The sequence below is a fragment of the Corylus avellana genome, chromosome 7 (assembly GCF_965113065.1).
Source record: "Corylus avellana chromosome 7, dhCorAvel1.hap1.2, whole genome shotgun sequence".
NCBI lineage: Eukaryota > Viridiplantae > Streptophyta > Magnoliopsida > Fagales > Betulaceae > Corylus > Corylus avellana.
In genome coordinates, this window is record NC_142496.1 from 9,825,637 (window position 1) to 9,897,725 (window position 72,089).

General features: G+C 35.5%; 2 protein-coding genes and 1 pseudogene across 2 annotated transcripts; 2 read left to right on the top strand and 1 right to left on the bottom strand.

Annotated features, from left to right (window-relative positions):
- Positions 1-5,534: 5,534 nt before the first annotated feature.
- LOC148584454 (uncharacterized) lies at positions 5,535-7,138 on the bottom strand. The gene is made up of 3 exons (XM_088518458.1): positions 5,956-7,138; positions 5,748-5,804; positions 5,535-5,612 (listed from the first exon to the last, which is right to left on the bottom strand). The coding sequence occupies exons 1-3, from the start codon at positions 7,051-7,053 to the stop codon at positions 5,535-5,537; spliced, it is 1,233 nt and encodes a 410-aa protein (XP_088374584.1). The 5' UTR covers positions 7,054-7,138.
- A 23,987-nt stretch (positions 7,139-31,125) lies between these two features.
- Positions 31,126-32,991, top strand: LOC132185278 (cell number regulator 10-like; annotated as a pseudogene).
- Positions 32,992-42,958: 9,967 nt separating this feature from the next.
- LOC148584455 (uncharacterized) lies at positions 42,959-44,349 on the top strand. The gene is made up of 2 exons (XM_088517981.1): positions 42,959-43,403; positions 44,188-44,349. The coding sequence occupies exons 1-2, from the start codon at positions 42,983-42,985 to the stop codon at positions 44,232-44,234; spliced, it is 468 nt and encodes a 155-aa protein (XP_088374107.1). The 5' UTR covers positions 42,959-42,982; the 3' UTR covers positions 44,235-44,349.
- The last annotated feature ends 27,740 nt before the right edge of the window (positions 44,350-72,089 follow it).

Sequence of the window (72,089 nt, forward strand, 5' to 3'; positions counted from 1 at the left end):
GTTTTTAATTTTTTAAGCAAAGTGAATATGCCACGTCCCATTGTACAAATCTTGTACCCATGGCATTGCTTTTAATTTTGCCTTTAGTATTTTACTGAATTATTAACTTAATAAACTTTATTTCAAATATTGCTATGTTTTCTATTATTTTTTTGGTTGAAAAATTAATTTTATAAATCAATTCCATATATATATATATATATATATATATATATAAAAGTGAGAATGGCTTCCAAACAGTAAATTTTCTTTTGCACTTGAAATTTACTATTTTATCCTTATTCTTTGTTCTTCATGATTTAGTTAGATAAGGTTATTTTTGTCTTTTGACATTTCTTTAGATTGCAAAACTACTAATTTACCCTTCTTGAATCTAATGAATTTAAAAAGTTGTCTGGATATTTTTGTCTTTTACATTTAAATTATTATTTTGTCCTCTGAGTAGGTAAAAAGCCAAACTTTGAGAGATAGATTTTTTGGTCTTTTATGAAGGAAGCTTCAGGAATGGGTTCTGGGCAAGATTCAGATTTAGAAGGATTAATGGCGATTTAGAAGGAATGGGCAAGAAAGAAGAGCGATTTTTTTTTTTTTTTTTTTTCAGTTGCAGAAGTGTGCAAAAGTCAAAAAACAAAATCTACTTAAACCGATTTTGTAGTCATAGAAGGAATGGAGGAGAAAGGAGTAAAAAAAGTAAAAATAAAAATCAACCTGGAACGATTTGGATTCGGAGAAGAAATGGAGGAGAAAAGGCAGAGCAATTTTTTTTTTTTTTTAATTTCTTGTCAACCCTTTGTTGCTACAGAGAAAGAGTACAAGTGTAGGAAAAAAATCTGCCCAAAAATCCATCAATTTACTCCCACTTCCCCTCCTATTTCTTTGTTAATTTCTTCGTCTCTTTGTCCATAACAGAGAGAAAGATCAAGAAAGACGAGCGGAGAGTGAAATGCTGAGATAGAGGGAGAAGCTGAAAAACAAACTAAAATAGCTATTGCTAGATACTGCTTCCTCAGGTTAGTGATTGGGTATTGCTATTGCTTTTTTTTTTTTTTTTTTTTTTTGTGTGTGTGGGAAGTTGATTTAGTGGTAAAGTATTGACCTTTGGATGATTGGTTTCTTTCTATGATTTTAACAAGTTTGGGTATGATTTTCCTGGGTGAAATTTGATGGTTGTGTTTGGTTGGAAATGTTCTTGGTTAAATCTCAACCTTTGTTTGTTTTCTATTTAATCCCAACCGTTGGGAGATTTAACAACACTAAGCACAAAATAGTGCTTAGTATCTCACCCTATCCAATGCTTTCATCCTGATACTAGGGCTCTCCTTTCTTGATTGTGTTGGCTTGAGTTGATGAACTAAATTAACATCAATTTAAAATACATTTTTTACAAATTTTTTTTGTAAATTCATCTCGTGCTATGGGTTTATTATTTTTGAAAAATTGAACTCATGGTCTATTTTCTTTTATTGGAGTATTTTAAATTGAATCCATGGTTTATACCTTTTATTTATTTCATGGTCTCTTTTTTAGATTAGAAAGAAATATAAGGAAAATATAGGAAATTGATGTGTAAATTTAACTTTGTCACCGCAATTTCTTTTAGTTTCTTCGTTCTGCCATGATGCCATCACTGGCAGTAAGTTTGGAATTATTTGCAATGTTCGTAAAAAGTTACACTTATATGAAATATATAAATCTTGAAGCAACTATTTGGAGGAAATCTTTTATAAACGTCAAAGTTGGATGCATAAGCAATTTTCTCTTGGCTTCTGTTTCTTCTTCCCCATTATTGGGATAAATAGTTCCAAATATTGCATAAATATCATTTCACTAATGGCATAGCATGCAAGAATATTTATGAAAAAGAAAAATGGGTGGAAGAATGATGTCGATTTTAAATGCAAATTTGCCTTCTGACAATAGTCTAGCATATGGTGTTATTGATATATTTGTGTTTCTCACATGTGGAAATTGCAGGTCATTGTTTGTGAGGAAAATTTCCATGGGATTTCTGGCATGTCTTTTTTCACTCACTTTTGATCCCCCACAGTGAGTTTTCTTCCTTCTGCTTCTTCTTTGCAAGCCCAAACACACTAATTCTTCCTTTCTCCGAATTAGAATACTCATAATTTGTTGATTATGTTTATGATTTAGAAGCGAGTTTCCCATGTCAAGCTAAGAAAAAAACTATAAATTTCAACTGATTGTGGTTTGCTACATCTTAATTTTGATTTGTAAACACAGAACGTGATGACTTGATTTGGTCATATCATGAAATGTTGGAGAGGCCAAATAAACATGGTTTTTGTTTGCTGTAAATGATCCCGTGTTGATTTATTTTGTGAGGACATGGTTTAAACCTTCATGACAAGTATATATATATTTTTTTTGTCCCTATACTCACAAGTTTGTATAGAATATCTTACTTTTGGTGATATTACACTTCTAACATGATTTTATTTCCCATCATACAATTTATACCTCGGCTATTGTTCAACATTGGAACAGTTGTGAAGTTCATTCTATCTGCAACTTATTCTCACATTTTCCAATATTGTAATATCTATATCTAAGCTTTCAGCAATATATGATCTGGGATTTTTAGACACTTCATAACAAATTAAAAATTTATTAACAGCAATGTGCACTGAGTAGTGGATGATGTTATTGTTTGTTGCTATGATGGATGATAGTCTATGGCCTTATGTTTTCTTGTGGGAATATTAAGGTGTTAATTGTGCAGCGAAGAAAAATATCTTCCATTGCTAAATTATGCAAGCAATCTAAGAGATTTTATGGCACAGTTTCTGTATGCCTTCCTCTTTATTTATATGCATGCTAACCTTGTCTAAAGTTTTTTCCCCTTTTTCTTTAAGATGGGGACCTGTATTAACATGGGGTTTTGATTTTGCAAAAGGGTGCTTGCACTTCCCTAAATGCCTATTGTCAATTGTACTGAATACCTCTCAATGTGAGGGTTGCTAGTATTATATAGAAATTATCTAGGTAATTACAGGCTGTATCTCAGTGATTACAGCAATCTAGGGAAATAAATAAGGTAACTAAAATCTACCTATTAATTACAATATACTATAGCTATAATACAAGAACCTGCCATAACTAGAAAGACTAATTATGGCTAAATATATATGGACCGTATCTGATTGACATCCCCCCTCAAATTGATGCTGGTCGATCAAGAAGCATCAATTTGCCCATAAGAAACTGATGACGTTGTCGTGTCATAGCCTTTGTGAAGACGTCAGCTATCTGGAGATCAGTGGAAACATGAGGAAGAGAGATAACACGAGTGTCCAAGGCTTCCCTAATAGAATGACAGTCTACCTCAATATGCTTCGTACGTTCATGGTAAACAGGATTAGCAGCTATTTGAATGGCACTAGTATTATCAGCATGAAGAGGAGTAGAATCAGTTTGAGAAAAACCAAGCTTAGCCAAAAGCCCACGAAGCCAGACAATCTCAGAACAAGCAGCAGACATTGCTCGGTATTCGGATTCAGTAGATGATTTAGAAACACGAGCTTGCTTCTTACTCTTCCAAGAAATCAAAGAAGCACCAAGAAACATGCACCAACCCGTGATAGACCGCCGAGTGTCAGGACATCCTGCCCAATCCGCATCACTATAAACAACAAGGCGAAGAGGAGAGCCAGTTGGAAAGAACAAACCACGGCCAGAAGAGCCCCGAAGATATCGAATGATACGCCGAACAGCAGCTAAATGAAGATGGCGGGGAGTTTGCATAAACTGGCTAACCTGCTGGACAGCGAAGGAAATATCAGGCCGAGTAATAGTCAAATAATTCAAGCTGCCTACCAACTGTCGGAACACAGTAGGATCAGAGAGAAGATCACCCTCCTCACTTCGATATTTCACATTAACCTCCATAGGAGTATCCACCGAAGAAGAATCCTGAAGACCAGCTAGACTAATCAAGTCCTGGGTATATTTGTGTTGATTCAAGAATATACCAGAAGAATCAGTGTGCACCTTCAACCCCAAAAAATACGTAAGAGGACCAAGATCTTTCATATGAAAAGAGTCTTGAAGATTCCGCTTGAGATGGGCAATCAAACTGGAGTCGGTTCCCGTAATGACAATATCATCCACATACACAAGTAAAAGAACAAGACCAGTCGGAGTCTTGCAAAGGAACAAAGAAGAATCATATTGGCTTTGGACAAAGGAGAAGCGAAGCAGAGTAGACCTGAATTTTTCAAACCATGCCCGGGGAGCCTGTTTTAAGCCATAGAGAGACCGCTTCAACTTACACACAGCGGCAGATGGAAAAGAAAACAACCCCGGAGGAGGAGTCATGTAAATATCTTCTTTGAGATCACCATGAAGAAAAGCATTTTTGACATCCATCTGGTGAAGTGGCCAGCCTTGGGAGGCAGCAATAGAAATAATTGTACGCACTGTAGTCATCTTCGCGACCGGAGCAAATGTCTCCTCATAGTCCACCCCATATTCTTGCCTGTTCCCAAGAGCAACTAATCGAGCCTTATACCGATCCAGAGTCCCATCAGAGCGAAGCTTAATCGAGTAAACCCATTTACAACCAATGGCGTTAACATGAGAGGGGCAAGGAACCATGTCCCATGTATGATTGTCCTGGAGAGCCCGAAGTTCCTCATCCATCGCTTTCCGCCAACATTCATATTTAACAGCCTCGGAAAAACATGTAGGGATGGAAATAGAAGTTAAAGTAGCAGTAAAGGAAGTGTGGGGAAAACCATACCTATCAGGAGGACGTGATACCCTAGCAGATCGTCGAAGACCAGACTCATGAACTGTCTCAGATGGCAAGTCAATCGGAGGAGTCGTTGGAACAGTTTCAGATAAAGGGTCAGTCTCGGGAAGGGGCAAAGTTGGTAGACGTCGAGTATACACAATTCCAGGTTTGAACCGCTCAGGTAGAATAGGCAATTCATCAAAATAAGGTAGAATACTAATCTCAGGCAATGATTCAACATGTGTAGAAAAGAAACATTGATGCTCAAAGAACACAACATTACGAGATATACGAAATTTGTCAAAACAAGGATCATAGCAAACATAACCTTTGTGAGAAACACTATAACCCATAAATGCACATTTAACAGACTGAGCAGAAAGTTTGTGACGTTCATGAGCAGGTAAATGAACAAAACAAACACATCCAAAAGTATGAAGATTAAGATAGCTAGGATGCTGTTGATACAAACGATAATAAGGAGAATCAAACTGTAAGACCTGAGAGGGCAGTCGATTAATTAAGTAAACGGCAGTAGATAATGCCTCAACCCAGAATTTAGAAGGAACAGAGGACTCAAGTAATAAAGTACGAACAACATCCAAGAGATGGCGGTTCTTTCGTTCCGCCACCCCATTTTGCTGAGGAGTATAAGGACAAGAGCGCTGAGAGATATTTCCTTTGTGGCGTAAGAAATCATGAAACTCGTGGGACATGTATTCTCCACCAGAATCAGACCTCAAAATCTTAATCCCTGTAGAAAATTGATTCTCTATATATGCTACAAAGGTCTGGAAAACAGACAAAACCTCGGATTTGGCCCGAAGAAAATAGACCCAAGTATATCGACTGAAATCATCTATGAATGTTACAAAATATTTATATCGAGCATGAGAAATTACAGGAGAAATGCCCCATACATCACTATGCACAACATCAAAGCATTTTGTAGCACGACTACCATGAGAAGAAAACGAAAGAGTTTTACTCTTACCAAGTTTGCATACAGAACAATCAAATGACAAATTTTGAGAAACGCGTTCTTTATTGCCTAACAAACCAGAATTTAACATATGAGACAGAATAACAGAATTTGGATGACCCAAACGTTTGTGCCATACTTCGTTCGGAGTATTAACTGTCCTACAAGCCAAAGATAAACAACTAGGAATTGAAAAGTGCAGTGGAAATAGTCTGCCAACTTTAGGCCCCTTCGCGAGTATCTTCCCCGACACATGATCCTGCACAAGACAACCATCACGAGAGAAATGGACATCATAGTTTTTTTCAACTAACTGGCCAACTGAAATAAGACTATTAGAAAGGCCAGGAGAGACATAAACATCTCTGAATGAAGGATTAATATCTCCTACTTCATTAATAGCTAAATGACTTCCATTAGCTACTTGAATATGAGATGAACCATGATATGGACGAACATTGCAAAGAGTATCAGACGATCTGGTCATATGATTGGATGCTGCAGAATCAATAAGCCAAGACTTAGATAAAATAGTACCGTTACCTTGGAGCCCTAAGGCAGAAAAGGCTGACATAATCATCTGCTGGACCATTTCAGGAGTAAGAACAGCTGATCCGGCCGCAGAAAAAGAGGCTGAGTACATCATTGGAGCAGCAGAGGTGTTTATTGTAGCCTGATAAGCAGTAGCTTGACGATTCTGAGGCCGAGTGGGACATTCTTTGATAAAGTGGCCCGGTTTTTTACAGTAATTGCAAGATTTCTTTGCACAATTGGCGGCAATATGACCATACTCCTTACAGCTAAAACACTGGACCTTGCGCATATCCTTACCTTTCCCTTTCCCATAGGCTGCATAGGCTACTGGATTTGGATTGGAATCGTGCTGAAACGTAGCCTGTGTGAGAAGACGCTGCTCCTCACGAAGTAATTCTCCAAAACAAACATCCAAAGATGGCGAAGGGTCCCGATTCATTAAATTTGAGCGAGTAACCTCAAATTCAGGGCGTAATTTCATCAGGAATTGATCTCTCTTGCTCTGCTCATGAACAGCCTGAACAGCAGAGAGAGATGCAGCAGGTACCTTCGCATAAATCATATCAGAAAATTCTCCCCACAAATTCTGAAAACCAGAAAAATACTCTGGAATGGAGAGATTGCCTTGAGTGTAATTAGCAATCTCATATTCCAGCTGAAAACGGCGTGCGGTATTGTCCTGATGATAAACCTTCAGCAAATACTCCCACATAGTCTTCGCAGTCTTATAGGGCCTCAAATTGAGCACAATAAGAGGATCAACAGACCCTAAGATCCAAGACATCACACGTGCATCCTTGACCTTCCACTTAGCTAAATCCTTAGCTTCCGTAGGAGCTGGATTACTACCGTCAATATGGCCCCACAATTCTTTTCCCGTAACAAATAATTGAAATTGGAATTCCCAAGCAGAATAATTTTTTCCAGTAAAACGGACCCCAAAAGTCTCGCTAGAAGACATAATGAAATAAAAAAAAAAATTAGAAATTAGACAACCTGAAAAAGAAGTAACAGGCCCACCAGATCTGTTGGACAGCAAGCCCAAGTCCTCTCAAGTCAAACAGCACCAAACAGCAAGCCCAAACAGCCAGCCCAAATCCAAACAGCAACCCACTCAGCAATCCCTAAACCACGCTCATAGCACCAACCAGAAACACGTCAACAGCCCCAAAACCTCCAGAATAGCGCCCAAACAGCACCCAAATCAGTCAGCAACCCAAACAGAAATTGCCGACAACACCAAAATAGCCGACAGAAATCGCCGACAGCCCCAAAACCTTCAGAATAGCGCCCAAACAGCACCCAAATCAGTCAGCAACCCAAACAGAAATTTCCGACAACACCAAAATAGCCGACAGAAATCGCCGACAGCCCCAAATTCCCGGGAACACCACGCCGACAGCACCACGCCGACCTTCCAGAAATCGCCAGAAACACCACAGACTTCACAGACCTCCAAAGAGTCTGCCGACAGCCACTAATCACCACAAAAGGAGTAGTTTCCGGTAAGAAATTCCCTACCCTCAATAGAAACTGCCACTACCCTCGACAGAAACTTCCGAAAAACAATTTAGAACCCTAATTTAGATGATTTTGGCTCTGATACCATGTCAATTGTACTGAATACCTCTCAATGTGAGAGTTGCTAGTATTATATAGAAATTATCTAGGTAATTACAGGTTGTATCTCAGTGATTACAGCAATCTAGGGAAATAAATAAGGTAACTAAAATCTACCTATTAATTACAATATACTATAGCTATAATACAAGAACCTGCCATAACTAGAAAGACTAATTATGGCTAAATATATATGGACCGTATCTGATTGACACCTATATGAGGGAAGAAAGCACAGGAGTAATTTCATTGGTTTTCTCTCAATTGAAAAGTAGTAGTTTTTTTCTTTACTTTTTTTAGTTGTTCACCTTATTGCCCAGTGAATCTTACAGAGATTTGTAATGAATTTTACTATATTCACGTGTGCTATTAAGTGCAATGATGGTATTTTTTCTTGTGAAAGCAGGGAATGAATTGGAGTTGGATTTCAAGAGCATATTGGGACAAAGTTCCGGTCATCCAGCTCAGAAAAAGGTTATTGCTTGTCAATATGTTTGTTTGCTTATACTTCTGCTACTCTTCTCTGTACAATCTTTCTAGCCATGAATCGAAATCATTAATTAATGGCTTTTTCGTATTCCATGGAGAAAGAAGCGGCCTCGAATTTGATTGTAGATGTTTTTTGTTTTGTAAATCAGTGAAGCAGCATACTAATGTAGCTTAGTTATATACCATGTATGCACAAAGTTCCTCCTTATCCAATTTGTTGCGACTCAGCATTCTTTTTTGCAATCTTATAGTTTCATGGGATGGTCACTGTTGTATGTTAGGTTTACTTTGTAACAGAATTACAGGTTAATTACATAATTTTTCGATCAAAAAGAAAGATTTGATTGTTGATTAATAATTAGTTGTGACATGTGGTCATGTTTCGTGTGTAACCAATGATAGCCTTGTTTTGGATAAAGGCGTACGTAGCATTTGGTGCTACTGGTGCCAAAACTATTTTCTTATAAAATCATGGATACTCTGATGGATTTATGCTCTTTAAACACTTTTCTACTCTTTTTTATTTTTTATTTATTTTTTATTTTTTTATTTTTTTATTAATATTTGTTTTTGTTTTGTTTGTTTCTTTTCTCTCGCATAGATGGGTGGCATCCCTTGGCGTAATTTGAATTGATTTGGTATATCATATTTACTTAATTTTATAGTTTTTTCTTTAAAAAAAAAATCAATATATACTTTTCAATAATCTAGATATTAAAAATATTTTATAATATATGTATGATATTAAAATTATAATGTTAACAATTACAATGATACATAACACAGGGAACCAAAAACATGCATTGCACGTGCCATCCTAACTAGTATATATAAAAGATAGAATAATTCCAATTGGGTCAATATCATTATTAGAAAGCTCCGCCCGTGGTCTGAATTTGGGATATCATTTTAATGTTACACATATTTTTTGTTTTTTGTTTTTTTTTATTTTATTTTTTATTTTTTTATTTTATTTAATTATCTGATGCATCATTTTTGGACCTTTTAGACAAAAAAATAATAAAAAAAGAAAAACAAAAAAATAATTTTAACAAGTTATAAACTCTCTCAACATTATTAGAAAGCCGGCCTTGCCATGCATGGTGTATATAATATATTAGAAGACATGACACCAAGGAAAGACCTGGACATGATCAGTTGATTTCCGAGAGATGCATGCGCAGGGTTAATTACGTTGTGTTGGAATTTAATCAACACAAGTTAATTACGCGGGACTCGATATATTTTCTTTTTCTCTTTTTATTTTTCTCATATATCATGACCAGAAACTCTTGTGGACTGCAATATTAATGTTACTCTGAAATTTCGAGGAAACTTAATACAATGTTAAAAGCAACTCTATAGTTATCATAAGAAAGCTTATTATTATTCCTTAGACTTTGAAACCTAATATCACATGTTAATATGATCAACTAAAATCAACTTGTCCAAATAATGACAAGATACTATTTTTTTAAAAAAATAAATAAATAAGGAAAAGAAAGAAATTAAAAGGGCTTACAATTCGAATAGGACATTAATTAAAATGAACTGGAGAATATCCAGTTCATGGTTATGATTTATTCTTAGAAATCATAGAACTACAAATAAGACACTTGTCCTACTAACAAAAAATAATAATAAAATATTATTTTATATTAAAAAAAATTATAAAATATTAAGGGGTGGGGTGGCCAAACCACCCCAGTTGGGGGCTGGGGTGGCCGAAGCCACCCATGGCCGTTGGGGTGGTCGGTCTTGGGTGGCCGAAGCCACCCCTGTAAGAATTTGGGAGAAAATTATATAAACATAAAAGAAATACTTACATTTGGCCATTATTGTTTAAGCACTTGAATTGAATACTCGTTGAATGTTTGCAGAATTCACAATTCCAGAACCCTCAATTCGCAATCCTAAAACCCTCACTTTGTTGGAGAGTGATAGATAAGGATTTCTGGCCTATGTGTTTTTCACGTTAAAGTTGTGATCGATGGATATCACAGGCTTGTCTTTTATATAGGCCAAGACCCCTATCCACTTATCTTACGTTGCTTCCTTCCATCAAAGGAGACAACACTTGATGAAAATAAAACACTTTTTCACCTTTAGTAGTTAACTGTACTTTAATTACCCAAAGTTTTTTTGTTTAATAAAAACTATATATAATATATTATATACATATAATATATGTGACATGTGGGCCACGTTAAGTCTACTGATAGAAGATTAATTCTAATATTCTCCCACTTGGCTCACATGACACATTTTAAAATCGTGTGTGTAACTAAAACTATATATGGCCAAATTGAAAACTACTCCAGCTTTAGTTTTATTTTGAGAGATACAATACATGAATCATGGTGGTTATGTTATTATATTAACATTTCCTTCCATGTATTACAATGTATTAATCTTTCTAAACAAAATCTTTATAGGGTATAATTCTTTATGAATAACTTCCAATAAGTCATTCTGGGTCTATCTTTATTTATCCCAACGGATAATACATGTGCACAAAAACTTTGTAACAATAACTTTATGTCTATAGACCATTAGAGAGAAACTTAACACGAAATGAATTAATGAGTCTCATATATTCCACATGACTATATACTTCTTTACCGATAAACTTTTAGTCATGGGATCCGCAATCATTAATTCAATATTTAATAGACACTTCATGTCACTTAATATTCTCTCTCATAGTGAGATACTTTATGTCAAAAATAATTATGGGTTTCGCTATAAAATCAACAATCTCGAGACCTTTAATAAAAAGTCTCAACCATAATGCCTGTTAACTAAATTCATAGCATGCAATAAATTATGCTTTCATAGTAGATGTATCAACTTTAGTTTGCTTACTGCATCTCCATGATATAGCCCTTTAGCAATAAAAAATATATCATGAAGTAGATTTTGTACTGTCTACATATTCAACAAAATCAAAATAACCAACGACCTCTAAACGGTCAGTGTAATTGTAGGTCAATCTGTAATTCTTGGTTTTCTTGCGTATATCGCAAGACTTTATTTGCAACTTTTTATCAACCCAATAATTCTACTGCTAGTCCAATATCATGTTTAGTGCAGACCTGCGCATACACTAAACTGCTTGCTATAGATGCATAGAAATGACTTTTAATCTGCTCTTGTTCCAATGCATTTTGAGACATTGATTTTTACTGAATTTATACCATTTAAAAATAGTCTTAATATTCTTTATTCATGTCTCTATGAATCTCTATGTCAATGACATAAGAGGTTTCACCCAAATCTTTCATTTGAAAGTTTAGTGAGAGGAACTTTATGTAGCAAACCTAAATCACTGCTTGCAAGCAAAATATTATCTATATACAGGACTAAAAAAAAAGTAACTTTACTCCCACTGACCTTAAGATATAACACTAATTAACAATGTTCTTAATAAAACCATATGAAGTAATAATCTTGTATAACATTGACGGGAGACCTATCTTAGCCCATAAATAGATTTCCTTAATTTGCAAGCTTTCTGACTTTTATGTACCTACCATAATGTGCCAATGCACACTTTTGGAGGTGCCTAAGGTTTTTCTTTAAAGCTTTTATATGAGGGTGATGGCTGAATCCTTATAGGAACTCATGAAATGTTCCTCAACAACTTTCTAAAATCATTAGCCTTACAATATTCAGGAATAGAATCCTGATACATTTGGTAATATGAGATTTTATGAACATCAAACTTAGGCAATTATATTGCTCCCACTGTTCATGACTAATAATCTCATGTGGTGTACTTGATTCTGTGAGAGTGGGTGATTCGTCTACACAGAGCACTAAATTAAGTTTCAAACACCCTAAAGCAAATTTTCTTTTTCAGTTAGAAAAAAATTATCACTAGAAAGTATTGGAACATAAAATAACATTAATTGAAGCAGCAGATATGCATTTAATGACCAAGACAAATAAGATACTTTAATGCTATGAAGTACCTTTATTTAAATTAACCAATGTTAATTTAATAGTAAATTCCAACCTACCTGTGGGCAAATGATACATCACACATGAATTTACTAAATAACTTTATTAATAAGATTAGTAAATTTAAACATTAATAAATAAAAATTTCATGTACCTGTGGGCATAAGAAAATTTTATTTTTAATGCCAAATTAACCATCTTATTCTAATTAAATCATAAAAATAATAAAATCTATTGGAGCAAAGTCATTAAATTTATGAGTTAATCACATGCAACATAGATGTTTAATTTTCTTTATGAAGTTCATGTAAAAAAAAATCTTTATATGATTATCATTATAAAATTAGGATGCTGTGGCTATTCCTAAAAATATTGTAAGAGTCATAACTTCAATAACATCTAATTGCCATATAGATACCAAAATTCATCTTTGAAATTTTTACAAAAATTTCTTTACCTTATTATCATCATGACTTAGGATGCTGTGGCTATTCCCTTGTCACTTTGATTTCCACTACTTCATAATGGCACCATAAAACTTCAATCTTTATGTTGATCACAAAATATCCCATAGCATAATACTTTAATAAATATTTATGCTTAACAAAATAAATGATCACATGGTATATAAATAAGTATGAAATAGATATCTTCCAGAACAGCTTAACGCTATTTATACTGAGTAAAATTCGAAATTTGAACCAAAGCGAAACAATGGCGTGATGGTGTAACCCTTCTTGCAAGCCCTATTGTGTGAGGTTTGATACCCCACACTGGAAAAAGGAAGAAGTTTTTCCCTTTTATGGCGCGTGATGGGAGTGGGCTTAGATTCGGGTAGGGGACTTCATCCCCTAGCTTCAGCCGGGTCTGAAATTTTGATCTGGGTCAGGTCTCGCCCTATAAGGGTCTACAAACGGGTTTTCTCATTTTTCATCAAATTTTCGCACTGAAACCCGATTTTAAATCATGATTTTGGTTCATAATGATAAAAGCTTTTGATTTATGGGTTAAGAAACATATGGGTATTCCAAAAATCAACCAAAAGAAATCATTCTACTGAAGAAAATACATGCCGAAATTTTGTTACCAAGATTTCAAAATTGTTCAAAAAATATAGTGTTTAACACAATCAAACCCCGTAACATTGATCTTTAAAACTACAAAAGAATCATTAAACATTAAACTTCAAATGATTCAGCCAAACTGTAAGTTCTTGTTGGCTTAATTCAGTAAGCAAAATGGTGACCAAAAGTGCCAAGATTCATCATCCATTCAATTACCATTCGGACGAAAAGAAGTGCCTTTCGGATGCTCGAAGAATTCTATTTTCCCCGAGAGCCTCGTCTGCAATCTCGTTTGCAATCTCGTTCGGACGAGCTTGATAAATAAGAATTCCCGAGAGCCTCGTCTGCAATCTCGTTTGCAATCTCGTTCGGACGAGCTTGATAAACAAGAATTCCCGAGAGCCTCGTCTGCAATCTCGTTTGCAATCCCGTCCGGATGAGCTCGATAAACAAGAATTCCCGAGAGCCTCGTCTGTAGTCTCGTCTGAATTCTATCTAGACGACTTTTACTAAAAATGTCATATCTTAAGTTTCAGGCCTCTGATTGGAGCAATCTTTACGGCGTTGGAAAGCTAACTCAAGGATCTACAAAGTTATGTTTCACGATATTTAGCAAATTTCAATGTTTACTAGGTCAAAACGGGTCATAAAGAGAAGACTACGAAGCTAGGCAGAATGGCTTGTCTGCAATCTCGTCCAGACGAGATTGCAGGCGACCATGTGTTAAAAACACGTTCTGGATGTGTTTTGTTGTCCCGTCCGGATGGCACATGTTCCCGTCCGGACGCCGCGTACCTGTAACAGTTTTAAATGAATATAAACTCTTTCCTAGGTCTAGGGATGATGGGACTATTATAAATACACCTCTATAGGAAGAGAGAGGAACGAATTTCTGATCTAGAATTCACCGTCATGTGCTAAGAGAGTCTCTAACATAGAGAGTCAGTTCTCTCTCTTAGAGTGATCGTTTGTGTTTATTTGTTGATTATTGAAGTGAAGTCAACCGGAGTTCCGATGAAGGGAGATCACGTAGAAGGATTGTGCCAGCTGTCTTTGGAAAGGGCTACTGCGATAGAAGGCAAGTGGGTTGCTTGTCTTATACAAGACTATGTCAATTGCAAATGTTTTGTAAGTGTGAACGTCTTGTAATCCTTTATTCTTTTACTGAGTTAGTTGATTTCTTGGGTTTGGCTGCCCCGGAGAGGTTTTACTTTTAGAAAGTTCTCTAATTGGTTTCCTCTTCGTAACCAAAATATCTGTGTTCTTTATTGTTCATTGCATATCCATTTTTGGTTAAATATTATTTGTTAGGTCAGATCTATTTCCGCATAATATTGTGTGAAACACCTATACATTCATAATAGGTGTCGTTTGGAGTCATATATAGAATTTTCACAAAACATACCATTTTGAAACTTAAAACCCAAAACCAAAACAAAAACCAAAACATTGAACATATAAACCTTCAATCACTCAAGAAACATTCAACAAATCTGTCCTAAACAAATTATATATAACAATTTCACATTTATGTTATTATATATAACTTATTTAAATTTTTGCTTTGTTTGAGATAGTTCTTTATTGTTAATTTGTTAATTAATTAAGTAATTCTTGCTATGTGTTATGATTGTTATTTGGTATGCACGTGGTATATATGAACAGCCATGTGGTTAATTTTGATCGGTTATATCCGGAAACTAGTAATTAACTTAGATTTACTTATTTAACTTATAATAATAAATAAATTTAAATTTAGACTTGTATATTGTTTAGGTTTTGTATGTATGGGTTTATTGAATACTTTTAAGTCGCGTATATTTCTCTCTAATGTCTGTACACAACAATGGACAAGAGTTGGATGACAAAGTGTAAGGGTACGAAGGAATATAAAGACGGCTGTAGATTGTTCGTGGACTTTGCAGTTAGGAACTGCATAATACCTGATGGTAAGATTTATTGCCCATGTAAGGTGTGTCGCCTTAACCGGCGCTATCCGCCAGGCGTTGTTCTCGCCCACTTCACAGGGGGAAAAGACATACTTCCTACATATAAGGACTGGATGTTTCATGGTGAGAAGCCTGTCCGGGACCATGTTGAACCGTCTCCTTTGAATCATACGGCCACAGATGAAGCAGGTGAAAGCAGTGATCAGGGTGGAAATATGCACGCTATGTTGTGTGATGTGTTCGGCATGCATGATGTCAGTGAAGACAACTGTGCGCCTCAGGTCGTTGTGCAGGGTGATGAAGAAATCGTAGTCGAAGAAGTGGATGAAGCTGATGCCCAAAAGTACCACAAGCTGCTTAAAGAGGCAACAACACCGCTATATGATAGGACCAAATATAGCAAGCTGAGCGCAACTGTTAATCTGTACAACTTAAAGTGTGTTGGTGGAATTAGTAACAAGATATTCTCATCTCTCCTTGAGTTCATCAATCAATTGTTGCTTGCGGATAATGAAGCTTTGCCGGTTAATACCTATGAAGCAAAAAAATATCTAAGGGACATGGGACTCGGGTATGAGAAGATTCTGGCTTGTCGTAATGACTGCATGTTATTTTGGAAGGGCAACAAAGAGTTAGATTCATGTACAGTTTGTGGCAAACCTAAGTGAAAAGATGAAATTCATTTGGACGAGGACGGTCAACCCATATCGTCAAGTAAGAAACGTCAAGTAAAAGTGTTACGATGGTTTCCACTCATACCAAGACTACAGAGGTTGTTTATGTCACAGTATACATCACCCCATATGAAGTGGCATGCAGACAACCGCACAAAGGATGGCAAATTGAGGCATCTGGCCGACATTGAAGCATGAAAGTCATTTGATCAGTTATATCTGGAATTTGCAGCAGACAGCAGGAATGTATGGCTTGTACTAACCTAAGATGGATTTAATCCTTTTGGGAACCTTAGTACATCCCACAGCACTTGGCCCGTAATGCTTGTGCCATACAACTTGCCTCCTTAGATGTGCATGAAACAAACGTCTTTTATATTATCCCTGATTATCCCGGGCCCGAGCTTACCTGAAATGGATATAGACGTTTACCTACAGCCCTTAATTGAGGAATTGAAGGAATTATGGAATGTAGGGGTACGCACATTTGATGTTTCCACTAAAACACACTTTATGTTGCGAGCACAATTGATGTGGATAATTAACGACTTCCCGTTATACGCAAATCTATCAGGGTGGCCTACAAGGGGAGCAAAGGCATGTCCTTGTTATATGCAGTTAACAAGGTCTCGATGGTTAAAACACGGCCACAAATGGTGTTTTATGGGTCATAGGCAATACTTGCCCTTGGATCATCCATTGAGGAAGAATAAAAGAAATTTTGACGGTAACCAAGAACTACAATATCCACCCAATGTGCTAAGTGGAGATGAAATCCTAAGACAGTTAGAAAGGATGCCATTTGGGGATGAGGATGCTGGCAAGTCAAAGCCAGACAATAGTAAGAAGCAGGGAGAGAAGTGGAAGAAGAGTACTCCTAACACCAGACCAAAAAGGACCAATCATGTATTATAGAAGAAGAAGAGTGTTTTCTTTAGGTTGCTGTATTGGATGGATAATTTACTGCCGCACAACCTTAATGTGATGCACATAGAGAAGAATGTGATGGACAACATTCTTGGCACAATACTCAACATAAAAGGGAAAACAAAGGACAACTACGATGCTCGCAAAGACTTGCAAGAGATGGGATTGAGACGTCTACTTCATCAATTTACGAAGAATGGAAAAAACTATATGCCCCCAGCTTACCACACGATGTCCAATGAAGATAAAACCAGTTCCTTGAAAGTGCTTCGGGATGTGAGGGTGCCTGATGGTTATGCCTCGAATATTTCCAAATGCGTACGACTCAAAGATCGTACGATGACGGGTTTGAAGAGTCATGACAATCACATACTGATGCAACAACTTCTACCTATTACTTTACGTGGGTCACTACCAGGTAACGTGGTCAGACCTTTGGTTGAGATGGAAACATTCTTCTGGGGCATATGTTCAACTACGCTGACACTAGATGATTTGTACCGACTCTAGAGTGAAGTCTGCGTGACTTTGTGCAAGATGGAACAAGTATTTCCCCCAAGTTGTTTCACTAGCATGGTCCATGTTGTTGTGCATCTTGTCAGTGAATGCCAACTGGGTGGACCAATGCAGTATAGGTGGATGTATCTAGCTGAGAGTTAAATTTTGATCGTTAAGCTATTATTATTATTTCTTTTCCCACCACTGAAAGGTAGTGAATCACTGCAATTGATTGATTGATTTCCATATACAGGAGCCTAGGGGGGGTTCAAATCTAATGTGCGCAATAAAGCGGCTCCTGAGGGATGTATTGCGGAAGGCTACATAGCAATTGAGTTGGTGACATTCTGCTCGATGTATTTGGATGACGCATCGACGTTTCATAATAAGGCCCAAAAAAACCCTGATGGTTGTAAGGGAGCGGGAACACGAGTCATCTTCAACCATATCACACTGGCACAGATTCATCGATATATATTGTTTAACTCGGACGAGTTCCTACCGCTACGGACGTGAGTCATGTCACTAGTACATGCCCTACCATTCTTTGTACAACTTTAATTTCTAATTGTAGGATGCACATGGAAACGCTTAGAGGGCGAACAACGGACGATCAGTTGGAAAGCAAACATTTCAAACAATTTGTCGATTGGTATCGTGACTACATAAGAATAATGTCTTCTTACAAGTTAAATGACTTGTATATCTGTTTCGCATACAAATCCTATACACCAACTTCATATATCGCCCTCCATTGTACGCAGGTCAATGGATTAGACGACCTACGTAGACAGGAGCTGGGTGAGAAACTGCTAATGCATTGTAGAGGGCCAAAGGAAACAGCAGTCAAGTATAACAGATATGTGGTTAACAGGAAGTTGTTCCGCACTCTTTCAGTTGATATCGGAAAAAAGACTCAAAATAGCGGCGTGTCTGTGTCGAGTACTGATGGCAAAACGTATTACAGAAATTTAACCCAAATAATTGAGGTTGAGTACTACGATAGGACAAAGTATGTTATGTTCAAGTGTGATTGGGCGGACAACACGAAGGACAGGGGGTACAAGGTTGACGAGTATGACATAACGCTTGTCAATTTCAAAACCTTATCCACACATGAGAGAGGATTACGGATGAGCCGTTTGTGCTAACTTCACAAGTTGACCAAGTATTTTACTTCGAAGATGAAAGGAACCCAGATTGGGCTTGCGCTGTAAGGCGTAAACCTAGAAATGTGTATGATGTTGGTAAGGGTCAAGGGTCTGACGATTCTAATGTTAGCTACCACGAGATTGAGCCCCTCCTCTTAAGTACCAATCATGATCATGTTAACGCACCTGATGATGTCGATTACATCTTACCCGATTTAGAACCAATCGAAGCGTATGTCATTTAATGAAATTGGAGTACACCCTTATCTTTGAATTTTTTTTTTTTTTAAAGAAATATTTACATTAATTTGTAATTGCTTTTTAGGTTAACCATAAAATTTATATATAGTTTGTGGAAACGATATATAATTAATTGAGTAACTAGTATATGTTGAAAATTTTAAATGTGTGATTACTTTACATATACTTGTACATATTTACTTATTTTAAATACTAATTCAGTTCGTAACATATTTTGCAGGGAGATATGAGTTATAGGGGAAAGAGAAAAGCACCGTGACAACTAACCGTGCGATTGACATCCGGTGTCCATGCGTTACATTCGTCCCCCCGGGCTGATATGGAGCCAGAAGGGTATAGACCGATGCTTCCACATCATGTGGAAGGGCAGACCCATGCGGGGCAGGACGTGGGCTTTGGTGGTGACGTTCATGTAGATTTTCAGCATACTCCGCCAGAGCCGGGCACATCCACACCTTTCACACTCAACTTCACGACGTTGAGCGATCTGGGTATCGTTTTCCATGGCCATTTCGAGCGGCACCCGTATCCCACCGGATCACAGGTGGATGATAGTGATGAGACACAGCCCCCGGATAGCAATGTGGGTGATGAGGATGGTGTCGCGCAAGACACGCATTTTGATGATGCTGCTACACGCCTGTTGGCGGTGGACGAGGTTCGGACGATAAGTAAGTATATGTGCTAAAAAATCGTAATTTTTTTATTTTTATTTCAATATGTAGTTAGTTTAAATAAGTAGCTAACTTGTTCAAATCCTTAATGTATTAGGTGTAGATCAAAATGGCACCACCCGCTACCATGTTTTGAGTGTCAAGTCATGTCACAAGCTATGGAAGATCCCCGATGGCCAGAGGATCGTGTGTGAGTATAACCCCGCCTGGCAGCCTGTGGGACAAAGTGCTTCCAAATTTAGAGGGATGACCGGAGTGTTCGTCAGGAGCAGTAATTATGTTAAGATTAGCGACGAGTGGAAGAATGTACCGGAGCGTAGGAAGGAGGATATTTGGAATGCCTTGATGGTATGTTATAATTAAATATTATTGTATTTATGATAGTTATTTGTATATTCATATATTTATCTCAAATACATGTTGTATTATTAATATAAATATATGCGTGAATTTATGTAGAAGCACTTCTATATTCCGCCTGAGTGCAATATCGCGGCCATAAAACGGGATGCTTTCCTTGATATGCGAAACAAGCATAAGACTTGGAGGTATGACTTGAAGCAGAGTCTTCACATTACGTCGGACGATACTCCGAGGATAGTGAAGGCTAGGGAAGGGGAACAATTATCCATGTACAACAGAACGGACGTGGATATATTATTGGAGAAATGGTGTAGTAAAGAGAATGAAGTAAGTCACATATTTTAGTGGGTTTTGTTTAGTTTTATTAAAAGGAATGTGTTGGACTAAAATATTAACAATGTTAATTGTGTAAGAATATGCTGCATATATAAAGGGAATCTGGTCCAAGAACAAGGAGCCTCACTGCACCGGGTCAAAGAGCTTTGCTAGGGCTACACATGAAGAAGTATGTGTATTTTTTGATCAGTTATATATATATATATATATATAAAATTTATGTTGTTTATGTTTATGTTTTATTTGTTTAAGTTTTATTTGTTTATGAATCTCATAAATATTGGGACTCTGCCAATACAAGCGCAGTCTTACATCAATACACACGTGAAGAAGGATGGCGAATATCCAAATGACTTGGTCAGGGAGAGATGTGTATGCTACTAATAACTGATTAAGTTTTATTTGTTTATGAATCTCATAAATATTGGGACTCTGCCAATACAAGCGCAGTCTTACATCAATACACACGTGAAGAAGGATGGCGAATATCCAAATGACTTGGTCAGGGAGAGATGTGTATGCTACTAATAACCGATATGTCTTGGTTAATGTATACTTCTTTGTATTTTAATTTAATATTTCTAATTACTTCTTTTAATGTGTACCCTACAGGAGAGGATGAAGGAGTTACTTCCCATTGACCCTGCTACTAGAAGATTTGTAACTGAAGGCACCGTACGGTGGGCACCCGACAATGTGTATGCACAGGGGATCGGCAATAAGCCGGAGTACGCAGGTCAGGTTCGCCAGGTTGGAACAGGTATACTACCTGTGCGCGGCAGCATATACTCCTATTATAGACTAGTCGCGCCACGGTCACAACCTCCCGGGAGCCTTGGTGTCCTAGAAATGATAGAAGCTGCACTACAAGCTGAGCGGGAGAAGCACAAGCAAGAGATGGATGCGTTGTTAGAGACACAGCAAGAGCAAGCAGTAGCGCTGCAAGCTGAAAGGGAGAGGTATAGGGCGGAGATAGCTGCGCTGTTAGATGCACAGCGAGAGCAGGTTGCTGTGCGGCTAGCTGAGAGCGAGGCTAGTATGAACACTTTGCATGAGGCACATTTTCGTCAGTTTGAGTCCATGTTGCAGTCGAGGTCCTCATCCGATATGACTCGAGTTAAGGATGTGCCAGACAAAGAGTCTCCAGCCCGTTTGGATGTGAGATCGTTGGTGGGGAGTGGATCAGGTAATGCAATTTTATTTTTTTTTTTGGTTTGGGTTTTCTTGAATATATATATATATATGGACACTCTTGTTGCAAAATGTTTTGTTTGGCATTGGTTTGGTTATACATTTTATTGCTTTTTAGTATTCTTTTTGATGTTCTTATTGTTGATAGTGACCCCGATGATGTTTGTTATTGAAAAACGCTATGCCAACTCCAAAAACTTGTTTATCACAATTTATGCGAAATTAATACTATGAAGAAATAAACAATTGAATTACTCAAAATAGATAAAGCAATAAAGAGGCAGACACAAATATTTTGGTTACGAAGAGGAAACCTTTTAGAGACCGATCTAAAAGTAAAACCTCTCCGAGGCAGCCAAACCCAGGAAATCACTATCAATAGATTATCCAGAGATTACAGACACTAGGAACACTTACAACCCTTTGCAAGACCTTGGCTCTGTAAGATCGACAAGCCTACAACTCGTCTCCTTCCTCAAATCTTCTTCAACGTGATTCTCCTTTACCGGATCCTTCCGATAGACTTCTCAACCGTAGATTTATCAAAGGAATAACTAAAACTCTAAGAGATTTAATTTAACGCTCACCACATATGATCTCTCTTAGCACAGCCTCTGACGAACTCTCTGGGGGTGAAAATTCGTACATCTCTATTCTATAATGATGTATATATACCCTCGACAAAACCCTAGACCTAACCCACTTAAAATCACGTTTTTTGAGCCTAAAACTTACGGGGTGTCCGGACAGGTTAATAGGCTATCTGGACAGGGCTTTGCAGAGCAGAAATAGAGTTTCTGAAAATGCGGTCCGGACCCAGGGAAGGCTTGACCGGACAAGGCATGCAATGGGTGAAACAGCATTCTGGAAATGCTATCCAGTCTTGATCAACTGCTCTGATCGTGGGAGTTTGTGGTTCGATTGAGCTGAAATTTTGTAGGGACGTTCATAACACATGAATCTATATTATGAACGGTGGAGATTGGATTATGAGCATTCTATACTAGTGTTTGAGACTGTGAACTGTAGCCTCTGCATTTTGGAACTGAATTAAGCCAACACAAGAACTAACAGTTATTATTTCTACTACTAAACGTTAGCATTGTATTTGCGTCTAATTTTATAAGGATATTATTTTTCAGTCGGAATATCTATATATATATATATATATATATATAGATAGATATTGCATTGATGATGATTATTATTTGTAGTTAGTGCATTTTTTGTTCTATTATAGTAATGTCATTTTGGTTAGTATATATGTTAAAGTTGTTATGGTGCCCTTTTTTGTGTTTGGCTTAGGATCCTGATAAGAAAGGTACCTATTGCTTCCTGATTGATTGTTTTATCATCTCCAGGTAATGCGGAGAGGTTGGAGAATGAGGAAGCTATCGACCTAGAATGAGCATTGTCTATGAGTTTATAGTTGGTAAACCTATTATATATTTTGTTCTTGTTTTGTTGATGTTTAACATTACATGTAATTAAGTCTATATTCATGGTAACATATATAGTTTGGTTGTATATGATTGATGTAGAGACTGCATGTTTGTGATACATGTAATTATGTCTATATGATAAATAGTAAGTATTTTTTTATGGATATTTAATCAATACTTCGTTTAGGGTTTAATAGGTTGGGCCTCTTGTAGGAGAGATTATGAGGTCAAAAGTATAATTGAGTGTTTCTTTTCATTAAAAAAAAAGAAAAAGAAAAAGAAAGAAAGGAGATAGAAAGAGAAGAGGAAGAAAAGAAGGAATCTCCATGGTCTACAAATTTGGAAGGGTTATGTAACTATGAGCACTTGTTATTCTTTCTGAAGAGGAAAAATTATGATATTTGGGTACCGCTAGAAAAAATCAATTATCAATTTTGCTTCTATGTTCTTGAAGGTACTTTATGCTTCAATTTATAAATTAAACTGCTAATTTTGGTTAGGTTTTCTTGTTCTTTGTGAAATAAATGTTATACTACCTTTTTTGATGTAAATGGCAATTCTATGAATGTAGATGGCAATCAAATATAAATACCTATTGATTTAATAAGATTCTGTGGTAGGTCATGGAGGAAAGTTACTACTTTATTCAGTCTTGTCTTCCACAGGATAGAGCAGAGTATTTGTTTCTCTTTGTAGAGTAACATATTTTTTCGAAATTATTTCTTATTGCAGATTGTGAAGAAGCTCATGGATGTTGTTGCCAGTATACATCAAGCTATCTGGGAAGCCTTTGGAAATAGCGGTATGAACTCAGCATCTCAAAATGAGAGTTCACAATCTGAGTATGCATCAAGCTTTCTCAAATATGGGAGTTCACATTAAAAAGTAAAATGCCCATTGTGCAACAACTAATTGCCACATAAATGTGATAGTTCATGTGTCATTTTTGTTTTCCTTCTCCTTGCTCAGTAGGACTTAGTAATTTTTTCGATGTGTGTTTGTGTAAGTGATGAGTTTTAAGAGGAACGTTTATGGATGAGTTGGTACTTTGACATAAAAGTCATATACTGGTGTGAGGATTCACCAATATTGTCAAATTTCCTCTATCTGCCCTTGAATCTCCCAAGAATTTTCAGCTCCTGGCCAAAAATGAGATCATCTGCAAAAATATATACAGGATTCACCAATATATACATGACATCTGTAAGATTATATAATGAATTTCCAGCTCCTAGCAGCCCTTGTAAGAATATATACAAGATTCACCAATATATACATGCCATTTGTAAGAATATAGAATCTTACGTAGCAGAAAAATATAATTAGACTCTTCTTTGCAGCCCTTGTCTTTTATAACTACATATGCCTCAAGTATACTATGGCCTCTGCATATTGCCAAGTATAACCTGGTCATATAGGACGTATTAATTTGGTTGGATTTTGTTTTCCATTTTGGTTTGGCATCCTAATCTAACTGTTGAACTAATTCAATGACCTACCAGTTATTCTATGGCTTTCTCTATTTATTTCTTATGTTGATAGATCTGAATGTCGAATTCCATTATATCTAACTGAATTTTTGTACATATATCCTTTCTTACTGCATGGTTTTATCATGCCAAATGCAACATGGCATTATTTCTAAATTTGCTACCATTCATAATTTTTTTTTCCTAGATCCATCAACTACAAGTCATTAGGACATAGTTTAAGTCATTAAGAGTTGTTGGCTTTGGAAGATGTGCTTCAAATGATTTACTCTTAAATCCTTATGAAGTTGTCAATTCAAAAAAAAAAAAAAATGAGAAAAAAAAACAATAAATTGTAAATTAAACAAACAAATGAGGAAAAAAAAAAAAAGACCTAATTTTCTGACGTGGTACTAGTGCCACGTCAGAAAATTTTATGACGTGCTACTCTTTGCCACGTCAGAATTGGAAGATCCATGTCAGAAAACATTCTGACGTGGTAGAAATGCCACGTCATAAAAATTTTTGACGTGGCACTAGTACCACGTCAGAAAATTTTCTAACGTGCTACTATTTTCCACGTCAAAAAATATTTCTGACTTGTGATACAATAAAACGTCAGAAAATTCTGACGTTCTAACCACTAACACGTCAGGGAAAAAAAATTTACTGACCCCTATCCTTCTGACATTGAACACACGTCAGAAAAATTTTCTGACGTCTTAGACACCATAAAACGTCAGAAATTTCCAGTAAAGAAAAAATTGCTTTTTTGTAGTGGATAAGGATTTTTGGCCTATCTGCTTTTCACGTTAAAGTTGTGATCGATGGATATCACAAACTTGTCTTTTATATAGGCCAAGACCCATATCCACTTATCTTACGTTGCTTCCTTCCATCAAGGGAGACAACACTTGGTAAAAATAAATCACATTTTCACCTTCAGTAGTTAACTGTACTTTAATTACCCAAAGTTTTTTGTTTAATAAAAACTATATATAATATACTATATACATACAATATATGTGACATGTGGGCCACCTTAAGTCTCCTGATAGAAGATTAATTCTAATAACCCCAATCCCCAACTGGGGTGGCTAGCCACCTCTTAATATTTTATAATTTTTTTTAATATAAAATAATATTTTATTATTATTTTTTGTTACTGGGACAGGTGTCTTATTCCTTAGAAATCCTAGCCTGGATATTCTCCCGTCCACTTTGGACTGGAGAGGATCTTATTCCACCTTAACTAAGTCCTATTATCTACTCTATTGCAAACCTTAATTAGTGTTTAATGGATCCCAAATCAGCTTCTCAACAACCCCAGCTCGGCAAATCGACCACCGGTCTATGTGGTTGCTATAGAGATTGCAGGAGTTGTAAGGCCCTTTTTCTTTCTTTCTTTCTTTCCTTTTTTTTTTTTTTTTTTTTAAAAAAAAAAAAGAAAAAAAAAAAAAGAAAGAAAGTGTATCATCTTTTTTTCAGTTGAGATAAAAAAAAAAATAAAAAATTATAATCTTTGTTTTTTTTTTTGTGTGTGTGTGTGTGTGTGTGTGTGTGAGTGTGTTAATTACTTCTTCTTGAGGCTGTCTTACCTGCTTTGCTTCATTCATCACCTTCGGCCGCAATTCTGAGTTCATGGACGAGGGTCGAGTGTGTGTGTAAATTCTACTTTAACTACAAAACAATAATTGTATGGTTTTTAAGTGATTAATTAGATATTGAATAATTTGGGTTATATATCTTTCATCCTTTTTGCATGCAGCTTGTGGTTAGGGCTGTTAAGTGAGCAAAACGTCTCGCGAGCAAGCCCGGGCTCGGCTCGCATATGCTCGGCTCGTGCTCGACTCGAATATTAAATGAAGCGTTTCATGAACACAAATCTTGGCTCGAATATTAAATGGCGTAACCACAAGTTGTGGTTACGCCAGCCTAAAGTGCCTCGCCCTTACCCATTTCGGTGTTGTATGTTTTTACACATGCAGATACCAAACCAAACTAAGAGCCAGATATTCATTGCCAAAAAAACCCTTTGGGGATTTCGGTCAAGAGTACCGCAAACTCAAAAACCGTGGAATTGACCCTTCAAAAGGTAAAATACCAAGCATGCATGCTCTTTTTTTGTTTTGTTTTTTTTTTTTTATAATTTTTTTTTTAGTAGAAAATAATTAACTCTTCTGATCATATTATCATTTCTCATGCACAACTATTTGGCGTTGGATGCAGGGGCCGACCTGTATAGGTCATCCCCCCAAAATTTTAAAATTACCCTTAAAATTTAAAATTTTACTCCTAAAATTTATGGGTTTTTATAAATGCCCGTCAAAAACTAAATTTTTACATTTTGTCCCCCACTCTTAATTGCCTAGTTGTGCCCTTGGTTGGATGTGATGCAGGTTGGGCATTCAATTCGAGATTGGAGGGTGGAGCCACAACGGCTCCATATGTTGCACAGAAGATCACTACAAGAAATCTTCTCATCACGGTCGACTTATTAGGGGCGACTGTGAAGTCGACACTAATGCTTACTTATTAGCATCGACTTTTGAAAGTTGCCTCTAATAGGTACATATTAGCGTCCACTTTGAAGTGGACGCTAATAGTCGACCCAAAAGATAAATATTAGTGTCGACTTTATGCGGACGCTAATAAGTCGACGCTAATATACTAGCGGGAATTATACCAGAGGCAGGAAAACTATTAGGGCCGACAAAAATAACTATTAGCGTCGACATATGTCGATGCTGATAGTTTAGTAGCAGCGTCCACAAAAAGTGGACGCTAATAGTCCTATATAACAATAAAAAAAAATTAACAGTCCTCAATAGCGTCCACTTTGAAAGTAGACGCTGATGGTGAAGCATTAGCGTCCACTATCTCTTGTACAAAATAAAAAAAATAAAAAACAAATTAAAATAAAAGCTCAATAGCGTCCACTCAAAGTAGACGCTGATGATATATTACCAGTGCCCACTTTGAAAATCGACGCTAATGATGGAGCATTAGCGTCCACTAGAGTGGATGCTAAAACGCTTGTACTAAAATAAAAAAATAAAAAATAAATTAAACTAAAAGCTCAATAGCATCCACTCAAAGTAGACACTGATGATATATTATTAGCGTCTACTTTGATAGTGGGCACTAATGATGGAGTATTAGCGTCTACTATAGTGGACGCTAAACCTCGTGTACAAAAATAAAAAAATAAAAAACAGATTAAACACAAAGCTCAATAGCGTTCACTCAAAGTGGACATTGATAATATATCATTAGTGTCCACTTCGAAAGTGGACGCTGATAATTGAGCATTAGCGTCCACTCCAACATGCTTGTACAAAAATAAAAAAAATAAAAAAAAATATTAAATTAAAAGCTCAATAGCGTCCACTCAAAGTGGACGCAGATAATATATCATTAGCGTCTACTCTAATAGTGGACGCTGATAATGGAGCATTAGCGTCCACTAACGTGCTTGTACAAAAATAAAAAAAATAAAAAACAAATTAAATTAAAAGCACAATAGCATCCACTCAGAGTGGACGCTGATGATATATCATTAGGGTCTACTTTGATAGTGGACACTGATGATGGAGCATTAGCGTCAAATTTAGTGGACGCTAAACCTCTTGTAGAAAAAAAAAAAAAAAATTAAAGGCACAATAGCGTCCACTCAAAGTGGACGCTGATGATATATCATTAGCGTCTACTTTGATAGTGGACGCTGATGATGGAGCATTAATGCCAAATTTAGTGGACGCTAAACCTCTTGTAGAAAAATAAAAAAATAAAAAACAAGTTAAATTAAAAGCTCAATAGTGTCCACTCAAAGTGGACGCTGATGATATATTAGTAGCGTTTACTTTGATAGTGGACGTTGATGATGGAGTATTAGCATCTACTCTAGTGGACGCTAAACCTCTTGTACAAAAAAATAAAAATAAAAAACAGATTAAACAAATAGCTCAATAGTCTTCTTATCCTCTAGAAACTAATATATATTTTATTATTCGGTTGTTTTTCTTTAATTTTCATAGCTTCATGTTTTCTTTCAATATATATATATATATATATATATATATATATATATATATAAGTGACTAAATTACCTAAAAATGATTTGTACCACTAAAAATTAAAATCACATCAAAATTCCCAACCTTTCATAAAAAGTCTTGGTCGTCGGGGGGAGCTTGGCAAAGCGAAAGAATATTGATTAGGGCCCACATAAACTTGTCTTAATAAAAGTCAAGGTCACCTCTTCATGCCCACGTCCTGGTCGTTTCAAATAGGACACCATTGCATGCATGACGGGGTTCCAGTTCGTCTCATACACGTTTCATTTTTTTTAAAAAAAAAAACATGTTTTATATTACAGCAGGTCTTGTTCCTTGTTTGAGTCATCCCTCCAGTTATATATATTACAGATTTTAAGAAGCTTGATGCAATGGGTGATGGGTCTGTTACAACTTGTTAAGATTAATTTCTTTGTGATTTTGGTCTAAAAAGCCCAAGATTGATGCATTCGATTTTTTCATTATCTTATATTGTAAAATATTTAATATTATCTGTAAGGAAGTTTAAGGTTGTTGGAATTATGCTAGCTTGAGGAGGCTCAAGATTATTCCTCAAAATACTTTTCTGTTGTTCTCTATTTCGTCGAAATTTCAGAACAAACAATGGACCACCATCATTTTCTTATCAAGAGATGAGAACAATTCAAGAAAATTTTGTAGATACAATGGTTCGTCTCCATCAGTGAGTGACGATAGATTGTGATAGAAAGAATTAATATTGATTAGGGCCCACGTAACTTGTCTTAATGCTTGTCGTCTTGCCCCGGTCTTGGTCGTTTCGAATAGGACATTAAACATTTGCATGCATGAAGAGTTCCAGTTCATCTCATACACATTTCATATTTCTATGTTTTGGTTCTTTTTTTTGTTTTACCTGTTTTATATTTTTGGTTGAGGAAACTTTACAAGGGACTCCTGAATTGAGTTTTGAGAAGACCCTCCCAAATTTCAATTATTCTTAATTTCATCAGTCGAACTTTCAATTTGATGCAATTTACCTATTTCCGTCAATTTTTGTCGTTAAACCCTAATGGAAACCCTTAAAAAGACCAAATTACCCTTCGATGGTAACCAAACCATGGGTCACCTAGTGATTTTTTTTTTTTTTTTTTTTTTATAAATATAATAACTTTATTTTTTTTTTAATTCTTAATTTGAAAATAAGGGTAAATTTGGAATTAAAAAAAATGTATAATGATCATTTTATCACTTTTAACGTTTAAAAACTGACGGAATGGTACATTGCATCAAATTGAAAGATCATGGTGTGAAATTGATAGCTTTTGAAATTTATAGGAGTCTTCTCAAAACGCGTGGTACTTCGGGACATTAAAACCTAACAATTAACAATAGAGGCGAAAGCAACTTTTTGCCAATTTATGGACCAAGTTTGGATGGAAGAGTCCAAATAATCTTTCTTTTATTTTATTTTTTATTTAAAAAAAAATAGTATAATCTGATTATTTGGACTTCAATTGGTTCAACTAACATATCCACATGCATAATTGCATATATTTTAATCTTTTTCAATTGAAAAAAAGTTAGCATAATCATTTATTTATTTATTATTATTATTATTATTATTATTTTATATTTTATGCCGGCTTACTACTTGTGTTTCCTTTGTCAGTCCGTTGCCTTTGGCCTTACTTATCAATTCACATGCACAAGCTCACAACCGTGTGTATTTAACATTAATTCTCCATTTTTCTCTCTCTCTCTCTTTTTTTTCTTGTAATTTTTGGGTGGCATGGCTCGCTATGTACGTCTAGAAGTTATATTCATTACCTTTACAAGTCGAAGGAATAATAAGCTGTCGTTGATGGAAATAGATTTGTAACTTGTGCATATCACAAGTTAATCAAACAGACCAAAGTCAAATAGACTTTTGTAACAGTTGAAACAGACTGAAGTTAAATAGCTAGACTTTTGTAACATTTGAAACATAATGAAATGTAATAGACTTTAAACTTTGAAATAGTCTTCTCATCCTCTAGAAACTAATATATATTTTATTATTCTGTTTTTTTTTTCTTTAATTTTCATAGATTTATGTTTTCTTTCAAAATATATATATATAGGATGAACACCGAGCTTATTCCCATTTTGGCAACAAAATATAGGATGAAAACTTCAAATTCAAATTTGATACTTAATAACTTTATTTCGCAAAAAGAGCGTATATAAGAAACGTGCTTTTGTTTTTTTTATTATTTTGTTTTGTACTAATGCCTACATATTATCTTATTAATATATCAATCTTGATACATATTTATGAAGCTTAACAAATATATTTTTTGTTGCACACAAATTGTGTTATAAAAAGGTTCATAAAAAAAAAAACTTTGGCCCCTCTAAAGATGAAGTCGTGGTTCCGCCACTGGCTTAGGGAAAGCAACTCTTTGCCAATTTATGGATCAAATACTTTTGGATTTACTTTGTTATTGATTTGAATGAAAATCTAAAAATTTATTTCTTTTTTTGAAAAAAAAAAAAACCAACACATGCACTTTTCATACGGTACGCAAATCTTGATAAGTGACTAATTAAATATTTGTTGCACTAAAATTATAATATCCCAATTTCAAAGTTAGCTCTCATGAAGTCTTGGTCGTCGGGTGGAACTTTTGTATTTAAGAAGATGAAGCCACCATAGCTTGGGACTCTCGTGCAAAACAGCTGCTACGTACTCTCGATCGGCCGGCTGCCATGAACTCAAAGTCACTTACTCTCGGCCAATGGTCCACCGGTCTATATGATTGCTTTGAAGATTACGGGAATTGTAAGCCCTTTATCCTTATCTTTTTCTTTTTATTTATTTTTTTATATATAAAAAAAATAGTATCAGCTTATTATTTGGACTTCTACTGGTGCATGCAACATGATCAATATGCATGCATATATTGCATCTAATCTTTTTTAGTTGAAAAAAAAAAAGGTGTAATAATTTTTTTATTGTTATTATTATTTCTTAAGGTTGTCTTACCTGTGCTGTCCTTGCGTCACCGTTGGCCGCACTGCTGAGATCGTGTCTAGAGGTGCAACGTGTGAGTAAATTCTGCTCATCTTTCTTTTCTTTTTTTTTCTTTTTTTTTTTTCTTTTTGTTAAGATATATATATATTAAAAATTCACAAAGCTCCCTTCAACTTTTATGCGTTTGAAATTAAACTCTCAAAAAAGTTAAAAAAATTATCAATTCACAAAACCCTACCTCTAAACTTTCACTCGTTTTGAAAGTATCTCTCCAAAGTTCAAAAAATCTCAATTAAAGGTATCAAACTTTCAATTTCTCTCAATTACCCCATTTAGTTATAATTTTTCTTTAAATATTGTAAACATTTTCAAAATACCCATTTTTTTATTATAAAAAAATTGTAAAGATACATGCTTTTATTATTATTTAAAAAAAAAAAAAAAAACATATTTTCAATATTTTTGCAACTTCATTGCATTTTTTTATATATAAAAAAACAAGGGTATTTTAGGCATTTTGATAAAATTAACAAAAAATCTTAACGGAATGGAATAATTAAAAGTTTGATACCCTTCATTGAAAGGTTTTAAACTTTGAAAGAGTTGTGTCAAAACGAGTGGAAGTTATGGGGTTTTCAAAAGTTTCCTCTTTTTATTTATTTATTTTTTTTATAAAGAAATAAAAAATTACAAAGATTCAGACATAGGTATTTTTGTAAATTTTGTTAAATCCTTACTAACACCTGAACCTTTGCACCCCTCCGTTAGGATTTAACGGAAAAATGTGATGGAAAGGTGACATTACAAAAAAATTGGAAGTTCAATATACTAAATTGAAAGTTTTTGAACTTTAAAAAGATAATTACAAAAGTGATGAAAGTTCAAGATGAACTCGTTGATGTGAAGTTTTCTCTCATACTAATTTAACTAAAAGCACTAATTATAATTAAATTAATTTGGCTTCTTTCTTACTTTTTGCAGCTTGTTGTGCCGCGGGAGCAACCTATGTCCTCCTTGCCTATTTCGGTTGTCAATGTTTGTACACGTGCACATTCCGAGACAAACTTAGAGCCTTGTTTTCCTTGCCGGAAGATCCGTGCGCAGATTGCTGTGTCCATTTTTGGTGCGCTCCTTGTGCTATTTGTCAAGAGTACCGCGAACTCGTAAACCGTGGATTGGACCCTTCATTAGGTAAAATACCATCGTCTTATTTTTTATTTCAAAGGAAAAAATATAAAGTCAATTCATGTGATTTACCTAATTTATAATTAACTCTATATGATATTAAAATGAATTCAAAATTTTATAAAGTATGTAAAAAAAAAAAAATAATTCATACAATTAAATTAAATTCTGTGTGCTAACTTAACAAATTCCGTTAATGTTTCTTCATCAATTGTGATCATATTATCAATTCACAAGCACGTACATACAACTGCATGCATGCATGTATTTAACAATAATTCTCCATTTTTCTGTTCTAATTTTTTTTTTGTTTGGCTTTGGATGTTGGATGTGATACAGGTTGGGAATTGAATGCTAAGAAAATGGAAGCTGCAGTCACAAGTGCTCCATCTGTTGCAAGGGGCATGGCTCGTTAAGGCTTTCGGGCTTCTTCCTTTAAGAACATGATCCTTTTTAATTCAAATAAACTGAAAAATATATAGTTAATTATATTTAAAGGGTATATTTGTCTTTTCACTTTTTGATGGAACAAAAATTATCCTCCACAATAACTAACTGTATATTCTCTGGTTCAAATGAATTAGAGAGAATCCTAGTTATCCTTGTGTTCTAGTTTGCCATAATTGTTATGTAGGATAATAATAAAATATTATTGCATGTCTTTAAGTTAATTATATTACCTTAATTTACATTTCTAAGGAATAATAAGTTGTTGTACGTTGTTGTTGGACATGATCGTACCGACTTGCATGCAACATGTAGTGGAGAAACCTAGAAAGCAATGTTTAGTTAAAAATGAATTACTTTATATATATATATATATATAAAATATCGATTAAATGATTAAATTTACTTCTTCTTACTAGCTTAAGATTTTAGAATATAAGTGATGATTTAATAATATTATGGTATCAGAGCCAATGTTCATGAGTTCTAACCATAACTCTACACTACAAAAAAACGGCCATTTATTCACGTGTTAAACAGTATATTTTTTTGGCACGTCAGTAACTGTTGACGTGTTAAAATTGACACGTCAACAAATTATTTACTGACGTGTTAAAATCTACCCGTCAATAATTCCTGACGTGTTGATTTCAACACGTCAGCATTTACTGACGTGTTGTTTTCTACACGTCAGTAAATTTGAGTCAAATTTAATCTAATATTATTTTAAAATTAATAAATAATTGATTTATTATTTACTGACGTGTCAAATACTAACACGTCAAGAATTGTTGACGTGTTAATTTAACACGTCAAGAATTATTGACGTGTCAAAATAACACGTCAACAATTGTTGACGTGTCAAAATGACACGTCAAGAATTGTTGACGTGTTATTTTGACACGTCAACAATTCTTGACGTGTTAGTTTGACACGTCAAGAATTGTTGACGTGTTATTTTGACACGTCAACAATTGTTGACGTGTCATTTTGACACGTCAACAATTGTTGACGTGTCAAAATGACACGTCAACAATTTTTATATATATATATATATGATCCAAACATTATTAGGGTAATTTAATATTGTACAGTATGATCGAATCCCAATTAACATTCAATAAAATTAATTTTTAGAAAACAAGCACCGACCAGTACTTTAATATATACTTTTCTTCACGTGGCATGTACCGTAACCCATTCCATTTGAACATTCAAAACTTAAAAAAAATTCCAACGGTTAGCCATGTTTTACTCGAGATACCATATATATATATATATAGCAAAACCATGCAAAAGGATATTTATATAACATGAATTTAACGTGCATGCATGGTTCAAATTATACTAAAGGATCTATATATATATATATATATATATATATATGTACGTATAACATGCATTTTTCTCGATCTCGTTCATTTAATTGTGAGATACCAAATTTGGTATCTCATTAATTAAAATAATTAAAGTAACAATATTGGTGATCGATGATATTAACGTTTTGACAAACACACACACACACACACACACATATATATATATATATATATATATATATATATATATATATATATATCATGTACGCTATATATCAATTAGGTTTTAGCCATGCGTACATTAAAATGAAAATTGTTGTTTGTAAGATTAATTGCACTATTCATGTACATCAAATAAAACCAAATACATGAGAACTCAAATGAAATACAAAAGAGGAAAATGGAAATTATATTAGTATTAATATAATTAATACTATATTATAAACATATAAACATATAAACATGTATATATATATATATATATATATATATATATATATATATATATGCTATTTAAAAGAACATGTATAATTAATTAAATATATTATAACATATATATATATATATATATATAGATAATATTTATATTTATATATATATATATATATAAATAGTTCCTGACGTGCCTATGTGGCGCGTCAGGAGGGTGCCTTGGGAAGGCCAGCGCCTGCTGGCCGTCCCATCGCACGCACCTGCTACGCACGCCACTTCTGATATTTTTTATTTTTTTATTTTTTTATTTTTTTGATTTTCCCTCCAGCTGCTACCACACGCACATGCGGTTTCATCCCCCTGCACCCAGCTCGCGCGTCTGTCTTCTCTCCCGCCAGTCGCCGGCACCTGGTTTTCTTCTTCTGCATATCTCCTCTCTCACTCTTCCTCATTTTCTTCTACTTTCTCCCATATTTTCTCCGGCCGTGATCAGCTCTATCTCTCTGCCGGAGCGCCGTACGTGCCACTCTAGCTAGCTCACTCCCCGTCGCCGGCCACCGCCTCCACAGCGCCGTTGCCGTCTCCGGCGATTCTCCGGCCGAATCTGCTCCGCCAATCTCCTCCAACTCACCTACAGGCCAGGTATATATATATATATATATATTTTTTTTTTTGTTTTATTTTATATATGCTATTGTTTTTTATTATTGCAGATTAATATATATATATGCATATATTGTGTTGTTTTATTTGATATATACTATTGTATATATATTTGCAGAATATATATATGCATATATTGTGTTGTTCTATATTGTATATATATATTTTATTTTATATAGTTTTTAGGTAATATATATATATATTGCAGAATATATAAAATATATACATTATGTTGTATATTGCAAAATTTTATGTTTCATTTTGTCATATATTCGCATGATGTTTCAATAATGTATAGGATTGAGTATTTGTGAGCTAAATTTTTTTTTTTTTTTAGGAATATTTATTAATTAATTACTAATTGTACGTTGAAAATATAGATGCATGCAAAATGATAAAGATTCATCATTATATGTTCTTTTTAATTAATTATATGATACACTTTTAAGGCCATATTAATATTCTTTTTAATATGGCCTTAAAAAACTAGTTGAATGCAAGATTCATCTTAATTCATCTTAATGCAAGATTCATATTAATATTCTTTTTAACTTGTTTGCCCGGCTATATAATATGGCCTTAATTAACTGTAAGATTCATCTTAATTTGTTTACCCATATCATTATGTCATTGGCCATATAATTAAGGCCAATGACTTTTTTAAGTAGCTCCATAAATATGACTTTTTAATTTTGTTCGAGATATTTATTTTTCCGAGTTTTGAGAATATAATGGATTTGAGTGGGTGGCTGAAGATGCAAAATTGTAAATAGCAAGTTACATGATTGCTTTTAATTCCAGAAACTAGAAACTAGAAACTAGAGAGCTTTCTTGTGGAACACGTGGCATTGTCTTGCTTGCTTGGTTTGAACTTTCAACTTGAAACTAGCTTCCAACTTTGACTGCGAAGGCTGAGATGGAGACAACTCATATAGGAATGCATCGAGTTGACTTCCTCTTTGGATTTTTATTCAAAATTTTCACACATGAGAATAGCTATTTTTCTATTCTTCATTTAATTTATATATTTTTAAAAATTTTCTACAGATTTTTTTATTCTAAAAAAAATAAATGAATAACAAGTCTCTTTGTACAAAGTCATGACTTTGTTTGTTACACTATTTTTTTATCACACTTTTGTTTTGAGTGTTTTTAACAAGTCTAATCATAATTAAACACATAACGTAAACACTTGCAAAATATATTCAATTCGATTCTTACTTCATTCTATCCCACATATATTATTTTTCAAACAAAAAAAACCATACAAAACGGTCCAAAGTTTTGGTTAATTTGAGGAACTTATAAGCTTTTTCAAGTTGAAATATAACGCATCAAAATTAATATTACCTAACAACTAGTTGGAATTTTGTTACAATTGTGATTAATATGAAAGAAATTAATCTAGTAATTCATGCCAAAGGTTAACGACATTTAAGCTATATTTATTGTATTTAGGGTCCTCGTAACGAACGTAGCTCGGTAGATGTACTAGAACAACCTTATAAGTTATAAGCTAGCTATAATTAATTTGTTTAGGGTCCCCACCAAAGAAAATGCTTAAATTTTGGATCAAGTATGTTTTTTTTTATTTGGTTTTTCTAGATTAATTATAATAGATAAGGGTTATAAATACACCCTTCAGTACGGTTGAATGTAGATACGCATGAATATGTATATATTTTTGGACATAAACAATTTAACCCTATACGAGAATGTATAGGTTTATATTTCTAATGTGGTTCAAATATTTAGGTATCGGTTTATGTTTATATACATACATGTGCTTGAAAGTATGTATACAATTTGTAAGTCTTATGTATTTATTCCTAACTCATGTACGTAGATAAAAATGGACAAGAGTTGGATGACAAAGTCTAGGGGTACGAGGGAATACAGAGACGGGTGTAGAATGTTTGTGGAGTTTGCAGTTAGTAACTGTAGAACCCTTGATGGATTCATCTATTGCCCTTGTAAGGTTTGTCGAAATAACCGGCGCCACCCGCCGGGTTTCGTATTCGACCACTTGACAGGGGGAAAAGGAATGATGCCGGAATACACACTTTGGTTCTATCACGGTGAGAAGCATGTACAGGGTCCTGATACCGGGTCTAATTCCAATCGCCCGGCCTTAGATGTGGGTGCATGTGCAAATCAGGGTGGAGACATGCACGGAATGTTGCGTGATTTATTCGGCATGCACGAAGTAGTTAGGGAAGACAATTGTGAGCCTCAGGCCGTAGTGCAAGGGGGTGAGGAAATTGTGACCGAAGAAGCCGCTGAAGGCGATGCACTAAAGTACTATGCCCTTCTAAAAAAGGCGGAGAAGCCACTTCATACTGGGACAAAACATAGCAAATTAAGTGCCACTGTTCACCTGTACAACTTGAAGTGTGTTGGTGGAGTTAGTAACTCGATTTTCTCAGCTTTCCTAGAGTTCATCAATCAGTTGCTACCCGAGACTAGTGAAACTCTGCCAGTTAATACATATGAGGCGAAAAAGTTTTTGCGAGACATGGGACTAGGCTATGAGAAGATTCCAGCGTGCCGTAATGACTGTATGCTATTCTGGAAGGGCAATAAAGAGTTGGATTCATGTACCGTATGTGGAGAATCTAAATGGACGGAAGCAATCAATTTAGATGAGGACGGTCAACCCATATCATCGGGCAAGAAACGTCCGGTGAAGGTGTTGCGGTGGTTTCCACTCATACCACGACTACAGAGGTTGTTTATGTCAGAACATACAGCACGCTTTATGAGGTGGCATGCAGAAGGCCGCACTAAGGATGGCGTATTGAGGCATCCAGCCGACGGCTTAGCATGGAAGTCATTTGACAATTTACATCAGGAGTTTTCAGCGGACAGCAGGAATGTAAGGCTCGGACTAACCTCTGATGGATTTAATCCATTTGGGAATATGACTACATCGCACAGCACTTGGCCTGTAATGGTTGTACCCTACAACTTGCCTCCTTGGATGTGCATGAAACACACATCTTTTATACTATCATTGATTATTCCGGGCCCAAGTTCACCTGGAATGGATATAGATGTCTACCTTCAACCCTTAATTGAAGAGTTACAAGAACTATGGAATGTAGGGGTTCGCACATATGACGCCTCAAAGAAAAATAATTTTGTTATGCGAGCGCAGTTGATGTGGACAATTAATGACTTCCCAGCATATGCAGATTTGTCTGGATGGTCTACCAAGGGTGAGAAGGCATGTCCGTGTTGTATGAACTCGACATGGTCAAAATGGTTAAAACATGGCCATAAATGGTGTTATATGGGGCACAGGCGATACTTGCCCATGGATCATCCATGGAGACGAAACAAAAGCACATTTGATGGCAACGTAGAACTAGAATGTGCCCCTGATGTGCCAAGTGGAGATGAAGTCATAAGCCAATTAGAAGGGATGGTGTTTGGGGATGAGAACGCCGGTCAGGCAAGGGAGGCTGAGAAAAAAGAAAGAAAAAAGCAGAAGACGAATAATGGCCATGTAGTGTGGAAGAAGAAAAGTATTTTCTTTAGGTTGCCGTATTGGAAAGATAATTTATTGCGGCATAATCTTGATGTTATGCACATAGAGAAAAACGTCATGGACAACATACTTGGTACAATACTGGACATTCCAGGGAAAACGAAGGATAACCACGCCGCCCGCTTAGATTTGCAAGAAATGGGCTTGAGACGTACACTTCATACATTTGTGGACCCGCAGGATGGTAAGACCTATTATCAACAAGCTACCCACACGATGTCCAAGGATGATAAAACACATTTTTTGAAAGTGCTACGAAATGTAAGGGTGCCCGACGGATATGCCTCGAACATTTCTCGTTGTATACGACTGAAGGACCGTACGATATCGGGGTTAAAGAGTCATGACAGTCATGTACTGATGCAGCAGCTTCTACCTATTGCATTGCGTGGTTCACTTCCAAGCAATGTGGTTAGACCTCTTGTTGAGATGTCCACATTCTTCAGGTGCCTATGTTCAACAACATTGACCGAACAGGATATTGACCGACTACAGTGTGACATCTGTATCACGTTGTGCAAGATGGAACAAGTTTTCCCCCCCAGCTTCTTTACGAGCATGGTTCATGTGGTCGTGCATCTTATCCGTGAATGCCGACTCGGTGGACCTGTACAGTATAGATGGATGTATCCGGCAGAGAGGTAAAATTTGTTTACGGATATTCTTCTATTTTTTGGTTTCAGGTGCCAATACATGACAAGTACTAACTAAACTGAAAATATGTATTGGTTCATATTTAGGAGCCTTGGAGTATTCAAATCTAATGTGCGCAACAAAGCGGCTCCTGAGGGCTGCATTGCGGAGGGCTACATAGCAACTGAGTTGGTGACGTTTTGTTCGAGATATTTAGAGAATACACCAACCTTTCACAATAGGATACAAAGAAATCTGGATGGTTCAAAGGGAAATGGAACACGAGTCCGACTCGACCGAATCACAATGACACAGATACACCGGTATATTATGTTCAACTTGGACGAGTTTCATCAATTGCGGACGTAAGTAGAGATCTTTTGTTGGCACATTGCATGCTCAATGAACTTGTGACAATATTGCTCGTATTGAATTATAATTAACATAATTTCGAATTGTAGGATGCACATAGATACGCTTAGGCGATCATGCAATAGGGGACGAACAACAGAGGCTCAGTTGGAAACCCAACATTATGACTTGTTCTGCGAGTGGTACCGTAACTACGTAAGAATGATGTGATGTTTACCTTATCACAATTGTCGGAGTTATTTGCGTGCTATTTTTAAAATCAACTAAAGCTAGTAACCGTGCGTTTCCATTGTACGTAATATATTCACAGGTCGATCGATTGGACGAGCGATCCAGGAATGAACTTGGTGACAAATTGGTAATGCATTGTAGAGGGCCGAGGGAGGCAGCAGTCAGATACAATAGATATGTGGTTAACGGCAAGCTGTTTCGCACTATTGCATCTGATGCCGGAAAGAGGACTCAGAACAGCGGGGTGTGTGTGCCGACTCTTGATGGCGACACGTACTACGGGAAGTTAACGGAAATAGTTGAGGTTGAGTATTACGACAGGACTAAGTACGTTCTGTTTAGGTGTGATTGGGCAGACAATACGAGGGACAAGGGGTATAAGGTGGATGAGTATGGTATAGTACTTGTCAACTTCAAAAACCTTGTCCACACGGGAGACCTGGTTTCTGATGAGCCGTATGTGCTAACTTCACAAGTTGACCAGGTATTTTACGTACAAGATGATAGGTGCCCAGATTGGGCTTGCGCAGTAAGGACCAAGCCTAGAAACATATACGACGTTGGTCAGGTTGAAGGACATCAAGATTCATGTGCCAATTACCACGAGTGTGAGCCTCTTATTTTGCCCAGAAATGTTGATCACGATCTACAAGATCATATCGAATACGTCAGACACGACTTAGATCCAACCGAAGCGTATGTATATTAGTATAATTAATTTTATATTTATGTTTTGATTGGTAGTTGTTCACTACATGCACATTACATCAACACACTTAATTAAGCTGTGCACTATTATTCATGCATACTTAATGTAGTAAATATTTCATACATTGTTTAAGAAATTAATTGGGTTTGTGGTGTTTTTTACAGGGTACCATGAGTACAAAGGGGAAGAGGAAAGCACGCAGGGGCTCGTCCGCAGTGCGGCAGTCTACGTCGCCTGGGTCTCCGGCAGTCCAACTTGATGACAGCGAGCAACAAGACGTTGCTCAGCTTCTTGGGATACAGGAAGGATATCGACCAGTTCTTCCAGGTACGATGGAAGGGGAGACCCCTGTCCATGCTCCATACACTCGGGCAGGCATGGCCCAAACCGAGTTTCGGGTTGATTCGTACCCGTACAGCGAGTTACGACAGAGTTATGAGGGCGATGTCGAGCGGCTTTACACCCAGCATAGCGCAGGTACGCCCGACTGTTTTTTAAAAGATTCAAAAGATTGAAAGTTTCTAACTATATTGGTGCAATATCAATTATATTTAACTACAACTACAACTACAATTTCATAGAATTCTAAACATTATTAAAAACTACAAAGCAGGTCTGGAGGACACTGAGACAGAGGCCCAGGAACACATGGCAGGTGGGGCACAGGCCACAGATGACCCGCAGCCCACCAACCCTGCTCCCGACGCTCGGTTACGCCCTCGGCAGGTCCGGATCATAAGTAAGTGTATATACTTTAATGTCGTTGTTGATTTGGTTTTAATTTACTTGTTACCTAGTATTGAATTCGAAATAACTTACCTAACTAATTTTTAATTTGTTAGGTACTGATTCTGAAGGAAACACCGTTATTGAGGTGTTTACCATTCTTGATTCGCACAGGCAGCCGGGAGTCCCCCCCGGCAAACGGATCATTTTGGAGTACAATGCATCATGCCAGCCCGTTGGATTTAGTGCCGTGCGGTTCAGACGGATGACCGGAGACATAGTTAGGAGCGGAAATTTCGTCCGAATACCGGACGATTGGTCGAAGGTACCGGACCGTACCAAGGAGGATATTTGGGACGCCTTGATGGTATGTTTTTTAATAATAAGTTAAACACTAGTAATGTATATATGTATATATACACTCTAAGTACGCTATATATATGTGTGTTTAGTAAGTAAATGCATATACACATATTTTATTTTATTTTTTAATTTATCAATGTTGAACTTGTGCAGGCATACTTTTTCGTTCCACCCGAGTACAACTTGGAAGCAGTAAAAAATGAAGCATTTAAGGATATGGGCTCCAAGCTGCGGACTTGGAGGCACGAGCTCAAAAAAATGTGTGCCATTACGGAGGAAGATACGCCGGACACTATACGGGCAAGACTGGGGGGACAGACGCTAGGCGAGTACAATCCCGTCGATCTGGATATCTTATTGGAGAGATGGTGTACCCAGGAGAATAGGGTAGGTCATGAGTTAAATTCTTAGTGTTGTGTACTGTCATTTATTGTAATTGTATTGGTATTAACATATTAAAAGTGTTAACTGTGTAGGAGTATGCGGCGAAAATGAAGAGCTTGCGAGCATTAAATGATTCACCACATTGCACCGGATCAATGAGCTATGCCAGGTTGACACATGAGGAGGTACGTGTGTAATTTATCCTATATATATCTAACATTATATCGTATTGATATATTTAAAAATAAATGAATTACCTATTTTAAATGCAGGCCGAACGTTTGGGCCATCAACCCACTCGTGCACACAATTATGTCAAGTCACACACGAAGAAGGGCGGTGGATATCCGAATGATATTGTGAAGGAGAGATGTGTATGATATTCACTTTTCATATGTTGTTTTGCTTGTATATTTGATAAATTATTTGCGATTAACAGTTGTGCGACCCACTGACTCAATAATTAATGTGACATTCAGGAAAAGATGAATGAGCTTATACCCACCGACCCTGCAGCATCGTCTAGCATCACAGAGGGAACGGTCAGGTGGGCGCCAAACGACGCATTCGCCCAGGCAATGGGAAATAAGCCTGAGTATGCCGGTAGGGTTCGGATGGCCGGACCAAATATTCTGCCTGTGCGGGGGACCATACACTCATACTATACACCGTCACAGGCACGGTCAGGAAACGTCAGGTATTCCACGATATCACAAGACACACTTGATAGAGCGCTTGACGCGGAGAGGGCGAAGCACAAGGAAGAGATGGATGCGTTGTTGGCCGAGAACAATGCGCGGGTAGCCCAGCAAGTGGCGGAGCAGATGGCTGAGAACAATGCCCGGGTAGCGCGACAGGCAGCTGAACAGGAGGCTGAACGTCAGGCAAGGTTTGACGCCCGTTTTCGCCAACTTGAGGAAATGATCCGGTTTCACACCCCACCAGACAATGCTTCCCCACCCTTTGCGATGGTGCGATCGTCGGTCGACAGTGGATCAGGTACTGACTTTTTTTAATAGTCAATTTAGTTTTATAACTGTCCCTATATATATATATTTAGAATTTGGATATGTTGTAGTCATTCTAAATAATTAATGATGTTGTAAATCTTGCTTAAATTTGGTTTATATATCATGGTTGGTTTGGTGATGGATGTGGGTTAGAGTTTTGCTGGTTGAGATAATTATTTAGAGTTATTCATGCACGTATAAATGGATATAACTGCATGGCACGAAGCAATACATGCATATCAATATCATCAAGACCAGTTCTTCATAAACTTAATTTTGTAACTCTAACTATAAATAGATATAAATGCACTCAATGCTAGGGAGGGCGCTTTCCCTTTGTGTTTATCATATCTTCCATTGAACCCCCAACATTAATAACCTATATGGAAGTTCTATAATTGCAATGGAAAAAAGAAGAAGATCATATGTCTCACATAATTGCCATGGGAAAAACGAAGTTCATTGTCTCATGTCTATATATTATTGATTGCTCTGTGACCATGCATATATATATTGACTTAATTTTTTTTCTAATTTTTTTTTATATCAAAGTTCTGCTAACTTCAACGTTTTACCTATTTTAGTTATATCATTTACTGTGTAATAATTAACAACTGAGTTAGGTGAATATTCGGGCATTTTTCTTTCACTTTACCGACGTGATTGTTTGTATTCGGGCTCAATGATTGTTTGTATTATCATCTACCGTTAGTGGATTTTATTTGTTTGGTGGTTGTTTTATTGGTGAATATTGTTTGTTTTATCATTTGCAGGTAATGGACATCGTCGAGAGGATGCTATGGATGTCAATGATCGCTAGTCTGGTCGAGAATTTGAGGCTATTCACAGTTGTGTATAAGTTGATGTAATTGTATTTGTGTATATTATGTTAGTATGTGACATTTTTGGTGTGTTGAAGTTAGTTTATATATATATTTGTGATTGGTGTATATATATTATGTTATTTGTGTTATTATGGTGTGTTGAAGTTAGTTTTGATGGGTAGTTTGTGATTGATGTTAATGGATATGATGTATGTTATTTGATGGAAAAATTGTATATTATTTACATGGTTTTGATGGATAGATTGAATATCAGGTGAACCGTAACACAAAATTCGGGTATAGTCCTGAAATAAATCACAAAAAATATAGGGGGGAGGGAAAAAATCTGGTTCAAAACGAACCAAATTTGCCGACGTGTCAAAAATTGACACGTCAGTAATTACTGACGTGTCAATTTTTGACACGTCGGCAAATTTGGTTCGTTTTGAACCAAATTGCTGACGTGTCAAAACTGACACGTCAGTAAATTACTGACGTGTCAAAAATTGACACGTCAGGAATTTCCTGACGTGTCAGTTTTGACACGTCAGTAATTTCTTGACGTGTCAAAAACTGACACGTCAGCAATTTCCTGACGTGTGAAAATTGACACGTCAGCAAATTCTTGACGTGTCAAAAATTGACACGTCAGGAAATTATTGACGTGTCAAAAATTGACACGTCAGTAATTTCTTGACGTGTCAGTTTTTGACACGTCAAGAATTTGCTGACGTGTCAATTTTCACACGTCAGAAGATTTACTCACGTGTGAAAATTCAGCACGTCAGTAATTCCTGACGTGTCAATTTCGACACGTCAGGAATTCCGATTTCCTGACACCCACATTCTTCACGACCGAAACACGTCAGGAAAGCCCCGTCAGCAAGATTTACTGACGTGTCAGACGACCTGACACGTCAGTAATCATGGGTCAGCAAAAAATGTGTTTTTTGTAGTGCTATCATTCATTCCCCATTTAATTAAAATATTCTACGTGTCAGTCACACCACGATGTTAAAGTATTGATTAAATGATTAACTCGAACCGTAACTTCATCAATTTACTCTTTATTTCAATTAAATATTCTACGTGTTGGATTTCACCTAATAAAATGAAGGTTGACATCTTCCTATTAACTTAAACTTTTGGAATAAGTAGTGATTTAACAAGCAGTAAATTGTATTCCCCATTTTTCATTTTTCCCTTCATTGAACCAGTATTAAAAAAATAATAATAAGAGTAAATTGTGTACCTTGTTAGAAAATTCAAAAACTGAGGGCATGTTTAAAAATATAAAAAGATATATATAAAAAAAAAAATAGAAACCTCTTTACATATTTCAAACACTAAAAACTCCTTCAAATATGCGTTAATTAAGCGGATTTTTCGTTGTACTCAAACCATGAACACACTTTTCAAAACAAACTTCCAAATACTTCTCAACTAATAAAATACAAAACATTTCTCATGAAATAATTAACATCATATTTTTTCAAGTAGGAGGCTGTTGGTGTATAATATTTTAAGGTGCAGGGGTCCGGATTAAATGGATAGCAAAAATAAATAGTTTTTTTTTTTTTTTTTTTTAAAAAAAAAGAATTTAGAAAAAAGTAGGAGTCGTGCTAGGGGGCCACTTCTCTCGGAGTGGCCACCAAACAAATCTAAGAGTTGTGCAGTGATCACTAGTTAGATCTGGTAGCTCGACTTGACCGTCAGGGCTGCCGGTTCACCATCACGATGGATGCCGCCATTGTGGAGCAACACTTTTTTTTTTTTAATTGTTTTAATTTTAATTTTAATTTATATATTTTATATTGTTAAAATAATTTTTTATTTTTTATTTTTCAAAAACACTTCTCAAAGTTTTACACCACAAGTCTTCTGGTCCTCTTCTCAATGACTATCATCTAGAGTCCAAAACTTGAAAGACCAAGTCATAGAATTCATGTGTTAGCCACATAGCACAAGAGAGTCAAGAGACACAATCAAAGTGTAATTGGGCTTATCACAAATGGAAAATAATTGCTTAAGGAGAGCTCTAAAGGATAAATAAAACTAGATCCAATATGCCTAGCTAGTACACATGCCATCTAATAACTTCTCTTAAGTTACATTAATTACAACTTATTCCACTAAAAGTTGTAATTGCACTCTGTTGTTTATTTAATTATACAAGAGCTTTATTGACTCTTTTCTATATTTCACCCCTCAATGAACTATCCATCGTGAAATAAAGTCAAATTGAGTAGATGTGGCCCTCTCATTCTTTAAGGAGTGAGAGGGGCAAGGGGAACGGGTGGGTGGCCCCTTGCGCGCTTTAGGAGGAGCCCAGTTCCAGAAGGAAAAAAAGTTCCCTGGGCTTGGGCTTGGATGCCGGTGTTTTGCTAGAGAGAGGCCAAAGTAGGGCAAAGCAGGACTTCTTTCACGCTGTGAAAGGCATGCCTTTTTCATGGCGAGTCACCTGTGGTGGCTTTTGTGAAAAGTAGAAGCGGAGTGGTGAGGTGGGCCCCTTCACTCAATATCTGTAAGAGAGGTTGTATGAGGACTGATCCGTTCCCCGGCTGGCATCCGATTCTACCCGCGGACTAGGCCTTATAGAATGGATTTAGTGGCTGAACCGCGTTACTCGTGATGGAATAGAGGTAATTTGCCGAGTCTTTCTTTTGCCCGGAGATGTGGGTTCGAGTCCCGCTCATGACCATTCTTAAGAGTTTGTGCTCGACCGGCCAATCAAGTAAATCAATCGAAGAACGGGACTCTAGATAGTTCAACCAAATCTATCATTGGTCAGCTATATGAGATAACCTTTTCTCATTTTGAAAGAGCTTGTTAGGGCTAAAAAGAAATTCACTGATTTCACAGCTATATGAAATGAACTTTTTCACTTTGCCTCTCTGTCATATAAAGGGAAATCCCAATCACAGATTTTTCATCTATATGCGCATGCAAAATTAAACTTTAGATCGTAGGCTTATGAATGGAAATTGATGTTTAATGAAAAATCCCCGGTTTATAGAATTTGGCGGAACAGCTGGGAGTGGACTTCCTAGCCCGGGGAAGGTAAAGAAAGCAGTATCGAAGCCGGCCACTGACTTAGAGAACAGGTCTCCTCCTTTTCGAGTGAAGAAAGGAGTCAGTGCGCTTCGGCATAAGCCTTACTATTCATTACTATCACTTTATTTTCACTATTTCTTTGTTCCTTGAGTCTCCAAATCAAATTCTTGATTATTCTTATAGTCTTAGAATTAAATTCTTGAATATATTTATTTTAGACTAAAATGCTCAGGTTCTATAGTTAAAATAATTAATCAATTCCCATTAAATCTATTTTAAATTGGATATTTCTTATCTCTTTTAAGTCCTATTAATGAGATTATAGATTTCATTTGTAAAAGTACTAGTGTTCCCGCAATATTACATGTGATCAACCAATGCACTGATATTTTGATCAACAATTATCTCACTACATGGAATTGTGATTTAGATCTTTTGTGGATTGATCTGATCATTAACACGCCGAAACCAAATATTATGGACTACATTTATCAAATGAATGAGCGATTTTGTTGTTCATCTCAAAAAAAAAAAAAAAAAAAACAACTTTAATAATAACCTGTGAACTATAAGCACAATCACATAAAAATAAAAATAAAATAAAATAAAAAATCACAATCGGTACACGTGGAATGAGCATTTGCCATTACTGCCACAAACTAGGCAACCACATTAAACAACTATGTAGGATTGGGGATTCTTGCTTGCTCTACTGAGGGACATAAATTTGGTACAAACTGGTTTGTAGTTATTTTCATTTAAAGTTATCTAGTAAAGTGACATGTATCCCATAACTACTAAAAAAATATGTGATTTTTTGTCCGCGTACTTCCTTAATTCCAACTTAGACGACATCTTATCCTAGTTAATTCCAAGAATTCGTAGAGTTTATCGCTCTAATACCAACTCTATAAAAACCCTAGGTTATTTAGCGGGAAATAGTTTAAAATGTTACCACTAACTCTTCATCATCAGATAAATTGCAACAAAAAGTATATATCCTTTTTTTTTTTTTTTCCTACCACATATAACTATGTATATAATAATTGTTGAAATAAACTATAGAATACTAGAGAATATATGGATAAACTGAATATTGTATTTCTGTGTGTTTAGAACTGTATACAATGGGGTCTATTTATAGTTGAATAAGGCCAGACAGAATAGGGATTACAATCAAGGAATTAATGTACAATATTACAAAATAATATCAATGTATATACAGGGAAAATATATCAAATCAGCAATTATGGTGATTATCAGAATATATTCTAATTATATTCTAACATCCCCCCTCAAACTCAAGGTGGTAATGTAGATGCCAACTTGAGTTTGGAAACAAGATCACGGAACCGTCCAGGTGGATGTGCTTTGGTGAACACATCGGCCAACTGATCAGCGGAAGCAATGGGACAGAGACGGAGAGTCCCCTGCAAAAGATGATGGCGCACAAAATGATAGTCAATCTCAATGTGTTTAGTACGTTCATGAAATAGATCATTATGCGCAATTTGAATCGCAGTTCGATTGTCACAAAAGATAGAAGAACTGGAGGTCTGAGAAACACCCATATCATGTAGGAGCCAACGAAGCCAAAGGAGCTCAGAAGTGGTGTCGGCAAGAGCACGATACTCAGCCTCGGTGCTAGAGCGTGCAACAACTGATTGTTTCTTGCTACGCCAAGAGATGAGAGAATCACCAAGTAAGAAACAATAACCCGTGGTGGAACGACGATCAGTGGGATCACCTGCCCAATCAGCATATGAATATACATGTAAGTCTAATGATGAGTGAGAAGAGAAATGCAAACCATGAAACAGGGTGCCCTTCACGTAGCGAAGGATGCGAAGAACAGTCGCATAATGAACCGAGCGTGGCGCTGTCATAAACTGACTAACAAGGTGGACTGCATAGGCAAGATCCGGTCGTGTCACAGTAAGATAGATGAGACTGCCAACTAACTGTCGATAGAGAGTGGCATCAGAAAGTAGCTCACCATCAGTGGCACGAAGTTTGACATTTGTCTTTAGAGGGCTATCAACAATTTTGCAATCAGTAAGGCCAGCTCGTGAGAGGAGATCTGAAGCATATTTGGCTTGAGAGAGATAGTAACCATTTGGATCAGAAGACACTTCCAATCCAAGAAAGTAGCTGAGAAAACGCAAATCCTTCATCTCAAATTGTTGGCTCAAAAACTGTTGAAGGTTACGAATACCAACAGTATCATCTCCAGTAATAATCATATCATCAACATATAGTAAGAGGAGAATGAGACAAGCATCAGATCGCCGGATAAAAAAAGCAAAGTCATAGGGGCTAGAAACAAACCCAATCTGCGCAATAGTGGAATTGAATTTGGCAAACCAAGCCCGTGGAGCCTGTTTCAGACCGTATAATGCCCGGCGAAGTCGGCAAACCTTGTGTGGCGAATGATCGTACCCAGGAGGAGGCTGCATATAAACTTCTTCACTAAGATCACCGTTGAGAAATGCGTTTTTCACATCCATTTGAAAAAGATCCCAACGACGCACAGAAGCCACAGCAAGGAGTGATCAAACAGAAGTAAGGCGAGCCACGGGTGCAAAAGTCTCCTCATAATCAATACCATACTCCAGATTGAACCCCTTTGCCACAAGACGTGCCTTGTATCGCTCAATAGACCCATCAGATTTTGTCTTAATCTTGTATACCCACTTGCACCCTACCGCAGTTTTGCTTGGAGGTAAATCAACTAAGTCCCAAGTATGGGTTTTGGAAAGGGCATTAAGTTCTTCAAACATAGCATTCTGCCAAAGAGGGTTAGCATGAGTCTCACGGAAGGAGTGAGGTTCATGGAGAGTAGCAAGAGCAGAATAACAGTGATAATCATGAAGATGGGAAGGAAGAGATGTTACCCGAGTAGAACGACGAGGGATAGAGGGAGTGGGCTCAAAAGTAGATGGATCAACAGGCAGGGCAGAGTCATTGGGGTCGACCGTCAGAATGTTGTCTGGAGAGCTTGTCATCCCTGCATCAAGATCAGTAGTGTCGGAGAGCAAATCAAGTGAGACATTAGTGAAGATAGGAGAAGGACTAGAGGGACGAGTAGGAAAAGACTCCATATCACTAAGTAGCCTATGTCCCCAAAAAGTGACGTGCCGCGAGATGCGGAGCCGTTTGAAAATAGGATCATAACAACGATATCCTTTGTGTTCAATGTCATACCCAAGAAAATAACATAGACGAGAACGAGGTTCTAATTTTGTTCATTCATGGGATGGAAGTAGCACGAAACAGACACAACCAAAGAGGCGAAGAGATTGGCAATCAGGAGGAGAACCATACAGAAGTTCATAGGGGACCTATTTAAGGTAGTGGGAGACGGGACCCTATTAATGGTATAAACAACAGTAAGAGCGGCTTCTCCCCAAAAGTGTTCAGGGATAGAAGCAGATAGGAGCAAAGCCCTAACAGTGTCTAAGATGTGCTTGTGTTTACGTTCAACACGACCATTTTGTTGAGAAGTATTTGGGCATGAGCGATAGGGAAGAGTGCCATTTTGTTTGAGGGTAGTAAGGAAGGTAGATTCACGATATTCCATAGCATTATCAGAACGAACAATTTTTATGTTGTGAGAAAATTGGGTTTGAATCATCCGTTGAAATTCAGAGTAAATTTTCGGAAGTTCAAACCGATTTTGTAAAAGATAAAGCCATATGTATCGAGAAAAATCATCCACAAAAATGACAAAATAGCGAGATCCACCCATGGTGGGAATAGGCGCAGGGCCCCATACATCAGAATGCACCAAATCAAAAGGAGTAGAAGAAACAGATGTACTATTATTAAAAGGTAAAGCACTTTGTTTTCCAAGTTGACATGCAACACAATCAAATGACTCAGACTCAACAGACCCTAATTGACCACTTGTAGCTAAAGAACGAATACGAGAAATAGATGCATGTCCTAAATGAGAGTGCCATAAACTGAGGGTGGTAGAGGGAGACCGAGATGGAGTGGCAGCTGACACAGCAGGAGGAAGAGGGAGTGATGAAAGCTCAAACAAACGTCCAATCTTACGGGCGGTCCCAATTAACTGTCCCGTCTGTGGATCCTGCACATCACAACCTCGGTTAGAAAAGTGCAGTTCTAAACCAAGTTCACAAAGTTGACCAACAAATAAAAGATTTAACGAGAGATTAGGCACTAAGTATGTATCAGACACAGATAGTTGATGAGTTGAAACAGACCCGATGTGACTAACAGCAAGATGGGAACCATTAGCAGTGTAAATGGTGGTAAGCCTAGGTAACACAGATTTTGCAGAAAATATGGAAGAATTCGGTGTCATGTGGTTACAATAAGCAGAATCAATATACCAAGAGGAATTACCTGGTGTGGTGGACATGGCAGTATTAAGATTGGACTTAGATAAAACCTGATGAATGAGAGCTTTGATTTCTACAGGAGAAAGAGTACTGGGTTGGGGTGCAATATCGGTGTAAGACATATCTGATGTATCAGTATGAGTGACCGCAGCAGCCTTATGACTAGGAGCTCGATGATTCCCACGAGAAAGTCTTTTCCTGCATTCACTATATCTATGGCCAAACTTCTGACAATAGTAGCACTGGATGTTCCGATTGGATGAGGAAGACCCAGCAGGAATAGAATTAGGAGCACGCGCATTGCAGGATGCAGTGGCCATGACCATCTCAGAGGTGTGTAACTTCATAGTAGAGAATCGAGTCTCTTCTGAAACAAGTTCACTAAGAGCACTCTCCAAAGATGGCAGTGGTGAGCGGTGAAGAAGAGAGGCTCGAGTATGCTCAAACTCATCTCGAATTGCCGCAAGAAACTCGGCTAGGCGCATGCTATCGTGAAAAGCGATGTACTCAGAGGCATCAACCTTATCCCTCCACTTTGGCTCACATAGTGCTAATTGATTCCAAAAACAAGTCATTTGTGAATAAAAATCAGTAATACTCTGACCTGGTTCCTGGCGCATGTGATGGAGCTTGGTCACAATCTGAAACCGCTGAGCAAGATCAGTAGTGCTATAGTGCTGAGCTAACATATTCCATACATCTTTGGCATTGTCAAGATTGCCAAATGTCATGCTGATGGAGACCACACAAGTGTTGGAGAACCAAGAAATAATCATGTAATGGATACTTTTCCATGTGCAGAGGCGGGTTGAGAAAGCTGCAGCAGGTTCCTCTTTTCCAGCAAGAGGCTTAGGTTCTTCACCAGAAACATACTCCCAAAGACAATGTCCTTTGAGCCACCTACTCATATTTTGAGACCAAGTCGGGTAATTGGAGCCATCGAGAATAGTAGGGATAGGTTGGGTAATATCTTTGGTGTTTGGGAGAGTGGTAGGAGGTATGGCCATTTATTTTATTTTATTTTATTTTATTTTATTTGGGATATAATCCGGTGTGGTTGGGTGTAGGGTAGGTTCTGTAAGCCTGGTGCGAGAATTAATCTGGTGTGGTCAAGTGTATGATAGGGGATATAAGCTTGTTTTTAAGGATTAGGATCTGGTGTGGCTGAGTGTATAGTAAGGAGAATAGGCTTGGTTCAAGAGGGCTAAGATCTAGTGTGGCTAGGTGTACTGTAGGTGTGTGAGCTCAAAAAGTAGGAATAATCTAGTGTGGCAGATTGTATTGTAAAAAAAAAAAAAATGAGCTCAACAAGACAACTTACAAGGTGGCGGCTCTGGGTGGCGCGTGCTTCAGCTGGTTCGACAGATCGGCAACCTCTAATCACGAATCTGTGATTCGTTTCTGAAAACGGCTGACAGGGGCGGCGCGTGGTGGCCGGAAACAGTGCGCGGCGGTTGTTCAAAATTCCACAGAAGGTTGTGGCGGCGCGTGGGGTCTCCTGGTGGCGCGTTCTTTTGGCAGGTCAGTAGATCGGCAGCCTCCGATCTGGATTCTGGCAAAATTTTCTAAAAACGGCTGACTGGGGCGGTGCGTGAGGCGCATGAATAGTGACACAGAGACTTCAGGCGGCGCGTGAGAGCGCGTTGAAATTCAGAACGTTGATCTGATAACTCCACAGGACAGATCAAACCTTTTTGAGCCTGTTGGTATAATAATTATACCAAAACAAGATTGAAAAAAGCCTTTGAACGGACTGACTTCCTACTTCTCTAGACAAGGCCAAAACTTGGCTCTGATACCATGTTGAAATAAACTATACTAGAGAATATAGGGATAAACTGAATATTGTATTTCTGTGTGTTTAGAACTGTATACAATGAGGCCTATTTATAGTTGAATAAGACCAGACAGAATAGGAATTACAATCAAGGAATTAATCTACAATATTACAAAATAATATCAATGTATATACAGGGAAAATATATCAAATCAGCAATTATGGTGATTATCTGAATATAATCAGAATATATTCTGATTATATTCTAACAATAATTACGTAACGCCTCCAAAATTAAACTGAATAATTCGATCAATCTTTAAAAAGTCATTGGCAATATCCCAGACCAATTAACTAGCTAGTAATTGATTGGTGGTATTTCGTATTAAACAAGTCACCACCCGTCATAATGAAAATATGCGGAAAACAAAAATACATGATATGAGATTACTACAACTACAACTATTGATGAATATTATACATGTATCATTAACTACATACCCAAAGCTGCTAACAATATTTTATGGACATTAATGAATAATTATCCAGACTTAATAATACGAGTTATTCGCTTGACCTCTTCATCCTAACAAACTTTCTCACTCTATACTCAGACAAGTCCTGCTAAACCATAAAGCAACACAACTCTAATATGTTCGGCAGGTGAAAAAAAATAATTGTGTAAGTTTACAACTTAGTAAGCAAATATTACTAGTTGGTAATGCAACGAGCCTTTAAATTACAGTTTATGACTTGGAATAGTAAACGTGAATTTTCACAAATATAATGTTTATTAATTATCTTCGTTACTATGCCATAAAAATGTGGCTAATTTGTTTTAAAAGAATGATGAGGAAGTTTAAGGTTCTTGGAATTATGCTAGAGGAGGCTCAAGATTCCTCAAAATATTTTTCCAGTGTTTTCTATTTCGTTGAAATTTCAGAGCAAACAATATATGGACCACCATCATTTTCTTATGAAGATGAGAAAAATAGAAGAAAAGTTTGTAGATGCAATGGCTCGTCTCCATCAGTGAGTGAGAAAGAATATTGATTAGGGCCCACTTAACTTGTCTTAATGAAAGCCTAGTCACTTCTCATCGTCCAGGTCTTTGCTTGTCGTCTTGACCACGTCTTGGTCGTTTCGAATAGGACATTGATTAAACATTTGCATGCTTGACAAGGTTCCACTTCGTCTCATACACGTTTCAAATTTCTATGTTTTGTTTTTTAACCTGTTTTGTATTTTTATTTGAAAAAACTTTACAAAGAGTTCAACACGTTTTGAAAAGATTTTTTCAAATTTTAAAAACTCTCAATTTTACTATTCAAATTTTTTATTTGATGCAATTTACCCACTTCGTCAAATATTTTAATTAAACCTTATCAGAAACTCTTAAAAATATCAAATTACTCTTCGATGGTGACCCAACTGTGAGTTTTGATTTTATTTATTTTTATACTAACTTTAGTTTTTTTTTTTTTTAAAAAAAAAAATAATTTGAAATAAGTGTAAATGTAAAATTTTATGAAAAAAGTCAAGTGTATAATGGTCATTTTATCGCTTTTAACATTTGCAAATTGACGGATGAGATATATTGCGTAAAATTAAAAGTTCATGAGAGGTGAAACTCAAAGTTTTTGAAATTTGAAGGACTTCTCAAAACACCTAAGTGAAATTTTCCCTTGGCCTATAATAAGAGTAGGTCATCTACCTTTTTGAGTAATCCCTCACGTTATTATGACAAGGTCTGCTAATGTTCAATGTCTAACAAATGAAAAATGTAGGGCTTACAAACTAGTTTTAAAAAAACAATTTACAAATATGATTAAATTTTTGAAAAGTTAAATTTATCTAATTTTCGATCAATGTTGTGCCACATAATCAGGGACGGAGTTGAGTAAATCCGTAAGAAATTTTTTTTACAGGTATATTTTGATTGTAAACTTATTTGACCCTACCCATCAGAAATTTGTGGCCCCTACCCATCAGAAAAAATTTTGAATTAGAGAGATGAGTTCGGACTTACGCTGCAAAGTGCAAACTAATCTGCAACCAGATTCTTTGAGCATTTCAAAAATAGAGATAGACGAACATGTTTGCCTGCAACCAGATGCAAGCTCACATTTTCTGATCTTCTCACCAAAAGAAAAGCCAAACCATTTTCTTGATCTTCTCACCGTTTTTTATGAACCCGAGTTTCTGCAAGAGGTGGAGCTGGAGTTGAACCCACGTTTCTTGACGTTGAACCAGTGAAAATTACAAAGAAACCCACCCCAAACACTCAAAGATTCACGTCCAGCTTTTACATCAATCACCACATGTCTGAAAACCACTCCAACACGTCCCATTGTACAAATCTTGTACCCATGGCATTACTTTTAATTTTGCCTTTAGTATTTTATTGAATTATTAACTTAATAAACTTTATTTCAAATATTTTTTTGATGAATAACTTTATTTCAAATATTGCTATGTTTGTATTATTTTTTTGGTTTAAAAATTAATTTTATAAATCAATTCCATATATATATATACATTTAAAGATATATAAAAAGTGGGAATGGCTTCCAAACAGTAAATTGTCTTTTGCACTTGGACATTTCTTCATGATTTAGTTAGATAAGGTTATTTTTGTCTTTTAACATTTCTTTAGATTGCAAAACTATTAATTTACCCTTCCTGAATCTAATGAATTTAAAAAGTTGTCTGGATATTTTTGTCTTTTACATTTAAATTATCATTTTGCCCTCAAGTCACTACAAGAATTTAGGTCTTTAGGGGCGATTTGGAGTCGACCCTAAAAGTCCTAAAGTGGACGCTGTTGACAACAGCGTCGACTTTTCGACCTTAAAGGTGTCGACGCTAATAGTCCGACCCTAATGATCAAATGTGTGATTATCAGCGTCCACTTAAAGTCGACCCTAATGATCACTTTTAGCGTCCACTTTATCGACCCTAAAAGTCGAAATGTGTTGACCCTAAAGATGATGTAAACGGAAGCCATAGTCGACCCTAATAGTCAACCATTAGCGTCCTCTAAAAGTGGACGCTGATAGTTAACCATTAGCGTCCACAAAGTGGACCCTAATGATCCTAAAATTTTTTTTAAAAAAATAACTATCAGCGTCCAAACCAAAGTGGACGCTGATAGTTAACCATTAGCGTCCACAAAGTGGACCTTAATGGTCCTAAAAAATTTTTTAAAAAAAATTAACTATCAGAGTCCAAACCAAAGTGGACGCTGATAGTTAACCATTAGCGTCCACAAAGTAGACCCTAATGGTCCTAAAAATTTTTTTTAAAAAAAAATTAACTATCAGCATCCAAACCAAAATGGACGCTGATAGTTAACCATTAGCGTCCACAAAGTGGACCCTAATGGTCCAAAACATTTTTTTAAAAAAAAAATCTCCGATCGATCGCACAATCGTGTGCGATCGATCGCAGTACCAGTAGGTTTTCGACATTTTGCGATCGATCGCACTCCAAGTGGAGTGCGATCGATCGCAAAATATAAAAAACTTACTTGAAAACCCACTAGTACTGCAATCGATCGCACTCCAAGTGCGATCGATCGCAAAACCAGGGAACAGATTCATATATTCATGGAACTTAGATTTCTCTTGGCTGCCTTAGAATCCATTTTGGCCTCTATTTATAATCATTATATGCTGGTTTAAGAGATCCATTAAACTGAAAAATGATGTGCATGTTTGGCGGTAAGGATATCTTTTCCAACTTTCATCCTTGTTCAATTCGGTAGCTTACTTGAGAAAAGACAATAAAAAGAATATGGAGAGTTAACCATAGATTATGGTTATCTCATTATGTTTAGGTAATACGTTTTTATTCCAATAACCTAAGCTAAGTGTTTTGGGTTAGGCAATTCTCCCACAGCTGCCCTGTATACGTAAAAGAAATTGTAGCTGAATGAACTAACTTTCAGTTGCTTAGCATTTCCTTGGTCTAGGCAAAAATTAATAAATATGGATTTTGTCTGTGGAAAAATATGAAGATTGAGAGGAGAATATTAGCATTTCCTTGGCATTCAGTTTGTTGGAATTTTGACAGAATATTGATAGCTAGTGCAGCCAAGTGCAGGATTTACTCATGAATTTAAGGCTGGAAATTTCGAAACTCTATAAATGTTCCCCTAAAAACATTTATAAAAAGGAAATCTTACCAAGCTTAAAATACATACACAAACATATTTAGGCTTTCATAACACTAACCCTTTTATAGGGATATCCAAGTCAGCAATATAATGGAGTGTAAAATTGATAAATTCCTGCACATTTTCAATCCATCAGGACAAGGAATTGATAAATATAGTATGCTAGAAAATGTTTTGTACAGAGTTTTAGTCTACCATACAACTCTATAACCTACACCCATAGCCATTCTCACTATCCATTATTACTATAGGCTCGCAGAAGAACAACTAATAAGATGCTTTATGAGCCACAAGACCATTCTCAGAAAATACATAATCGTAGTCATCAATAACTGCAAAGAGAAAAGAGACACTTAATAGTATAGTCAGGTACATATGAAAAATTGTGAAGTAGACAACTGCATTTGGCCCTGATTTTGAGAACTATTGAAAACCAATCAGATAATGCTTATAAAGGTTAGACTTGAAACTCATTTATGATCCATAGAAAACATAATGCTTGATTGTCAAGGTTCATGACGAATATTCACATGAAAAATACATTTGAAAGCTAAGAACCAAAGTATATTTTTAGATCATGTTGAAACAAATGGAATAATCAAACAGATTTTGGGGTCCTAGCTCTTATAGCTAAGCAATTACCTTTCGAAGTTTCCGCATGAATTCTAACAGCATTGGAGTGACCACCTAGCATTTGAGTGGAAAAAGTTGCATCAAAGACAATTTCAAGCGGATACATGGAAATGTTACTTCCATGCAATAAATCTAAGAAATAACAACTTGCTTACATATATCCTATGCTGCTGTGACCATAATAATATAAACAATACAATGGAACAAAATTAGCAAGCAAAATGAATCAGAGAAGAAAATCGGTACCTTTCTTGGAGCAGTAAGGGTCCCATCCACATCAAATAAAGCAATTAAACCAGGATTCCTAATGGCCATTTCGCTCAAGATATTTTTCTGCAACACCAAATCCACAATATCACAACATCAAAATTATGTAAGACACCACCATTATACCACTAAAACTTTAATAACTAGACAACTAACCGTATCCACAATAGATGACCAAAACACATAAGACCCAACTTATTCTACAGCCCGCACCATCCCAAATAAATAAAAAAATTAAAAAAAATTAAAAATGCATCTTCTCCACTGTCACACCACCAAAACAAGCTTTAGCCTAAAAGCTAAAAAAATTCAACACAATCACTCAAAAAACCATAGCCTCATGTATGTTTAGTGTACATAGTTTTTATTAGATGCATTCTCTTGCTAGCGTCAGCTGAAATTAGCTCACAGTACAATTACCAAATGGGAATTTCAAGAAATGGGCATTGTGCTGAAAACAGAGGAGCAAATTCTCAAAGGGACTGATTGGGAAATCAGGACTCGAGTAATGCGTGCAGGGAAATTCAAGAAATCTGAAATAAATAGGGATCTGTGTTGCAGATCGGGGCTTCAAGATAGAATTCTATGTAAATAAAGTTGTTAATCAGTTTGATTTGAAGGAATCTCTAATGTCTTTGTAGTTTGTTGTTTGTCTGTAGAAGGTGGTCTCAGTTTGTAGCCGTAGTAAATTTGTGCACAGTAGTAGTAGGTAGTTGTGTCTCACAGGTGGTAAGTTTGTTTTAGTAAAATGATGCTCATTCATCCAAAAACAAATTTCTACAAATGGGGTTTATACAAGAACAAAGAGAACATGGCAGAGGACAAGAAAAGGCAGAAATTTGAAGACAAAAAATCTCATTGAACAAGAACCCAAAAACTTAAATACAAAAACAGAGAAAAATAAAAATAACAGAGAGTGAGAGAGAGACCTAATGACCAGAAGACTAATGAACGGCAGTGCGGCAGATATCGCCGGCCTTCTTACCGGGGCACACGGCATCAACAGAGACTCCAAATGCCTGCAACGCTGGAAAAGGAACCATCGCCTGCAATCAAAAATCACACTGCAAGACATTAATCACATACATCAATTCAAAGGTGTGCCGGAGAGAGCTGTCGGAGAGAGCTTAGCGCGCCGGAGAGAGAGAGACGAGCGCCGGAGTGAGAGAGAGAGAGAGAGAGAGAGAGAGAGTGAGAGTGATGAGGGAGGTGAGTGAGAGGGAGAGAGAGAGGCAGAAATTTCAGAAATTTGAGGGATTTTGGTGTTTTTGAGGTTTGGCGGGGGGGAAAAACACGGTGTCTGAAATTTTCGAACCAAAAATTTCAGACACTGCGCGCGCCACTTGTTGGCGCAAAGATTGAGCATAATCAGCGGCAACAAAATTGGGCGCCGCTATTTAGGATTTTTTTTTTTTAATTATACTTACAATATTTTTAGAATAATTAAGCACCTATATATATATATATTAACTGATTAATGAGCCATTCGCAGTTTCACAGTCTGAATTAGTTCATACTTACACATGCATGGCTTAATCTTTGAGACAAGCATATGACTACTGGCAGGATCAACCAGGTACGAACCCTAATTCTCCGTCACCCGTCACCACCATAGTAGGCCTCTATCCTACCATCGAAAGTTGATAGGGCAGAAATTTGAATGATGCGTCGCCGGCACAATGGCCGTGCGATCCGTCGAATTATCATGAATCATCAGAGCAACAGGCAGAGCCCTATATATATATTAGTAATTAAATAGTATATGTTATATGAATAATTTAATATTTATGTGTATGTATTAGTTGACATACTAACTAGTTAGTTCATAGATTAACATATTATTTAGTTAATTAATATATATTAAGTAAATATAATTAAGTAAATGTTACTCAATACTTCTATGTATATTACTTATTTTATTATACATGTGTATGTTATATATTAGTATTGACATACTAACTAGTAACTAGTTAGTTAATAAACTAACATATTAACTAAGTTAATATATATTAAATTACTAACTTACTATAATTAACTATAGGTTATTTTGACAAATAAAAAAATTATATGTTACTTAATATTTGTATGAGTATTATATATATGAATATATATTATATACATACTTGTTAGTTACTATATACTAACTTAGTATTACAATTAAGTTAAGTGGTTATGTGAATTGTAATTAGAAAAAAAAAAAAAAAAAAGATTATGTGAATTATTACATCATATGATCATATATATCACAAATTAAGTGATTACTATTAGAATCAACAATGTGTTTGTTTAGAGATATATGCTGTTGTTATGTTGTAGATATCATTATAAGTTAGATGTTACGTCATATGGTCTACCATTATAATTTATATGATTATATAAAATGATCAATTGATGATTAAATCATATGATTATATAATAACAAAATATACATATATAATATGACGTAAGTCAGAAGTATACAAACTCATACAAATATAACAATTAAGTACCCAGAGACTTAATAACTAGTTACTTAATAAACTAACATATTAACTAAGTTAATATATTAAATTACTAACCTAGTATAATTTACTATAGGTTATTTTGACAAAACAAATTATATGTTACTTAATATATATATATATACTTGTTCGTTAATATATACTAACTTAGTATTACTAAGTAAGTTAACTATTTTCAAAAAACAATGATATGATGATGTGTATTATCATTCTAATTACATTAGATCATAGTTAATTACTTAATTAAGTATGCTCTAGTGTAATTAGAATGACAATACATATGAACATGATCTAATAATGTTTTTTTTTTTTTTTTAGAAAACTTTGTCCTATTCTTCATGAATTAAGTTTCATAATATTTAAGTATAATGTATTATCACTATAATTTATATGATTATATGACATGATCAACTGATTATTAAATCATGTCATTATATAATAACAAATTATACATATATAATATGATATAAATATACAAATACATACTAATACAATAATTAAGTATCTAGAGACTTAGTTTCAATGTATGTTATAAGTCCATCTATGTTATACATTACTTTTCAAAAAGCTTTAGTGGACGCCATTGAGCTTGTAGTTTAATTTTATTCTTTTTTTTTTTAATCTTTTAGAAGAGCTTTAGCGTCCACCAAAGTGGACGCTAATGCTCAGTTATCAGCGTCCACTTTTAGTGGACGCTATTGGGCACAATTTTATTTTTTTATTTTTATTTTTATTTTTTTACCTACTCTTTAGCGTCCACAAAGTCGACCCTAATAATGTGTCTTTAGCGTCCACTTTTAGTGGACGCTATTAGGCATCCATTTTATTTTATTTTATTTTTTTATTATTTTTCTACCTACTCTTTAGTGTCCACAAAGTCGACCCTAATACTTAACTATTAGGGGCGACTTTCAAAGTCGACTCTAATACTTAAGTATTAGCATCCACTTTTAGTGGACGCTATTGATCATTAATTTTAATTTTTTAATTTTTTTTAATTTTTCTACCTACTCTTTAGGGTCAACAAAGTCGACCATAATAATGTGTCTTCAGCGCTATTTGTCATCAATTTAATTTTTAATTTTTTTAAAATTTTTCTACCTACTCTTTGTCGACCCTAATGCTTAAGTATTAGGGTCGACTTTATTAGGGTCGACTTTGAAAGTCGACCCTAATAATGTGTCTTCAGCGTCCACTTTTAGTGAACGCTATTGGTCATCAATTTTAATTTTTTATTTATTTTTTAATTTTTCTACCTACTCTTTAGGGTCGACTTTCAAAGTCGACCCTAATAATGTGTCTTCAGCGTCCACTTTTAGTGGATGCTATTGGTCATCAATTTTATTTTTTTATTTATTTATTTTATTTTTCTACCTACTCTTTAGGGTCGACTAATACTTAACTATTAGGGGCGACTTTCAAAGTCGACTCTAATACTTAAGTATTAGCATCCACTTTTAGTGGACGCTATTGATCATTAATTTTAATTTTTTAATTTTTTTTAATTTTTCTACCTACTCTTTAGGGTCAACAAAGTCGACCATAATAATGTGTCTTCAGCGCTATTTGTCATCAATTTAATTTTTAATTTTTTTAAAATTTTTCTACCTACTCTTTGTCGACCCTAATGCTTAAGTATTAGGGTCGACTTTATCAGGGTCAACTTTGAAAGTCGACCCTAATAATGTGTCTTCAGCGTCCACTTTTAGTGAACGCTATTGGTCATCAATTTTAATTTTTTATTTATTTTTTAATTTTTCTACCTACTCTTTAGGGTCGACTTTCAAAGTCGACCCTAATAATGTGTCTTCAGCGTCCACTTTTAGTGGATGCTATTGGTCATCAATTTTATTTTTTTATTTATTTATTTTATTTTTCTACCTACTCTTTAGGGTCGACTAATACTTAACTATTAGGGGCGACTTTCAAAGTCGCCCCTAATATTTAAGTATTAGCGTCCACTTTTAGTGGATGCTATTGGTCATCAATTTTATTTTTTTATTTATTTATTTTATTTTTCTACCTACTCTTTAGGGTCGACAAAGTCGACCCTAATACTTAACTATTAGGGGCGACTTTCAAAGTCGCCCCTAATATTTAAGTATTAGCGTCCACTTTTAGTGGACGCTATTTGTCATCAATTTTTTTTTTTTTTTTCTACCTACTCTTTATTTGTCGACCCTAATACTTAACTATTGAAAGTCGCCTCTAATAGTTAAGTATTAGCGTCCACTTTTAGTGGACACTATTGGTCATCAATTTTATTTTTTTATTTTATTTTTTATTTTTATACCTACTCTTTAGGGTCGACTTTATACTTAACTGTTAGGGGCGACTTTCACTTTTAGTGGACGCTATTGGTCATCAATTTTATTTTTTTAATTTTTCTACCTACTCTTTAGGGCTGACAAAGTCGACCCTAATACTTAACTGTTAGGGGCGACTTTCAAAGTCGCCCCTAATAGTTAAGTATTAGCGTCCACTTTTAGTGGACGCTATTGGTCATCAATTTTATTTTTTTATTATTATTTTTTTTATTTTTCTACCTACTCTTTAGGGTCGACAAAGTGGACCCTAATACTTAACTATTAGGGGCGACTTTCAAAGTCGACCCTAATAATGTGTCTTCGGCGTCCACTTTTAGTGGACGCTATTGGTCATCAATTTTAATTTTTAATTTTTTAAAAAAATTTTCTACCTACTCTTTAGGGTCGACTTTGTCGACCCTATTGATCTTTTATTTGATTTTTTTTTTTCCTTTTTTTAATTTTTCTCCAACTTTTAGCGTCCGACGCTATTGGTATACTATCAGCGTCGACTATTGTCGACGCTAAAAGTTTTTTTTTGGCCGCTTAAATTTTTCCCACCCCATGAATAATTCCCATGTGTATATTAAGGTCGACTTATTAGCGTCCACTGTAAAGTGGACGCAAATAGTCAAGCTTTCGACCCATTATTAGCGTCCACTTTGATGTGGACGCTAATACTTAACTATTAGGGGCGACTTTTTAGTCGCCCCTGATGAGTAACTTTCTTGTAGTGAGTAGGTAAAGAGCCAAACTTTGAGAGATAGATTTTTTGGTCTTTTATGAAGGAAGCTTCAGGAATGGGTTCCTAGCAAGATTCAGATTCAGAAAGATTAATGGCGATTCAGAAGGAATGGGCAAGAAAGAAGAGCGATTTTTTTTTTTTTTTTTTTTTTTTTTTTTTTTTTTTTTTTTTTTTCAGTTGCAAAAGTGTGCAGAAGTCAAAAACAAACATCTACTTAAACCGATTTTGTATTCAGAGAAGGAATGGAGGAGAAAGGAGTAAAAAAAGTAAAAAAAAAAATCAATTTGGAACGATTTGGATTCAAAGAAGAAATGGAGGAGAAAAGGCAGAGCAATTTTTTTTTTTATTTCTTGTCAACCCTTTGTTGCTACAGAGAAAGAGTACAAGAGTAGGAAAAAAATCTGCTAAAAAATCCATCAATGTACTCCCACTTCCCCTCCTATTTCTTTGTTAATTTCTTCCTCTCTTTGTCCAGAACAGAGAGAAAGATCAAGAAAGACGAGCGGAGAGTGAGATGCTGAGATAGAGGGAGAAGCTGAGAAACAAACTAAAATAGCTATTGCTGGATACTGCTTCCTCAGGTTAGTGATTGGGTATTGCTATTGCTTTTTTTTTTTTTTTTTTTTTTTTTTTTTTGTGTGTGTGTGGGAAGTTGATTTAGTGGTAAAGTATTGACCTTTGGATGATTTCTTTCTACGATTTTAACAGGTTTGGGTATGATTTTTCCTGGGTGAAATTTGATGGTTGTGTTTGGTTGGAAATGTTCTTGGTTAAATCTCAACCTTTGTTTATTTTCTATTTAATCCCAACCATTGGGAGATTTAACAACACTAAAGCACAAAATAGTGCTTAGTATCTCACCCTATCCAATGCTTTCATCCTGATACTAGGGCTCTCCTTTCTTGATTGTGTTGGCTTGAGTTGATGAACTAAATTAACATCAATTTAAAATACATTTTTTACAAATTTTTTTTGTAAATTCATCTCGTGCTATGGGTTTATTATTTTTGAAAAATTGAACCCATGGTCTATTTTCTTTTATTGGAGTATTTTAAATTGAATCCATGGTTTATACCTTTTATTTATTTCATGGTCTCTTTTTTAGATTAGAAAGAAATATAAGGAAAATATAAGAAATTGATGTGTAAATTTAACTTTGTCACCGCAATTTCTTTTAGTTTCTTCGTTCTGCCATGATGCCATCACTGGCAGTAAGTTTGGAATTATTTGCAATGTTCGTAAAAAGTTACACTTATACGAAATATATAAATCTTGAAGCAACTATTTGGAGGAAATCTTTTATAAACGTCAAAGTTGGATGCATAAGCAATTTTCTCTTGGCTTCTGTTTCTTCTTCCCCATTATTGGGATAAATAGTTCCAAATATTGCATAAATATCATTTCACTAATGGCATAGCATGCAAGAATATTTATGAAAAAGAAAAATGGGTGGAAGAATGATGTCGATTTTAAATGCAAATTTGCCTTCTGACAATAGTCTAGCATATGGTGTTATTGATATATTTGTGTTTCTCACATGTGGAAATTGCAGGTCATTGTTTGTGAGGAAAATTTCCATGGGATTTCTGGCATGTCTTTTTTCACTCACTTTTGATCCCCCACAGTGAGTTTTCTTCCTTCTGCTTCTTCTTTGCAAGCCCAAACACACTAATTCTTCCTTTCTCCGAATTAGAATACTCATAATTTGTTGATTATGTTTATGATTTAGAAGCGAGTTTCCCATGTCAAGCTAAGAAAAAAACTATAAATTTCAACTGATTGTGGTTTGCTACATCTTAATTTTGATTTGTAAACACAGAACGTGATGACTTGATTTGGTCATATCATGAAATGTTGGAGAGGCCAAATAAACATGGTTTTTGTTTGCTGTAAATGATCCCGTGTTGATTTATTTTGTGAGGACATGGTTTAAACCTTCATGACAAGTATATATATATATTTTTTGTCCCTATACTCACAAGTTTGTATAGAATATCTTACTTTTGGTGATATTACACTTCTAACATGATTTTATTTCCCATCATACAATTTATACCTCGGCTATTGTTCAACATTGGAACAGTTGTGAAGTTCATTCTATCTGCAACTTATTCTCACATTTTCCAATATTGTAATATCTATATCTAAGCTTTCAGCAATATATGATCTGGGATTTTTAGACACTTCATAACAAATTAAAAATTTATTAACAGCAATGTGCACTGAGTAGTGGATGATGTTATTGTTTGTTGCTATGATGGATGATACTCTATGGCCTTATGTTTTCTTGTGGGAATATTAAGGTGTTAATTGTGCAGCGAAGAAAAATATCTTCCATTGCTAAATTATGCAAGCAATCTAAGAGATTTTATGGCACAGTTTCTGTATGCCTTCCTCTTTATTTATATGCATGCTAACCTTGTCTAAAGTTTTTTCCCCTTTTTCTTTAAGATGGGGACCTGTATTAACATGGGGTTTTGATTTTGCAAAAGGGTGCTTGTACCTCCCTAAATGCCTATATGAGGGAAGAAAGCACAGGAGTAATTTCATTGGTTTTCTCTCAATTTGAAAAGTAGTAGTTTTTTTCTTTACTTTTTTTAGTTGTTCACCTTATTGCCCAGTGAATCTTACAGAGATTTGTAATGAATTTTACTATATTCACGTGTGCTATTAAGTGCAATGATGGTATTTTTTCTTGTGAAAGCAGGGAATGAATTGGAGTTGGATTTCAAGAGCATATTGGGACAAAGTTCCGGTCATCCAGCTCAGAAAAAGGTTATTGCTTGTCAATATGTTTGTTTGCTTATACTTCTGCTACTCTTCTCTGTACAATCTTTCTAGCCATGAAACGAAATCATTAATTAATGGCATTTTCCTATTCCATGGAGAAAGAAGCGGCCTTGAATTTGATTGTAGATGTTTTTTGTTTTGTAAATCAGTGAAGCAGCATACTAATGTAGCTTAGTTATATACCATGTATGCACAAAGTTCCTCCTTATCCAATTTGTTGTGACTCAGCATTCTTTTTTGCAATCTTATAGTTTCATGGGATGGTCACTGTTGTATGTTAGGTTTACTTTGTAACAGAATTACAGGTTAATTACATAATTTTTCGATCAAAAAGAAAGATTTGATTGTTGATTAATAATTAGTTGTGACATATGGTCATGTTTCGTGTGTAACCAATGATAGCCTTGTTTTGGGTAAAGGCGTACGTAGTATTTGGTGCTACTGGTGCCAAAACTATTTTCTTATAAAATCATGGATACTCTGATGGATTTATGCTCTTTAGACACTTTTCTACTCTTTTTTTTTTTTTTTTTTAATATTTGTTTTTGTTTTGTTTGTTTCTTTTCTCTCGCATAGATGGGTGGCATCCCTTGGCGTAATTTGAATTCATTTGGTATATCATATTTACTTAATTTTATAGTTTTTTCTTTAAAAAAAAAAAATTCAATATATACTTTTCAATAATCTAGATATTAGATATATTTTATAATATATGTATGATATTAAAATTATAATGTTAACAATTATATTGATACATAACACAGGGAACTAAAAACGTGCATTGCACGTGCTATCCCAACTAGTATATATAAAAGATAGAATAATTCCAATTGGGTCAATATCATTATTAAAAAGCTCCGCCCGTGGTCTGAATTCGGGATATCATTTTAATGGTACACATATTTTTTGTTTTTTATTTTTGTTTTTTTGTTTTTTATTTTTATTTTTTAATTTTATTTATTTTATTTAATTATCTGATGCACCATTTTTGGACCTTTTAGACAAAAAAAATTTTTTTTAAAAAAAAAAACAAAACAAAAAAAAACAAAAAAATAATTTTAACAAGTTATAAACTCTCTCAACATTATTAGAAAGCCGGCCTTGCCATGCATGGTGTATATAATATATTAGAAGACATGACACCAAGGAAAGACCTGGACATGATCAGTTGATTTCCGAGAGATGCATATATCCGCAGGGTTAATTACGTTGTGTTGGAATTTAATCAACACAAGTTAATTACGCGGGACTCAATATATTTTCTTTTTCTCTTTGTATTTTTCTCATATATCATGACCAGAAACTCTTGTGGACTGCAATATTAATGTTACTCTGAAATTTCGAGGAAAATTAGTACAATGTTAAAAGCAACTCTATAGTTATCATAAGAAAGCTTATTATTATTCCTTAGACTTTGAAACCTAATATCACATGTTCATATGATCAACTAAAATCAACTTGTCCAAATAATGACAAGATACTATTTTTTTAATAAATAAATAAATAAATAAGGAAAAGAAAGAAATTAAAAGTGCTTACAATTCAAATAGGACATTAATTAAAATGAACTGGAGAATATCGAGTTCATAGTTAGGATTTATTCTTAGAAATCATAGAACTACAAATAAGACACTTGTCCTACTAACAAAAAATAATAATAAAATATTATTTTATATTAAAAAAAGTTATAAAATATTAAGGGGTGGGGTGGCCAAACCACCCCAGTTGGGGCCTGGGGTGGCCGAAGCCACCCATGGCCATTGGGGTAGTCGGTCTTGGGTGGCCGAAGCCACCCCTGTAAAAATTTGGGAGAAAATTATATAAACATAAAAGAAATACTTACATTTGGCCATTGTTGTTTAAGCACTTGAATTGAATACTCGTTGAATGTTTGCAGAATTCACAATCCCAGAACCCTCAATTCGCAATCCTAAAACCCTCACTTTGTTGGAGAGTGATAGATAAGGATTTTTGGCCTATGTGTTTTTCACGTTAAAGTTGTGATAGATGGATATCACAGGCTTGTCTTTTATATAGGCCAAGACCCCTATCCACTTATCTTACGTTGCTTCCTTCTATCAAGGGAGACAACACTTGATGAAAATAAAACACTTTTTCACCTTTAGTAGTTAACTGTACTTTAATTACCCAAAGTTTTTTTGTTTAATAAAAACTATATATAATATATTATATACATATAATATATGTGACATGTGGGCCACCTTAAGTCTACTGATAGAAGATTAATTCTAATATTCTCCCACTTGGCTCACATGACACATTTTAAAATCGTTTGTGTAACTAATACTATATATGGCCAAATTGAAAACTACTCAAGCTTTAGTTTTATTTTGAGAGATACAATACATGAATCATGGTGGTTATGTTATTATGTTAACATTTCCTTCCATATATTACAATGTATTAATCTTTCTAAACAAAATCTTTATAAGGTATAATTCTTTATGAATAACCTCCAATAAGTCATTCTGGGTCTATCTTTATTTATCCCAACGGATAATACATGTGCACAAAAACTTTGTAACAATAACTTTATGTCTATAGACCATTAGAGAGAAACTTAATACGAAATGAATTAATGAGTCTCATATATTCCACATGACTATATACTTCTTTACCGATAAACTTTTAGTCATGGGATCCGCAATCATTAATTCAATATTTAATAGACAATTCATGTCACTTAATATTCTCTCTCATAGTGAGATACTTTATGTCGAAAATAATTATGGGTTTCGCTATAAAATCAACAATCTCGAGACCTTTAATAAAAAGTCTCAACCATAATGCCTGTTAACTAAATTCATAGCATGCAATAAATTATACTTTCATAGTAGATGTATCAACTTTAGTTTGCTTACTGCATCTCCATGATATAGCCCTTTAGCAATAAAAAATATATCATGAAGTAGATTTTGTACTGTCTACATATTCAACAAAATCAAAATAACCAACGACCTCTAAACGGTCAGTGTAATTGTAGGTCAATCTGTAATTCTTGGTTTTCTTGCGTATATCGCAAGACTTTATTTTCAACTTTTTATCAACCCAATAATTCTACTGCTAGTCCAATATCATGTGTTAGTTCTTGTGTTGGCTTAATTCAGTTCCAAAATGCAGAGGCTACTGTTCACGAGCTCAAACACTGATATAGAATGCTCAGAATCCAATCTCCACCGTTCATAATGTAGATTCATGTGTTATGAACGTCCCTGCAAAATTTCAGCTCAATCGGACCACAAACGCCCATCGATCGGGGCTGTTGATCAAGACTGGACAGCATTTCCAGAATGCTGTTTCACCCATGTCCGGACATGCATTCCTCGAGTCCGGACCTCATTTCCAGAAACTCAAATTTTGCTCCGCAAAGCCGTGTCCGGACAGCCCATTAACATGTCCGGACACCCCGTAAGTTTGAGGCCCAAAAACGTGATTTTAAGTGGTTTAAGTCTAGGGTTTTGTCGGGGGTATATATACATCATTATAGAAGATAGAAGTACGAATTTTCACCCCCAGAGAGTTCGTCGGAGGCTGTGCTAAGAGAGATCATATGTGGTGAGCGTTAAATTGAATCTCTTAGAGTTTTAGTTATTCCTTTGATAAATCTACGGTTGAGAAGTCTATCGGAAGGGTCCGGTAAAGGAGAATCACGTTGAAGAAGATTGTGAGCAAGGAGACTAGTTGTAGGCTTGTCGATCTTACAGAGCCAAGGTCTTGCAAAGGGTTGTAAGTGTTCCTAGTGTCTGTAATCTCTGGATAATCTTTTGATAGTGATTTCCTGGGTTTGGCTGCCCCGGAGAGGTTTTACTTTTAGATCGGTTTCTAAAAGGTTTCCTCTTCGTCACCAAAATATCTGTGTCTGCCTCTTTATTGCTTTATATATTTTGGGTGATTGAATTGTTTATTGCTTCATTATATTAATTCCGCATAAATTGTGATAAACAAGTTTTTGGAGTCGGCATAGCATTTTTCATCATGTTTAGTGCAGACCTGCGCATACACTAAACTGCTTGCTATAGATGCATAGAAATGACTTTTAATCTGCTCTTGTTCCAATGCATTTTGAGACATTGATTTTTACTGAATTTATACCATTTAAAAATAGTCTTAATATTCTTTATTTCTGTCTCTGTGAATCTCTATGTCAATGACATAAGAGGTTTCACCCAAATCTTTCATTTGAAAGTTTAGTGAGAGGAACTTTATGTAGCAAACCTAAATCACTGCTTGCAAGCAAAATATTATCTATATACAGGACTAAAAAAAAAGTAACTTTACTCCCACTGACCTTAAGATATAACACTAATTAACAATGTTCTTAATAAAACCATATGAAGTAATAATCTTGTATAACATTGACGGGAGACCTATCTTAGCCCATAAATAGATTTTCTTAATTTGCAAGCTTTCTGACTTATATGTACCTACCATAATGTGCCAATGCACACTTTTGGAGGTGCCTAAGGTTTTTCTTTAAAGCTTTTATATGAGGGTGATGGCTGAATCCTTATAGGAACTCATGAAATGTTCCTCAACAACCTTTATAAAATCATTAGCCTTACAATATTTAGGAATAGAATCCTGATACATTTGGTAATATGAGATTTTATGAACATCAAACTTAGGCAATTGTATTGCTCCCACTGTTCATGACTAATAATCTCATGTGGTGTACTTGATTCTGTGAGAGTGGGTAATTCGTCTACACAGAGCACTAAATTAAGTTTCAAACACCCTAAAGCAAATTTTCTTTTTCAGTTAGAAAAAATTATCACTAGAAAGTATTGGAACATAAAATATCATTAATTGAAGCAGCAGAAATGCATTTAATGACCAAGACAAATAAGATACTTTAATGCTATGCAGTACCTTTATTTAAATTAACCAATGTTAATTTAATAGTAAATTCCAACCTACCTGTGGACAAATGATGCATCACACATGAATTTACTAAATAACTTTATTAATAAGATTAGTAAATTTAAACATTAATAAATAAAAATTTCATGTACCTGTGGGCATAAGAAAATTTTATTTTTAATGCCAAATTAACCATCTTATTCTAATTAAATCATAAAAATAATAAAATCTATTGGAGCAAAGTCATTAAATTTATGAGTTAATCACATGCAACATAGATGTTTAATTTTCTTTATGAAGTTCATGTAAAAAAAAAATCTTTATATGATTATCATTATAAAATTAGGATGCTG

Coding starts and splice junctions, on each gene's coding strand:
- LOC148584454 (XM_088518458.1), bottom strand. CDS start 7,053: ATGTCTTGGATCTTAGGGTCTGTTGATCCTCTTATTGTGCTCAATTTG. Junction 5,805..5,955: donor TACTCGCGAAGGGGCCTAAA/GTTGGCAGACTA, acceptor CTGGTTTGTTAG/GCAATAAAGAACGCGTTTCT. Junction 5,613..5,747: donor TTGTTCTGTATGCAAACTTG/GTAAGAGTAAAA, acceptor TAACATTCATAG/ATGATTTCAGTCGATATACT.
- LOC148584455 (XM_088517981.1), top strand. CDS start 42,983: ATGGGAAATAAGCCTGAGTATGCCGGTAGGGTTCGGATGGCCGGACCA. Junction 43,404..44,187: donor GTCGGTCGACAGTGGATCAG/GTACTGACTTTT, acceptor TATCATTTGCAG/GTAATGGACATCGTCGAGAG.